At 39.1% G+C, this 72,089-nt stretch overlaps 3 protein-coding genes across 11 annotated transcripts; 1 reads left to right on the plus strand and 2 right to left on the minus strand.

Annotated features, from left to right (window-relative positions):
• The first annotated feature begins 26,396 nt into the window (after positions 1-26,396).
• Positions 26,397-32,310, plus strand: LOC104239702 (uncharacterized). Its single transcript, XM_009794422.2, has 3 exons — positions 26,397-26,791; positions 26,965-31,160; positions 31,853-32,310. Exon 2 carries the CDS (start codon positions 27,026-27,028, stop codon positions 31,127-31,129), a length of 4,104 nt encoding a protein of 1,367 aa, XP_009792724.1. The 5' UTR covers positions 26,397-26,791; positions 26,965-27,025; the 3' UTR covers positions 31,130-31,160; positions 31,853-32,310.
• A 1,093-nt stretch (positions 32,311-33,403) lies between these two features.
• Positions 33,404-40,123, minus strand: LOC104239666 (kinesin-like protein KIN-5D). Of its 9 annotated transcripts, XM_009794411.2 has the most exons (23): positions 39,948-40,121; positions 39,472-39,726; positions 39,214-39,343; positions 38,771-38,926; positions 38,217-38,693; positions 37,856-37,953; positions 37,620-37,776; positions 37,456-37,525; positions 37,277-37,353; positions 37,128-37,181; positions 36,930-37,010; positions 36,732-36,843; positions 36,375-36,461; positions 36,099-36,274; positions 35,632-35,793; positions 35,449-35,556; positions 35,181-35,339; positions 35,002-35,085; positions 34,469-34,674; positions 34,260-34,361; positions 34,070-34,179; positions 33,849-34,000; positions 33,404-33,764 (listed from the first exon to the last, which is right to left on the minus strand). In XM_009794411.2, exons 2-23 carry the CDS (start codon positions 39,648-39,650, stop codon positions 33,552-33,554), a joined length of 3,150 nt encoding a protein of 1,049 aa, XP_009792713.1. In that variant the 5' UTR covers positions 39,651-39,726; positions 39,948-40,121; the 3' UTR covers positions 33,404-33,551. The 9 variants fall into 9 exon arrangements, with proteins under 9 accessions (XP_009792713.1, XP_009792668.1, XP_009792660.1 ...); XM_009794366.2 differs by having other exon boundaries at positions 37,277-37,525; positions 39,472-39,663; positions 39,948-40,123; XM_009794358.2 differs by having other exon boundaries at positions 37,277-37,525.
• An 11,507-nt stretch (positions 40,124-51,630) lies between these two features.
• Positions 51,631-52,062, minus strand: LOC138881787 (protein MAIN-LIKE 2-like). The gene has a single exon (XM_070162056.1). The coding sequence runs from the start codon at positions 52,060-52,062 to the stop codon at positions 51,631-51,633; it is 432 nt and encodes a 143-aa protein (XP_070018157.1).
• Between the last annotated feature and the right edge of the window lie 20,027 nt (positions 52,063-72,089).

Genomic DNA, 72,089 nt, shown 5'->3' on the forward strand with positions numbered 1-72,089 from the left:
AAGGATTATGACATCACCATTCTTTATCATCTGGGCAAGGCAAATGTGGTCGCGGATGCCTTAAGCAGAAAGGCAGAGAGTATGGGTAGCTTGGCATTCATTCCAGCAGATGAGAGACCACTAGCTTTGGACATTCAGTCCTTGGCTAACAGACTTATGAGGTTGGACATTTCAGAGCCCAGCCGAGTCCTTACGTGTGTTGTTGCTCAGTCTTCATTATTAGGGCAAATCAAGGCTCGGCAGTTTGATAATCCACATTTGGCGGTTCTCAGAGAGACGGTGCTTCAGGGGGGTGCTAAAGAGGTTTCTATGGGTAAGGATGGTGTTTTGCGACTCCAAAGTCGTCTATGTGTTCCTAATGTTGATGGTATAAGGGAGAGGATTCTAAAAGAGGCACACAGTTCACGATATTCCATTCATCCGGGAGCTATGAAGATGTATCATGACTTGAGACAACATTATTGGTAGCGGAGGATGAAGAAGGACATAATGGAGTATGTGGCTAGGTGTTTGAATTGCCAGCAGATCAAGTATGAACACCAGAGGCTGGGTGGCCTACTTTAGTAGATGCATATACCAGAGTGGAAATGGGAGCGCATTACCATGGATTTTGTAGTTGGGTTGCCGCGGACTTTGCGGAAGTTTGATTCAGTTTGGGTCATTGTCGACAAATTGACCAAGTTGGCACACTTCATACTAGTGGTGACTACTTATACCTCGGAGAGACTGGCTCAGATTTACATTCGGGAGATAGTCCAGTTGTATGGTGTGCCTATTTCTATCATATCTGATAGAGGCCCTCAGTTCACTTCAGATTTCTGAAGAGCTGTTCAGGGTAAGTTGGGGACCCACATAGAGCTTAGCACGGCATTTTATCCACATACCGACGGGCAGTCGGAGCGGACAATTCAGATTTTGGAGGACATGCTCAGATCATGTGTGATTGACTTTGGAGGGCAGTGGGATCAGTTCTTTCCCTTGGCGGAGTTTGCGTACAACAACAGCTATCAGTCCAGCATAGAGATGGTTCCATATGAGGCTTTATATGGTCGACATTGTCGTTCTCCTATCGGATTGTTTGAGCCTGGTGAGGCTAAGGTATACGGTACAGATTTGGTACATGATGCCTTGGACAAGGTGAAGTTGATTCAGGAAAGGCTTCGCACAGCTCAGTCCAGACAGAAGAGCTACGCGGATCAGAAGGCGCATGATGTATCATTCATGGTTGGCGAGAAGGTCCTCTTGAATGTCTCGCCAATGAAGGGCATTATGAGATTCGGGAATAAAGGCAAGTTAAACCCAAGGTTTATTGGCCCATTTGAGGTGTTGAGGCGAGTTGGGGAGGATGCTTACGAGCTTGCTTTACCCCCAGCTTATCGGGAGTTCATCCAGTTTTTCATGTATCTATGCTTAGGAAGTACCATGCCGACCTGCCCCATGTGTTAGACTTCAGTACTATTCAGTTGGATGAGAGTTTGGGTTATAAGGAGGAGCCAGTTGCCATTATTGATAGACATGATCGCCAGTTGAAGTCCAAGAGGATTTCTGCGGTGAGGGTCCAGTGGAGGGGCCAACCAGTCGAGGAGGAGGCCTGGGAGTCCTAGGATGACATGCGGAGCAGATATCCACATTTATTCAGCAGCTCAGGTACTTTTCTATGTCCATTCGAGGACGAATGTTTGTTTAAGAGGTGGAGAATGTAACGACCCGACTGGTCATTTTGTCTTTTAGAACCAGTTCACTTAAATAAAACTTCTCTGCTTGCTTTAACTAATTTACAACTAGTGGGGATGGTGGGTTCGGGATTTGGAAGAGTTTGGAGTGAAATATGCCCATTTGATTCCTTAGGATTTTCTTAAAAGGCTAAGTATGACTTTGGTCAACATTTTGAGCAAACGAACCCGGATTCGTGATTTGACGGTCCCGGAGGGTCCGTAGGAAAATATGGGACCTAGGTGTATGCCCAGAATCGAATTTCGGGGTCCCTAGCCCGAGTAATGAATTTTTATCAGAAATTGTTAATCTGAAGTTTTAAAGATTTAAATAAACTAGTTAATGATTGATTCCATGGGTATCGGGCTCGTATGTTGGTTCTAGAGCCCGGTACGTGTTCGATACATCATTTAAGACTTGCCCGCAAAATTTGGTATCAATCCGAGTAGTTTTAGGGCGTTTCGGCAATGGAGGAAAATTAAGAACTTGAAGTTCATAAGTTTGATTCATTTGGTTTTAGGGGTGACTCTTAGATTTAGCATTGTTTCGGGCGTTCCGAAGGTTCGAGTAGGTCCGTCTCGTGATTTCAAAGTGATGGCGTCCAACACCGTTGTTAGGCAAGCAAATGCGGAAGTATTAGTAAATTCTTATTTTACTTACCCAAATCGGTTACAACATTTCTTAATTCGCAATTAAAACAGGTGATGATAAGCAATATTTAATAATAGTTATACAACCCAAAAGAACTATCTACTAATGTATGTGCCAAGACCTAGTGTCACAAGTTTTGGGCAACTAGTAGAATGTACAAAAGAATAATACTATCCTACTGTCCGGGATAGAATAGACAGCAAAAGTAAAGAAAGACCCCATCAAGCTGCTGAACGGCACAGGAAGGGAGCAGCTCACCGTGGAAGTCTCGGTCTATGAATCAGGGGCACGCACCGGTCTGATAGCCAGATATACCTGCCTCAGATCCTGTACAATTAAGTATAGAAGTGTAGTATGAGTACATAAACAATATGTACCCCATAAGTATCCTGTCTAATCTCAAAGAAGTAGAGACGAGAGGTCGACTTGATACTTACTAAGGTCAAATAATACAGTGAAGTGTTACACTAAGCATGGAAGTCACAAATAATCAACAGTTTGAAGCAAGAGGTAATATGTCATGTTCTTAACAATTTTACAATTAGCCATTTATATTTCAAATATTTAGTCGGTCAAGTCATGGATAAGATTTCACATAGATATCATGCGCACACTATGCCGAGGTCGACGGCCCGATCCAATAGAAAATAAATTGTGCACTGCCAGAGGGTCGAATGACGCGAACCATAGATGCATCTATTTCTACCGAGGGGATAGGCCCGATCCACAAATATCAATTAACATCAAGAAAACACATGAATGCGCATTTAATTCTAAGTAAATTCATACAAGTGTCCAACAAGTGTATACATTCGCTTATATTCCTTTCCAAGTCTCTAGCATTCCCTAAGTTATCACATTAGCAAGAAAATATAGAGACATTCACAAATATAACATGTTACGGGTCCTAGACTACTCGGACAATTAACATAATAGTAGTTACGCACGGACTCTCGTCACCTAGTGTGTACGTAGCCCCCGCATTTAGCAGCAAATTACTCAATTATTACACCTATGAGGACAATTCCCTCTTACAAAGTTAGAAAGGAGGCTCACCTCGCTCCAAAGTGCACTTCCAATACCGCGAACGAGCCCAAACCCTTAATTCGGAGCCGAATGTTCCAAAACTAGTTAAATGAGGTAGGAACTAGTCAATATAAGCTCACAAGATTGAATTCTAGCTATTTAAGCCATTTACCGGCCATTAATACAAGTTTCCTAAAATCCGACCCCAGGCCCACGTGTCCGGATTCCGAAATTTTCCGAAGAAAGTTGTTCTCTATAACCTAAGGATCAATAATATATGATTTCTAATCCATTTCATAACCAATTTCGTGGTAGAATCTAAGTTTTATTAAAACCCTAGGTCTAGCTCTAATCCCTTGATTTCTCCAAATCTTTAGGTGTTAATCTACCCAAAACTCGAGTATTAAACTTAAAAATAAGGGGGATGGACTTACCTCACCATGCTATGTGGAAATCCCTTCTCAAGAGCTCCAAAATCGCTCAATACCCGAGTGCCAAATGGTCAAAAATGGCTGGAGCTCGACTTAAATGAAGCTCACTGCTCCTGCAGTTTCCACATCTGCGGTCCCGTATCTGCGAGAGGAGACCGCATCTGCGGAATTGGCTAAAAGGGCTAGGACCTCTTAGTAGATTTTGTGTCGTGACAGATAGTAGAGAACCAGGTCCTGCATCCCTTTGAGATATCCTAGGATTCTCTTGGTAGCTTCCAGATGAGATTCCTTTGGATTGGATTGAAACTCAGCACAAAGACCCACACTAAAAATAATATCTGGTCTGCTACAGAAGTGACCCTATGATACCTCTATACATTGTATGATTTATTGGGGAACCAGGTTCATCCATGTCTAGACAAGTAGCTGTGGCGATGGGACTGTCAATGATTTTTTATGTCTTCATGTCAAATCTCTTCAGCAACCTCTTGATGTACTTCTGTTGTCTTATCATTTGAATACATGTTCAGGATGTACATGACGTTCAAAATCTGGAGGTAGCTTGATATAGACTTCTTTCTTAAGAAAACCATTCAGGAAGGCACTCTTCATATCTATTTGGAATAGGGTGAATTCCATATGTGAAGCAAAGGCAATGAGGATCCTAGTAGCTTCCATGCGAGCTACTAGGACAAAAGTCTCATCACAATCGATCTCTTCCACCTGATTGTATCCTTGGACAGCAAGCCTTTCTTTGTTCCTTATAGTATTTTCATGTTCATCCAACTTATTCCTGAATGCTCACCTGGTCCCTATGATGGTTCTGTCTGAGGGTCTAGGTACCAGGTGTCATACCTTGTTTCTTTCAATATTGATGTAGTTCCTCTTGCATTACACTGGATTTCCATGCACTCCTTGTTCTGTTACTTGTAAAGTGCCTTACACTGCATCTCCAACTCTTTCTTCAGTGGTAGTAATTGAAGTACCAAGTTTCTCTTGAGAAGTGGAAGAGGATGTTGCATTGTCTTCACCTGTCTCTTTCATCTGACTCATCATATCAGCCTTGCCATTTGAAACATCAGATATTTCCCTTAGCACATGCATCACACACTCTGTGCTCCTTGAAATTTAAATTTGACATACCACGAACCAGGTCCTTCTTGAATAATTTGTTCAGCAACGTGAAACTTGCATGACCCAGCCTTCTGTGCCATAGCTTAGCATTATCATTAACATCACTCAGACAGCTGAGATCCCCTTGTCACAGATTTGGGAAATACCCAACAAGCTATACTTCAACCTCTTCACGAAGTACGCATTTTCAATAGAGTGGGAAAGAGACTTCCCGATCCTTCCAACTTCCAAAATGTATCCCTTCTTGCCATTTTCAAAGGATACATTCCCTCCTTGCAGGGCCTTCAGTGAAAGGAAATCATTTGTACTTCCAGTAATGAGCTTCGAGCAGTTGCTATGCATATACCACTGTTGACTGCTCCCTTTCACTATTCCCTGCACAATAAATTAATGATTAGACTTAGGAACCCAAGCCAGCTTGGGTCCCTTATAATGATAGTACGGGCGAACAAAACTTCTTTTTGCCCATGCAGACATCACATATTTTCCTTTTAGGGTACCAGGTTCCTCATCAGTATGTCATTTTTCAATAAAAACTTTGTTTTTTCTATAAAGACTGAATTTTGACTTTACAAGAGTCCTTGTAATGACTAGTTTGACCACAGTGAGTGCACAACCTATTATCAGCCACAGTTGCATACTTTCTATTGGGATTATATGAGGTTTTAGCCTTTTGAAACCCGATGTTTTGCATGTTTTCACCATTACTCATGTACATAGATGTTATTACATTAGGGGACCGGGTCTATCTGAGTGACTTATCAAGATCATTTTTAACCCTTTTTAAATCCTCCTGAAGTTGTCTATTCTTTTTAAGCTCAGCAACAAGATTTGTTTTAACATTCTTAAGCTCACTCTCAAGCTCAAGTTGAGCCTTACTAGCCACTTCCTCTCCCTCAGTGTTTTCCATCCATTTTTTTGTTTATTTTTTCAGCAAGTTATGTTCTCTAGTTACTTCTTCCACTTGTTCCCTTAAATCTACAATGGAAACTACCATATCATCATTTTCTTGCTCAGTAGCTGCAATTTTCTCTACTAGAGTATTCTTTTCTTTGCTAAGGTTCTCTATGGTTTCCTTCAAGTCATCAACCACTACCATCCGATCATTTCTAGATTGTTCAACATCTTCTAGCTCTACGATTAGGGCATATTTATCATTAACAAAACTATAATATGTATAAATTAGAACATTTGCTAATGCCATCAATTTCTTCGAAGAGTAAGACTTCAGATTTCTCTGAACATCCCTAAAATTTACCTCATCATTGTCATCCTCATCAGACTGAGCCTTCAATGCAAACAATGAATCATATTCCTTTGCTTCATTTTCCACTATCATCATGGAGCTCCTTCATGCATCTGGTTCTTCTTCTGATTCACTGGAGGAGTCTCCCCATCCAGCAAAAGCTTGCTTCACAAATTGTCAACTGCACTTTTTCGGCTGAATCGTTTGTCAGGAACCGGGTTCCTTTTTGCTACTTTGTTAGAGTTGTGTTTGTAATGCTCTTGTTTCAGAAGTGGGCAGTCTTTGATGAAATGCCCTGGTTTTCCGCACTTGTGACAACAGTCATTTCCTTTGAAATTCCTGCTGGAACTTCCTTTCTTTGTGATCCCATCATTTTTACGACCCATCTTCTGAAATCTTTGTGGTCTATTGGTTGATTGACTTTCCTCGAAATTTGATAGAGCAGCCATGTAGATTCTTTCTAGGTGTTAACCTTTTAGAAAGAACCCGCTCTGATACCAATTGTTAGAAACTAAGCATCCACCAGACTGTATAGAGAACCGAGTTCTCTATGAGTTTCCACTGAAAATACTGATGAGCCAAACTGTATAGCGATCTGGTCCTATATCAGTTTGGTACAGTGCTAACTATTGAACCAGTATGTAAATGAGACACATGATAAGTTCTCACTATATAGAGAACCAGATTCTCTATAAGTTCCCACTGTAAGCAACAGACTGTAAAATCAGCCAGTACAGGGAATCGGGTTCTCTAATTGTTCCCACAGTAGCTCAGCAATAAATAAAGAACATAGAGGATTTTTACGTGGAAAAATCCCAACTCAAGAGGACAAAAACCACGACCTACACTTGTAGGCTTTCAACTTCACTAACTTGTAAACACCTATTACAAGCCACTTTATAATAACTCTATTACAAAGGATTCAACTCAACTAACTTGTGGTACTCTCACCACAAGCCACTTTGTGACTCTCTAGTTACAAAGACTTTGACTAACTTGTGATATTCTCACCACAAACCACTTTGTCACTCTCTAGTAATAAAGACTTTAATCACTCTAACTTGTAATAACTCTATTACAAGCCACTTTATAATAACTCTATTATAAAGGCTTCACAACTTGACTAACTCTAGCCAAGACACAAACTTAGAGGGTTTGTGATTTTGGGTTTCCTAAAACACAACTTCTAAGAAAGCAAGATAGGATTTACAAATGAAGAACAAATAACAAAGACTTAACAAACCTAAGGACTTAAGATACTTCAATCTTGGATCTGGTCCTTAAGGTTGCAGCAGCTTTGTTCTTGAGATAGGTTGTTCTAGGACTTGAGAGGATATTTTCTTTTCTGATTTTACAAGTCTTGGGGAATGTCTTGTGCCTTGCACCAGGTTTATACTCCAAAAGACATCACAATGGTGATGTCAAATCTTGGTTAGTACATGCCTTTTCCCAATGGGAAGTGACTGTTGTACTGTCTATTATACTATTGCGTGTACAGTTTCAAGCAGTCACTTTTTGCAGTTGCTTTCTAGCTATACAGTTGACTTATACATTTGTAAGGGGAACACCAAGGTATCAGGTCCCTAATCTAGTTCCTGTGAATCTAAAGGCACACTGCCCAGATTATCTTGAGTCGATTAACTTGAATGATTGTATCAGGCATGCTTTAGGTCCTTTATCTGATTCTCTCATGAAGTAATTTATTTTACCTTCCTTGATTGTATTTATACTTGTGTGACATAACTTACAATGATGTACGCAAGGTAGATAAAAAGCCTTCCATAGAAAGTTGACTGCTTCATTGTTCCTGTACAATAGCGTGTGTAGGCAGCAACTTTCCTGCTGGAGAGTTTACTTTATACAGTCTCCTCAGGAATTGGTAGGGACCTATTCCCTCAGATGTTCCTTCCACTCTTCCTCACTTGAATAATTGCTATCAGCTTTGATTATCAGGTTCTTTTCTTTCTTTGGTTCTCTTCTTTCACTGCCTATCTTCCTCTTCATCTCGTAAGTCTTCAGATTTCCAACTAGATATTCTATGGTCAGCTCCTGCAAGTCCTTTAATTCAGTAAATAACAGTCACCATGCTTTCCCAAGAGCTAGATTCCAACATGGAACTTTGTGATCTCAAGGTCTTGTAAATGTGTAACAGGTTCCTTATCTGGTTCCGGATGGTAAGTTTGTTAGATCATCAAAACATAAAGTAAAGTACTTGTGCCCAAGGTACTTGTAACCTATCAGGTACTACCCATTTTAAGCAGATAGTAACTTGCACTTGATCAGGCAAGATTAACGATGAAGCTAGGGCAGCTAAAGCATCAGCCTTCTTATTTTCTTTTCCTTGGCACATGCTGAACAGTCACATCACCAAGCCACCCCATTAATTTTTTAGCGTAATCATGATATGGATGTAGTTTAGGTTTCTTGACCTCATAACTACCTAAAAATTAATTGACCCCTAACTGAGAGTCACCAAAGACTTGCAATTGCAACCGCTTCATTTTGACAGCCATTTCTAGCCCAAGTATTAGTGCTTGATACTCATCAATATTGTTAGAGCAGAGTTGCATCAACGTAAAAGAGTAGGGCAGAACTTTACCTTGAGACGTGACAAATACAACACCAGCACCAGCTCCTCCGTGATGTGCAGCACCATCAAAGTACATCTTCCATGGAGGCTGAACTTCGATGACCATGGCGTCCTCATTATGTAGTTCGTCAGTTAGCTCCCAATCATCAAGTATAGGGTGATCTGCCAAGAAGTCCGCTAACGCTTGTCCTTTTATAGCCTTTTGAGGGATGTACATGGTTTCAAATTGTTGAAACTGGAGGTACCACCTTGCTAGTCAATCACTAAGGACAGGTTTTGACATCACAAACTTGATGGGATTTGCTCTAGAAACCAAACGAACGACATGAGCTTGAAAGTAGTGCTTCAACTTTTGGATTGAGAAGACTAGTGCCAAACATAACTTTTCAATTGGCGAATAATTCATCTCATTTGGTGTCATCATCCTGCTCAAGTAGTAAATGGAGTTTTCTTTCCCTTTACTATTTTCTTGGGCCAATAGTGCTCTAACAGATTTTTCTTGTGCTGAAATATATAGTATCAACGGCTTTCCAAGTATAGGGGCAGCCAGAACAGGAGGCTTCATCAAGTAGGATTTAATGCTCTCAAAGGCATTGCTACACGCTTGGTGCCATTTGAAAGGGACACATTTCTTCATAAGGCGACTGAATGGTTGGCACCTCCCAGCTAGGTTTGAGATGAATCTCCTAAGGTACGCTAACTTTCCGTACAGACTTTCAATTCATGAATGTCCCGAGGCTCAGGCATTTTCAAGAGTGCATCTACTTTGGCTTGATCAATTTCAATCCCTCGATGTCGAACAACAAAACCAAGGAACTTTCCGGAAGTAACTCCAAAGGCGCATTTCAATGGATTCATCCTAAGTTGGTACCTCCGAAACACCATTCTCAAGTCTTTCAAGTGGTCTCCCTTCTCTCTTGATTTTACCACCAAGTCGTCAACATAGCATTCGACATTCTTGTGGAAAAGATCGTCAAAAATATTCTGCATAGCCCTTTAGTAAGTAGCACCAGCGTTTTTCAAGCCAAAAGGAATTACCTTGTAGCAATAAATACCCTTGGGGGTACGGAATGCAGTAAGCTCTTCATCTTTTGGCGCCATACGAATTTGGTTATAGCCTGATGAACCGTCCATAAATGGCATTGCCTCATACCCAATAGTAGAATCAATCATTAGTTCTGGAATGGGAAGCGGGAACTCATCTTTCAGACACACATTGTTAAGATCCCTAAAGTCAATGCACACTCAAATCTGGCCATTTTTCTTCCTTACAGGGACAATACTTGAAACCCATGTTGGGTATTTAATGAATAAAGCTAGTTTCGATGAGTTTGTTAACTTCAGTTTCAATCAAGGGAACCAAGTCCGGCCTAAAACGCCTTTGAGCTTGTTTAACAGGGTGAGCTCCATTTTTGACTGCAAGGTGATGGACTGTTACTTTCGGGTCCAAGCCAGGCATCTTTTTGTAACTCCAAGCAAAGATGTCCCTGAACTCCTTGAGTAACTCAATATAAGTGCTCTCTTCATCAGCTTCTAGTAAAGCACTTGGGTCGGCGAGTCTTGGTTCTTCATCGGTGCCAAGGTTAACTTCTTTTAAGGCATCAACTATCATCTTCACTCCTTCTTCAAGTTCAAGTGGAGCATCCTTCGCATCTTCATCTTCTTGAGGGTCCCCATCATTGAAGAATATGTGATAACACGGTGAAACATCCTCCAATTCCGCATTATCCTCCATCGAAGATGGAACGACATTCTCAACTTGTATAGTAATATGATACGAAGAACCCACACTTTCCTCATCTTTGTCACGTTCGTTAGTGTAGACCACAGTATATGGCTTTACCTTCAGTACTTTTTTACATGAAACTACAAGTTTTGTTTGTCGCCTTATTCTAGAAGGAACCAAACTTTGGAAATCCTTAGAGATCTCCTGGATTTTGGGTGAAGCGGGTGTTCTTATGCTTTGAAAATTTCTCCGGAACTTGTTCCTCTTCTTTAATGGACCCAATCTTTCAAACACGGAAGTCCTCACAGGTGATTTTCCAAGTCGATCAAAGATAGAAGACTTGTTAGAAGCGGTCGATTCATCTTCTATAGTGATATAATTGTTGCTCGCCCTTCTTATTAAGATGCACACTGGTAATGGTTGCTTGTATCCCAAACCTTCACGTGGTTGCCTCCTTGCAGCTTCTGATGGGAGCTTCCCTAACTTTGATGGCTTATTGGGATTGTATCCAGCTTTTGCAAATAGCTTGTTAGCGTTAGGGTCAAAACTTTCATATGTTCGTTTTGTAGGGAGCACCACATTCTGCAAATGATTTTGGGCTACAAACCATGCAAGCGGCTTCGAGGACAACTTTACTACCTCAATTCGTTTTACCAGAAGAGTTAACTCCTTTAGCGTGTTAGTTTGGAGATTAGATGATTCGCCTCGTCTTTCTTCCTTTTAGGGACATGTTGGAGCGCAGGACTCACTTTCTTGCCATAAGACGCAATACCCCCTCTATAAGATTTATTCGCATTGGGTTGTACCTCTTCGGTAACATCTTTGACTCTACCAGTAGTCACTTCGGCTCTTTTAGTAGTGGGCTCGTCATTTTTGCTTTTTATGACATCATCGACTTTTAGCTCCTTCACAATGCGATTCTTCAAGTAGAACTTTGCATCGGTGAAGTGTGACTCAGCCTCGGTGAATGGCTCATCATCAACAACTATCTTCTTCTAGACTTCACCCTCGTAGTATTTCAAACATTGATGATCGGTAGATGGAACCACTTTGTTCTCATGTATCCAAGGCCTTCCAAGCAAGACGTTGTATGAAGTCTTTACATCGATCACGTGTAGCCATGAACTTGATTGCATATCTTCAATGGTGATTTCCATCCTGATCGCACCTATGGCTCTTTGCCCCCTTGATTGAATCTTTGGATCATCACACGACTTTTTGAGAGTTCACTCATGGGAATACCAAGTTCTTTCATAGTGCGAAATGGAAAAATGTTCACTGAGGATCCCCCATCAACAAAAATTTGATTTATTCTTTCATCGCACATATAGCCAACCAGGTATAATGGGTGATTGTGAAGAGTGTCACCTAGCAGAAGATCGTCATTTATGTATGTGACTTTTTCCTCACAAACATTAACTTCTTGAGGAGTGAACTCAATGAGCTTTCTCGAAGATGGTGCCAATGGTAGGTCATCACTCTTTTCTTCTCCTTTGTCAGCATTGCAACAAGAGGCATCAATACCCTCATGGGAAATCTTCGTATGGAACCAACTTGGTAAAAACTCCTCCAAGGTCACTGGATTTCGTGGCTTTTGAGAATGGTGCACCTCCACTTTTGCTTTCTTCAAATATTTAACTGGATTTCATCTCCTTGGTCTTTTCACCATCATTTTCCTTATTGGTTGTTCTATTGATTCTTTTTGTGGACTCCTTTTATGGCGCCTACGATGAGTCACCAACGTCCAACCTTCATCATCATCAGGTTGATCATCTTCAACTTTGTTGTTCTCTAGTAATTCTTCATTTTTGATTCCTTTTAAACTGCATAACTCATCTAGACTGAATGAGCCAAAGGTGATAGAGACTTGGTTCGCGCTTGCTTTCTCATCTTCAAGCATGATCTTCTTTTCATGGGTCAAGTCCATAACTTTGTCCTTGAAGACAAAGCACTTCCCCATAGGGTGGCCTACAAGTCAGTGATATTTGTAGTAATTTGGGTCATTTGTTTTCCCAACTTTATTTGGTCGCTTCATCTCCGGAAGCTCAATGAGATTTAACTCGAGGAGTTCTTCGAAAATAGCTGGCACATCAAAATCCAGAAATGGGTACTCTTTCTCTTGTATTTCTTTTAAAGTCAACTTTCCACGTGGCTTATCTTTAAAAGAAGTGGATTTCATACTCTGCTTCTTGCTCACCTTCGTTGTGAACTTTATAGGTGATGTGTTGATACTCATAGCTTCTTTGCTTTCAGACTTGGGTACGAACTTGCCCTACTTCCTGACTTCTTGCTTGTCATTCCCTTTGCGAGGTTCATCGATGGGCAGCCTTTCATTTCCAACGGAGGCCATGCTCATTCCATGTCATGGGCATGAGTTGCAAGTTCTTCAATTTTGCCAGGCTTGATACCTTGCAAGATGTAGCGCAATCCCCAATGCATACCTTGGATGCACATCTCTATGCCTGAAGCTTCACTAAGCCTATCTTTGTAATTGAGGCTTGCATTCCTCCAACGATTGATAAAGTCGATAACTGGTTCCCCCTTTCGTTGACGAGTATTTGTAAGTTCTATCATACTCACAATACGTCTCGTACTATAAAAGCGATTGAGGAACTCTTGCTCTAATTGATCATAGTTATCAATAGATCCAGCCTCGAGGTCTATGTACCAGTCAAAAGCATTTCCTTTTAGCGAGCAGACAAACTGATTGATGAGGTAAGCTCCATAAGTCCAAGCATTGTTGCACGTCTCCACGAAGTGCACCACATGTTGCTTTGGGTTACCTTTACCATCAAAATGTTAAAACTTTGGAGGTTGATAGCCAGCAGGCATCTTCAACTTATCGACCCTTACAGTGCACGGCTTTGCATATGTAAGGGAGGATTTGGCAGCAACCTCATATTTGTTCTTAATGGTTCCTTCAATGAACTTCTTCAGTTGATCGATTGGAATCATCCCTTCAGACGAGACAGGGATAGCCTTAGTGGATGTTATTTGTCTTGGGGGAGATTCACTCTCTAGGACTTCTGGGAGCTTGCAGGGTGAATGGGTGGATTCTTCTTCCATCAAGATTCCTATCATGTCTGTTAGCTTGTCAATTCTAGCCTCTTGATTTTGCATGCATTTGGTCATACCAGCGATTGCTTCCGTCAAGTTTGTCAACTGCTCCTCCATAGATGAAGTATTTGTCACCATGGCTTGCATGATTGTTGTGGACGACGGAGAGTAGCATGGATTTTCACACAGATTGATCCTTGATTGACTCATGCTATGCGGTGTAAGTGGGGAGGATTCATCACTTGAAGCATCATCATCTTCCTTCACATCAGAGTGCTTGGATCCGGAGAGGTTAAGTAGAGCAAGAGTTTTCTTGATCTTTTCAGCAACATCGCTTCCTTCTTCAGATGCGATTGTGGAAGATCTTGCTCCTTTTGAGGATGAAGATCCAAAAATAGGGGTTGATGCGGACGACACTTCGGGTGCTTGTTGTCCTAAAGAGATCGCTTTTCTCCTCGTAACTGGTCCGAAGGTTGCAAAGGTGACATCGAGGATGCTTTCCACATCAGCATAGAACCTGGAGTTAACAGCCTAGGTGAAAGTTGAACCGGAGTTGATTTTCTTTGAAGCCATTTCAATATTCTTGGACTTTGGTGATTGAAAAGTTGAGATGAGAGGTAGATATTTCCCCACTGGGCGTGCCAGAATTTGTAGACAATAAATTGTATCGAGAAAATAAAATCAAGATCGAAAAATATTGCAACAATCGTAGTATTTTATTTCGAATATTTGAGTGTACAATCTCTATGAATCCTCTAATTCTTCTTTCTAATAGTAAATAAATTCAAGAGCCTTTGAGCTTGATCTTGAATATGTAGTTGTCGCCACGAACGATGATGTCACGGCCCGAATTTCCCACCCTAGGGAGTCGTGATGCAGCCTACTAATGTGAGCTAGGCAAGCCAATCATTTAAATACTTATTTCATTACTCAATTATTTCTTTAAAACAAATATAAGACGATAACATGAAAACAGCGGAACTTTAAATAATTAAGCAGAAGATAACAACTAAATATCTGAAATCTGCATCTATTACAACTCTTAAAACCTAAAGCACCCAAAAACTGGAGTCACAGTGTCATAGACGGTCTAAGATTTACTACATATAAGGTCTGAAGAAAATGACAATACACTGTTTCTGAATAAAAGGAGAATGAAACAGGAAATAGGAATAGAGGAGACGCCAGAGCATGCGGATGCCTGCAGGTCTACCTTGGATCTCCGCGTGGACTGAAGGTAGCCTCCACACTACGGTCCAAAAGCTGCTCCGAGATCTACACATAGTGCAGAGTGTAGTATTAGCACAACCGACCCCATGTGCTGGTAAGTGTCTTGCCTAACCTCGGCGAAATAGTGACGAGGCTAGGACCAGACTACCAAATAACCTGTGCAGTTCAAATACATATACAGTGGGAAGAAATACAGAAATAACCCATCAATATGGGAGGGGAAAGATGTTGTGGGGGAGATAACAATTCCGAATAGAAAGACATCAAGTAATGAAAGAAACAATATAACTTTGATATCAACAAAGATCAGAAATTAACAAATGCACCGCATTACCCTTCGTGCTTTTACTATCGTCCTCACCAAAGCAATCATATGATAAAAATGTGCACGGCATCACCCTTCGTGCTTTTACTCTCTTTCCTCACCATATAATCAATAAAATCAGCGCGGAATGGTATATCGTGCGGCACGACATCACCCTTCATGCTTTACACTCTTTCCTCACAATAATACACGGCATCACCCTTCGTGCTTTACACTCTTTCCTCACAAAACAAACAATGCATGGCATCACTCTTCGTGCTTTAACTCTCTTCCTCACCCAAACAAATAATGCACGAATAATAAGGCAAGGGAATAAATGAAATTGTAATAAAAATCCCTGCAAGGGAACAACAATTCAACAAATAAATCCCGGCAAGGGAATATCATCAATAACCTTAACATCCCGGCAAGGGAGATAACGAATAAATCAACAATAGCCCGGCAAGGGCGACAACATAATGATCTCTTCTCTTTCTCACTTTTACTTCACAATTGACTTCACAACTCGAGCCAATGCTCTAGAGGTTCAATTATCACTTATACTTTCACAATTCGTTATACAACTTGAGACAACGCTCCTCAATGTTCATAGGTCACAATTCCTTCCACAAACTTTACACAACTAGTAGAAACCATTACCAAGGCATGAAAGATACAATGAAGTCATGATAATCACAATATAAGACTCACGGGCATGCTAGACACCAATGTATAGATACTCGTCAATATGCCTATACGTCGTACTCAACAATTACCACATAGCAAATAGGACTCGACTCCTAATCCCTCAAGCTAAGTTTATACCAAACACTTAACTCGATGCCACGAACACAATTCACGATTCAATTATAGCTTTACCCCTTGATTCCACCACCAATTCGCTCGTATCTAGTCACAAGTTACTTAATTACATTAATAAACGCTAAATGAATCAATTTGAATGCATGAAAATGAGTTTTCTAAAGTTTTACCCAAAAAGTCAAAAATCGCCCCGGGGCCATATGGTCAAAACCCGAGGTTCGAACCAAAACCCGATTACCCATTCCTCACGAACCCAAATATATAATTTGTTTTGAAATCGGACCTCAAATTGAGGTCCAAATCCCCAATTTTTGAAAACCTAGGTTCTACCCAAAACACCCAATTTTCCCCCATGAAAATCATTGATTTTGAGTTGAAATCATGTTAAAAGATGTTAAGGAGTGAAGAAAATGAGTTAGAAATCACTTACCAATGTTTTGGAGAAGAAAGGTTGTTTGAAAAATTGCCTCTTATGTTTTTGGGGTTTTGAAAAATGAAAAATAACTGAAAAATCCCGTCTAAATATACCCCTCTCAGACCCCCCTATGCGGACTGCACAAAATGGACTGCAGCCGCACAGTCCTTCCTGATGATACTACAGTTTAGTGCCCCTGTGCTGACCTCACAAAGTCGATTGCGGCCGCACAGCCCTCCACCGCGCACCACACAAGGTCGACCGCGGACCGTACTGGCCCCTTCCGCGGTCGCACACGTTTTCTTGCAGATCGTACTGGCGGGTTCAGAGACCTGCAACTTCTGGTTTTAAGCTTAAGACATCCCGGAACCTACCCTAAACTCACCCGAGCCCTTAGAACTCCAAACCAAGTGTGCATACTAACTCAAAAATATCATATGGACCTACTCATGCGTTCACATCATCAAAATAACATGAAAAATCATGAATTAAACCTCAAAACTCAACATTTTCATCAAGAACTCTCAAAGTTCACAACTCTTCAACCAGAAGTCCAACTCACGTCAAATAAACTCCATTTTTCACCAAACTTTACAGTTATCTTTCAAATACTATAACAAGTTTGTACCATACTCCGGAACCAAGATACGGGCCCGATAACAATAGTTTCAAATATTAATTCTTCTCTTTATTTCTTAGATAATTCAGTAAAACAATTTCTTTCAAAAACAGATTTCTAAGTCTTAGGACCTCGGAATTCATTTCTGGGCATACGCCCAAGTCCCATATTTTACTGCGGATCTCTCGGGATCGTCGGAACACGGATCCGGGTCCGTTTGCTAAAAATACTGACCAAAGTCAACCATAATCAAAATTTTAACTCTAAAATCTCTATTTCTCATATTTTCACATAGAAGGCTTTCCGGATATAGGTCCGGACCATGCACGTAAATTAAGGTGGGGGAAAGGGAGGTTTTTAGGCCTCGGAACACTGAATACACTTGCAACACAAGTGATGGCCTTTTGGGTCATCACATTCTCCACCTCTAAAACAATCGTTCGTCCTCAAACGGACAGAAGAAGAAAGTACCTGAGTCGGGGAAAATATGGGGATAACAGCTCTGCATATTGGACTTGGACTCCCAGGTCGATGCCTCAGGAGGCTGACCTCTCCACTGAACACGAACAGAAGGAAAACTCTTCGATCTCAACTGATGAACCTGCCGGTCTAGAATAGCTATCGACTCCTCCTCATAAGACAAGTCCTTGTCCAACTGGATAGTGATGAAATCTAACATGTGGGATGGATCGCCGTGATATTTCCGAAGTATGGACACATGAAACACTGGATGCACGTCTGACAAGATCGGCAGCAATGCAAGTCTATAAGCCACCTCCCCCACTCGATCAAGAATCTCGAACGGGCCAATGAACCTAGGGCTAAGCTTGCCCTTCTTCCCAAATCTCATCACGTCCTTCATAGGCAACACTCGAAGCAATACCCGCTCACCGACCATGAATGCCAAATCTCGAACCTTGCAGTCGACATAACTCTTTTGCCTGGACTGAGCTGTACGAAGCCTATCCTGAATGATCCTGACCTTATCCAAGGCATCCTGAACCAGATCCGTACCCAACAACCGAGCCTCTCCCGGCTCAAACCATCCAACCAGAAATCGACACTGCCTACTATATAAAGCCTCATACGGAGCCACCTGAATACTCGACTAGTAGTTGTTATTGTAGGCAACCTCTGCTAAGGGCAAAAACTGATCCCACGAGCCTCCAAAGTCAATGACACAAGCTCGGAGCATATCCTCCAAAATCTGAATAGTCCGCTCGGACTGCCCGTCCGTCTGAGGATGAAACGCTGTGCTCAACTCAACCCGTGTTCCCAACTCTCGCTGAACTGCTTCCTAGAAGCACGAGGTAAACTGTGTACCTCAGTCCGAAATGATAGACACGGGCACACCATGAAGACGAACAATCTCCCGGATATAGATCTCAGCTAACTTCTCAGAAGAATAGGAGGCTGCTACAGGAATGAAATGCACTGACTTGGTTAGCCTATCAATAATGACCCATATTGCATCGTACTTCCTCCGAGTCTGCGGGAGTACAACAATGAAATCCATAGTGATCCGCTCCCACTTCCACTCGGGAAGCTCAATCCTCTGAAACAAGCCACCAGGCCTCTGATGCTCATACTTAACCTACTAACAATTCAAATACCGAGCCACATATGCAACAATATCCTTCTTCATTCTCCGCCACCAATAATATTGCCGCAAATTCTGATACATCTTTGCGGCGCCTGGATAAATAGAGTACCAGGAGCTATGGGCCTCATCCAAAATCAACTCCCGAAGCCCATCCACATTAGGCGCACAAACTTGACCCTACAATCTCAAAACTCCATCATCATCTAAGGTAACTTGCTTGGCACCTACGCGCTGCACCGTGTCTCTGAGGACATACAAATAAGGATCATCATACTGCCGATCTCGGATACGCTCCAATAATGAAGAATGAGCGACTGTGCAAGCTTACACACGACTAGGCTCAAAAATATCCAACCTCACGAACCGATTGGCCAAAGCCTTCACATCCAAAGCAAGCGGTCTCTCACCGACAGGAATATAAGCAAGACTACCTATACTGGCTGACTTCCTACTCAAGGCATCAGCCACCACATTGTCCTTTCCCGAATGGTATAATATGGTGATATCATAATCTTTCAACAACTCCAATCACTTCCTCTACCTCAAATTCAACTCCTTTTGCTTGAACAAATACTGGAGACTTTTATGATCCGCGAACACCTCACATGCCATGCCATACAGATAATGCCTCCAAATCTTCAATACGTGAACAATGGCTGCCAACTCCAAATCATGAACCGGATAATTCTTCTCATGAATTTTCAACTGCCGCGAAGCATAGGCAATGACCTTGCCACCCTTCATCAACACTGCACCAAGCCCAATACGAGATGCATCGCAATAAACTGTATAAGGCCTTGAACTTGTGGGCAAAACCAACACCGGTGCCGTAGTCAAAGTTGTCTTGAGCTTCTGAAAGCTCGCTTCATACTCATCCAACCATCTGAACAGGGAACCCTTCTGGGTCAACCTATTCATCGGGGCTACGATAGATGAAAACCCCTCTACGAACCGACGATAGTAACCGGCCAATCTCAAGAAACTCTGAGTCTTTGTAGCTGATGTTGGTCTAGGCCAGTTCTTGACTGCCTCAATCTTCTTCGGATCAACCTGAATACCCTCTGCTGATACAACATGACCCAGGAATGCAACTGAACTCAACCAGAACTCACATTTTGAGAACTTAGCATATAACTGACTATTCCTCAAGGTCTGAAGAACCACTCTAAGATGTTGCTCGTGCTCCTCCCGGCTACGGGAATATATCAAAATATCATTAATGAAGACTATCACAAATAAATCCAAATAAGGCCTGAACACTCGGTTCATCAAATCCATAAAAGTTGCTAGGGAATTCGTTAACCCAAATGACATCACTAAGAACTCATAATGCCTATACCGAGTGCGGAAAGCTGTCTTAGGGACATCAGATGCCCTAATCCTCAACTGATGGTAGCCAAATCTCAAGTCAATCTTCGAAAATACCTTGGCACCCTGAAGCTGATCAAACAAATCATCAATCCTCGGCAATGGATACTTGTTCTTGATTGTAACCTTGTTCAACTGCAGGTAATCAATACACATTCTCATCGATCTGTCCTTCTTCTTAACAAACAACACCGGCGCACCCCAAGGCAAAACACTCGACCTAATGAAACCCTTCTCAAGCAAGTCTTGCAGCTGCTCCTTCAACTCTTTCAACTCCGGCGGAGCCATACGATACGGCGGGATAGAAATGGGCTCAGTGCCCGGAGCCAAATCAATACAAAAGTCAATGTCCCTATCAGGTGGCATACCTGGCAGGTTTGAAGGGAAAACCTCAGGAAATTCACGAACAACGGGCACAGAATCAATAGAAGGGACCTCAACACTAGAATCACGAATATATGTCAAATAGGTCAAACACCCCTTATCGACCATACGCCAAGCCTTCACATACGAGATAACACTGCGGGTGGAATGACCAGGAGTCCTTCTCCACTTTAAACGAGGTAAACCCAACAAGGCTAAGGTCACAGTCTTGGCATGACAGTCTAAGATAGCGTGGTAAGGTGATAACCAGTCCATCCCCAATATAACATTGAAATCAACCATGGCTAGAAGAAGTAAATCTACATGAGTCTCAAGACCCCCAATCACAACTATACATGCACGATGGACTCGATCTACCATAATAGAATCACCCACCGGTGTAGACACATAGATAGGAGTACTCAAAGAATCACTAGACATGACCAAATATGGTGCAAAATAAGATGACACATATGAGTATGTAAACCCTGGATCAAATAACACTGAAGCATCTCTATCACAAACCAGAACTGTACCTGTAATAACTGCATTTGAAGCCTCGGCCCTGGTTGGAAGAGCATAACACCGAGGCTGGGCCCCACCACCTTGAGCTACATCTCTAGGACGGTCTGCTGCTGGCTGGCCTCCACCTCTAGCGGACTGAGCTCCACCTTTAGTGCCTCTACCTCCACCTCTAGCACCTCTACCCCCACTTCTAGCTGGCTGGGCAAGCTGTGGAACACCTAGTGCCTGTACCATGGCACGAGAACCCTGATGCTGAGAGCTACTCGGTGCTCAGGGGCAAAACCTAGCAATGTGACCCATATCACCACAAGTGTAGCAAGCTCTCGGCTGCTAAGACTGCTGGCCCTGACGACCTGAATGACCACCCTGAAAACTCTGGAGCGGCGGTGCACTGATAGGAGCTGGTGGTGCACTGTAGGACTGCTGATCAGAATACTGCAACTAAGGACCGCGGCTACCTGAAGCACCGTGAGAAACCTGAAGTGATGACTGAAAAGGCCTAGGATGATGGCCTCTACCATATGAATCCCTACCTCCAGATGAGGTACCACTGAATCTTCCTGAATGACGGGACCTTTTGTCCGACCCATGACCACCTCCCTGTGACAGAACCATCTCAACTTTATGGGTCATATTGGCCGCCTCCTGAAAAGTAATCTCACTCCCAGCCTCCCTAGCCATTTGAAGACGAATCGGCTGAATAAGTCCATCAATGAACCTTCTCACCCCCTCTCTCTCTCTCTCTCGGTGGGAAGTATGATAAGAGCATGACGAGCCAAGTCGATGAACCTAGTCTCATATTGGGTAACAATCATAGAACCCTACTGGAGACGCTCAAACTGCCTCCGATAGGCCTCTTTCTGTGTAATGGAGAGAAACTTCTCCAGAAATAGCTATGCAAACTACTCCCAAGTCAAGGCTAGCGATCCGGCTGGTCTAGCCAAGCAATAATCTCTCCACCAAGTCTTGGCAGATCCAAATAAGCAAAAAGTAACAAAATCGACCCCATTGGTCTTAACTATCCCCATGTTCCTAAGAACCTTGTGACAGTTGTCTAGATAATCCTGGGGATCCTCAATAGATGCACCGCTGAAAGCAGTAGTGAAGAGCTTGGTGAACCTATCCAACCTCCACAAAGCATCGGCATGCATAGCTGCTCCATCACCAGTCTGAGCTACCATACCCGGCTGAACTGCTCCAACTGGATGAACCGCTGGAGTCTGAATCTGGGGAGCTACCTGCTCCGGAGTGCGAGTAGCAGGAGTCTGGGTTCCTCCTCTAGCCTGAGAGACGACTGGTGCAACAGGAATCAAGCCTGCTCGGGTGACACTCTCCATGAGGCCCACTAGACGGACCAAAGCATCCTGAAGAACTGGGGTAGCAATAAACCCCTCTAGGACCTGAGCTGGGCCCACCGGAACTGCTGGGGCCGGAACCTCATCATCAAAGTCAACCTGAGGCTCCGCCACTGGTGTTGTTGCTCGTGGCTGAGCTCTGCCCCTACCTCGGCCTCTAGCACGGCCTCGGCCTTGCCCTCTGCCCCTCGTGGGAGCTGCTGCTGGGGGCTCGGGCTGCTGGTCAGTGGATAAGGAAGCACGTGTTCTCACCATCTGCGAAAGAACAGAGTAGAAATTCAATTAGCATTGAGAAACCAAACTGCACGACAGGAGAGAATAAATGGGAAGTTGTTCCAAACTCTGTAGCCTCTAGGGGATGAATACAGACGTCTCTGTACCGATCCCTCAGAATCTACTAAGCTTGTTGTGAACTGTGAAACCCAGAGCTCTGATACCAACTTGTCACGACCCGGATTTCCCACCCTAGGGAGTCGTGATGGAGCCTACTAATGTGAGCTAGGCAAGCCAATCATTTAACTACTTATTTCATTACTCAATTATTTCTTTAAAACAAATATAAGACGATAACATGAAAACAGCAGAACTTTAAATAATTAAGCGGAAGATAACAACTAAATATCTGAAATCTGCATCTATTACAACTCTTAAAACCTAAAGCACCCAAAACCTGGTGTCACAGTGTCAGAGATGGTCTAAGATTTACTACATACAAGGTTTGAAGAAAATGACAATACACTGTTTCTGAATAAAAGGAAAATGAAATAGGAAATAAGAGTAGAGGAGACGCTAGAGCCTGCGGACGCCTGCAGGTCTACCTTGGATCTCCGCGTGGACTGAAGGTAGCCTCCACACTACGGTCCAAAAGTTTCTTCGGGATCTACACATAGTGCAGAGTGTAGTATTAGCACTACCGACCCTATGTGCTGGTAAGTGTCTAGCCTAACCTCGGCGAAGTAGTGACAAGGCTAGGACAAGACTACCAAATAACCTGTGTAGTTCAAATACATATACAGCGGGAAGAAATACAGAAAAAACCTGACAATATGGGAGGGGAAACATACTGTGGGGGAGATAACAATTCCGAATAGAAAAACATCAAGTAATGAAAGAAACAATATAACTTGGATATCAACAAAGAATCAGAAATCAACAAATGCACGGCATCACCCTTCGTGCTTTTACTCTCGTCCTCACCAAAGCAATCATATAATAAAAATGTGCACGGCATCACCATTCGTGCTTTTACTCTCTTTCCTCACCATATAATCAATAAAATCAGTGCGGAATGGTACATCGTGTGGCATGGCATCACCCTTCTTGCTTTACACTCTTTCCTTACAATAATACACGGCATCACCCTTCATGTTTTACACTCTTTCCTCACAGAACAAACAATGCACGGCATCACCCTTCATGCTTTAACACTCTTCCTCACCCAAACAAACAATGCACGAACAATAGGGCAAGGGAATAAATAAAATTGTAATAAAGATCTCGACAAGGGAACAACAATTCAACAAATAAATCATGGCAAGGGAACATCATCAATAACCTCAACATCCCGGCAAGGGAGATAACGAATAAATTAATAATAGCCCGGCAAGGGCGACAACATAATGATCTCTTCTCTTTCTCACTTTTACTTCACAATTCACTTCACAACTCGAGCCAATGCTCTAGAGGTTCAATTATCACATATACTTTCACAATTCATTATACAACTTGAGCCAACGCTCCTCAATGTTCATATGTCACAATTCATTCCACAAATTTTACACAACAAGTAGAAACCATTACCAAGGCATGAAAGACACAACGAAGTCATGATAATCACAATATAAGACTCACGGGCATGCTAGACACCAACGTATAGATACTCGCACTATGCCTATACGTCGTACTCAACAATTACCACATAGCAAATAGGACTCGACTCCTAATCCCTCAAGCTAAGGTTATACCAAACACTTACCTCGATGCCACGAACACAATTCACAATTCAATTATAGCTTTACCCCTTGATTCCACCACCAATTCGTTCGTATCTAATCACAAGTTACTTAGTTACATTAATAAACGCTAAATGAATTAATTTGAATGTATGAAAATGAGTTTTCTAAAGTTTTACCCAAAAAGTCAAAAATCGCCCCCGGGCCCACATGGTCAAAACCCGAGGTTTGAACCAAAACCCGATTATCCATTCCCCCACGAACCCATTTGAAATCGGACCTCAAATTGAGGTCCAAATCCCCAATTTTTAAAAACCTAGGTTCTACCCAAAACACCCAATTTTCCCCCATGAAAATCATTGATTTTGAGTTGAAATCATGTTAAAAGATATTAAGGAGTGAAGAAAATGAGTTAGAAATCACTTACCAACGTTTTGGAGAAGAAAGGTTCTTTGAAAAATTGCCTCTTATGTTTTTAGGGTTTTGAAAAATGAAAAATAACTTAAAATCCCGTCTAAATATACCCCTCTCAGACCCCCTGTGCGGACCGCACAAAATGGACTGCGGCTGCACAGTCCTTCCTGAGGATACTGCAGTCTAGTGCCCCTGTGCGGACCGCACAAAGTCGACTGCGATCACACAGCCCTCCACCGCGCACCGCACAAGGTCGACCGCGGACCGCACTGGCCTCTTCCGCGGTCGCACACGTTTTCTTGCGGACCACACTGGCGGGTTCAGAGACCTGCAACTTCTGGTTTTAAGACTAAGATATCCTGGAACCTACCCGAAACTCACCTGAGCCCTCGGAACTCCAAACCAAGTGTGCATACTAACTCATAAACATCATATGGACCTACTCGTGCGTTCATATCATCAAAATAACATGAAAATCATGAATTAAACCTCAAAACTCAACATTTTCATCAAGAACTCTCAAAGTTCACAACTCTTCAACCGAAAGTCCAACTCACGTCAAATAAATTCTGTTTTTCACCAAACTTTACAGTTATCTTTCAAATACCATAACAAGTTTGTTCCGGGCTCCGTAACCAAAATATGGGCCCGATAACAATGGTTTCAAACATTAATTCTTTTCTTTATTTCTTAGATAATTCAGTAAAACAATTTCTTTCAAAAATTGATTTCTAAGTCTTAGGACCTCGGAATTCATTTCTGGGCATACGCCCAAGTCCCATATTTTACTGCGGACCTCCGGGATCGTCAGAATACGGATCCGGGTCCGTTTGCTAAAAATGCTGACCAAAGTCAACCATAATCAAAATTTTAGCTCTAAAATCTCTATTTCTCATATTTTCACATAGAAGGCTTTCCGGATATAGGTCCGGACCACGCATGTAAATCAAGGTGGGGAAAAGGGAGGTTTTTAGGCCTCGAAACACTGAATACACTTGCAAAACAAGTGATGGCCTTTTGGGTCATCATAGATGATCTTATTCTTGAGCTTTAGCTTGATTGCTTGAACTTGACCTTGATTTGTTCTTCGTTCTTGAGATTGAACTTGATTGATTGAAGCTTGAATCTTGTGGAGAAATTTGCAGCGTTTGATCCACGAGCTCTTTCTTGCTTTTTGTTATAACTTCTGGTGTCTTTATTGAGTTATGAAGACCCTTATTTATAGTTGTGAGAGAGAGGAGTTATGATAAGAACAAACTCTTTCCGGCCAATCAAATTGAAGTGTGACATGACCGTATTTGATTGGCGAGAACATGTCACTTGCACACGTGGCGCGATTTCATTGGCCTTTTAATGTGACTTGGCATGCTTTGTCATTTTGACATGTGTCACGATCCTATTGGCTCTTCCGCTTGACTTGGCGTGCCACGTCATTTGACACGTGGTTATTCATTTGGGCCTCTAGGAAGATGAAATCTTGGGCCTAATGAATTGGGCTCATCACTTTAGCCCAATTAAGTGGACTAGTCCAATGGATTAAGATTTATTTATTTAATTTATATATATTAAACTTATATAACTAATCTAATTATATAGTCCAAATTATTTTACGGATTTAATTTTAATAAAATTTATATGCCTACAACTAAAATTAAATACGAAATAAATATAATTTCATTATCCCAAAATTATTAGATTCCTAGTGCATTTATGATTTGTGTCCAAAGCATAAGTGGCGTGTAAGGCTTTGTTCTTTGTTGCCACGACCAATTAGTAGTCCGTAGGTACCAGGTAAAATTCACTCCTGTTAGTCTTGTAATTTAGATAGCTAAGTAGGTATGGCCCACACCCGAGTCAACTCTGTTCCTGACTCAGTTACTGACTCACCACCCTTCTTCTTCGACCCCCCCACCCCCACCCCCCTCTCTCTCTCTCTATTACACTCTCTCTATCTCCTTCAAGCTCTACTCCTCTCTATCTCTCACAATGTCCTTTTTCGTCATTTCATGTTTCAATCGAACGGCTACGCCACCTTCCACGTCCTCTTCTTCTTCTTCTTCCTTTTCCTTTTCCTGTTCATTCTATAGTAATAATCTTACTGTGCTCTCGCATAGCACAATATAACCGCCTCTTCTCTTCCGCCCCTCTAGGGTTTCTTTCTCTTCCATCAAGCAATTTTGGGTCGCCTCCTTTTTCCTTTCTTCTATTCGCTTCTTTTCCTGCGTCTGGGTTTCATCCATTTTCAAGGTAATTTTTCTATCCTATCTCTAATTTTTTTTCTTGACACCTATCGTATATATGTGTTTTGGTATCTGTGTCTTTGTGTTTAAGAGATGGGTTTTAAATTTTTTAAAGTTTTATCATTTGGGTATTGGGGATTTCTGAATTTTGCATGTTATTTTTTTGGCTTAATTTTCTAGGGTTTTGAATTTTGGATTCAAGGATTCACTGGTTTAAAAAGTGTGGTAATTTTTATGTTGAATGGTGATCGAAAAGAGCAGCTTTAAGGCATCAAAATTTGATTTTTCCGAGTTTTCTCCTCATAGTAAGGACACTATGTCGAGTGAGGACGAGGAGTTTGAGAGGCGAAACGGGGGTGAAGTTGAATCTAATGACGAGGATGATGATGATGATGATTACTTTGATGATTGTGATTCGGGGGCGGGTTCAGATGACTTTGATTTGTTGGAATTAGGTGAGTCTAGGGAGGAGTTTTGTCAAATTGGGGATCAAACATGTAGCATTCCCTTTGAATTGTATGATCTTTCGGGGCTTGGCGATGTGTTGTCATTGGATGTTTGGAATGAGGTGTTGTCTGAGGAAGAAAGGTTTAATCTTGCTCAGTTTCTTCCTGACATGGACCAGGAAACGTTCATGAGAACGTTGAAAGACCTTCTCGCGGGTGATAATTTGCATTTTGGAAGTCCCATTGATAAGCTGTTTAACATGTTGAAGGGCGGGTTATGTGAGCCGAGAGTGGCGCTTTATCGCCAAGGATTAATTTTCTTTCAGAAGCGACAGCATTATCACCGCCTCAGAAACCATCAGAATGCAATTGTCAGTAATCTTTGTCAGATAAGAGATGCTTGGCTCAGTTGTCCAGGGTATAGTATTGAGGAGAAGCTGCAAGTGCTGAACATTAAGAAGAACGAGAAGATTCTAATGTATGAGAAGATGGAAGAACTGGAAAGTGATGGATCCGAGAGAGAGGAATTTAGTGATAATTTGTGGGGCAAAAGAACAAAAGATCGGAATCTTGGGCAGGATATGGGCTGTTATTCTGGATATGGGAAAGGGTCAGCCTTGGATTCTTCTTCTCTTAGGCAAATGGCTTCTTCGGAAGCTACCAGATACAGAAAGCAGAACCTAAGAGGGACATTCAAGGTAGGTGGAAATGGCTCAAAAGGAATGGAACTCAAATCATCTGGGCCATATGATTCTGCATTGCCTCTTTCTCGTCGTGCTAAAGGAATGGGCTATGATTCTGGGATGGCTGTCCCAATGAGAGATCAGTTGAATGGCGACGATGAGGAGGATGGGATGTACGAAGTGGACGTGCAGAGAGAGAGAAACTTTTCACGAGCAGGGGCTGTTGATAAAAGTGGGAGTGTCAAATCGGGGAAGAAGCATGAAAGGGTTAGAATGGAAGAATGTGCTGATGTTTTCTTGGGCGTGCCTATGCCTTTGAAGAATGATCCTTATGCCTACGGCAGGAACAATACTGTCAACCAGCTGTCAGATATTAAGGTCTTGACCGCAAAGCCCAGCAATGCCAGAACTGCATATGATTTTGGGAAAAAGGACAGGTATGCTGATGGTCCCCCACAGTTTGTCTCTGAAGAGCAGATGAATAATTATGGGAAAATCCGTATTCCCAAAGTGTCACTGAAGGGAAGTGGGATGGAACTAGCAGGTGGAAGTGAACAGTTTTGGCCAAGTAAAGCACCAGAGGACACCTATTTTACCAACCCATCCCATAAGTTTGGTAACTTGAATGTAAAAGGCAAAAAGTGGAAGGTGGATCAAGAATATCCTGATCGCAAGTTCAACGATAAGTTGTTTCAGTCAGACTATAGGGCAAAGGCAGCCTTCCCTGAGAAAGTCAGGGCAAAAATGCAGAATGGCGGACAAGATGCTTCCGGAACCAGAGGTAGAAGGGTATTTGCGAATATTGAAGAAACTGAAACTGAATCATCAGAAAAAAGTGATGAGGATGAGGAATATAATCCATTAATGAGGAGCAAGTGGGCATATCCCAGTGGTTCCCCTAACTTGATGTCCGCATTGGATACTAAAAAGGTTAAATTTTCTCAAAAGGATAAGTGTAGTATTCCGGCTCGTGATAGCTCATTTCATTCCTTTAGGATGGTGAATGACTCTGGTGAACTTCTCCACTCGAAGAAAACTGGAAGTCTTGGCTTGGGAGCAGAGCCGATGGGTAAGATGCATGATCTTGGTCATTTGAGTAGTTTCTCCACCAGAAATTTGGCTAGAAATCATTTCTCTGGTCTAACCCAGTTCAATAACAACAATGACGACGATGATGACGACGAGCAACCAATCTACAAGCTAGCCAAGAATGGCCCTTTGCAAGGGGGCCATACTGAAAGGTTCCACATGGCATCCACCAGAGAGAAGAAACATAAAGGAAAAGTTAGCCGTGATATCCTGCAGTCAAACTATATGCAAGATCAGAAGTTTCAGGAGGATGACTCATTGCGGACACGGTTTCCGACTAAAAAAAGTGGAGTTTCTGCCAAATTTTCAAAGAAAGGTCAGATGCTTGACACACGTGCTGGTGATCATCATGAAAAATCTAATGTGCTATTAACAGGTTGCAATTCAGTCATGAAGAAGCGGAAAGTCAAAACTGATACCCCATACATGGATGAGCTAGATGGTACTGACCATCTCTATGCTGAAATCCAGCAGCGACAAGATGATCTGTCCACGAAGCGGGGTAAAAAGAAGCTGGAGGATGAATCATGGCCTTCTTTAATGGGAGTTCCCAGATCTCCAACTTCAGAAATGATAGAAGATGTAGATGTGGAAAGCCGACCTCCAAAAAAGCCATTCCCTTTGATTACCCCTACAGTTCATACTGGCTTCTCATTCTCCATCATTCATCTTCTCTCAGCAGTTCGTATGGCAATGATTACTTTGCTTCCAGAAGAGGCTGTAGATGGAAATGCTGGAAGACTGGATGCCGTGGAGGAGCATGGTATCAAGCAAGAAGCTGTTAACGGAGTTGCACCACCTTCAGAGTTAGATGGTGACAATTCTCCACCTTCCACTCAAGCAAATGTGCCCTCTCTCTGTGTGCAGGAAATTGTTAACCGTGTGAGATCAAACCCGGGTGACCCCTGTATTCTTGAGACTCAAGAACCTCTCCATGATTTGGTCAGAGGAGTACTCAAAATATTTTCTTCCAAAACAGCACCACTAGGTGCAAAAGGATGGAAGCCACTTGTGGTCTATGAAAAAGCCACCAAAAGTTGGTCCTGGATTGGTCCCGTGAGTCCCGACTCATCTGATCATGAGCCTATGGAGGAAGTCACATCTCCAGAAGCGTGGGGTCTTCCCCATAAAATGCTTGTGAAGTTAGTTGATTCGTTTGCCAATTGGCTGAAAAATGGTCAGGAAACGCTACGGCAGATAGGAAGTCTTCCTGACCCTCCGTTGTCATTGATGCAATATAATTTGGATGAGAAGGAACGGTTCAGGGACTTGCGAGCTCAGAAGAGTCTGAGTACCATTGGCCCAAGCTCTGAAGAAGTCAGAGAGTATTTCCGGAAAGAGGAATTCCTTAGGTATTCAATTCCTGACAGGGCCTTCTCCTACACTGCTATTGATGGGAAAAAATCAATAGTTGCTCCTCTGAGAAGATGCGGTGGCAAGCCAACTTCAAAAGCCCGTGATCACTTTATGCTTAAAAAGGATCGTCCTGCCCATGTCACGATTCTCTGTCTTGTGCGAGATGCAGCTGCTAGGTTGCCTGGCAGTACAGGGACTAGAGCAGATGTTTGCACTTTAATCAGAGACTCACAGTATATTGTGGAAGAGGTATCTGATGCTCAAGTCAATCAAGTTGTTAGTGGTGCATTGGACCGTTTGCATTATGAACGTGATCCTTGTGTACAGTTTGATAATGAGAAGAAGCTCTGGGTTTACTTACATAGAGATAGAGAAGAAGAAGATTTTGAGGATGATGGTACTTCATCTACAAAGAAATGGAAGAGGCAAAAGAAAGAAGCTCCCGAACCCTCTGACCAAGTAGCAGTGACCATTGCTTATCACGGCACAGGGGAACAAAACGGTTTTGATTTGAGTTCAGATCTCAATGTTGAGCCGTCAAACATGGATGAAGATCGAACAGACCTTGCTTATGAGGATGTTAAGGATCAAGTGGAGGAAAACATTAAGAGCAGCCATGTGTTAGAACAAGGTGCTACGCATTGTAGTTCTTCTCTGATGGATTGGGATACTCTTTGCTCAACTCCTGGAGAAGGAAATAAGTTGTTATGTCAGCAGAACTCTACTGATAATTTTGATGATGAAACGTGTGGTGGAGAACCACCTGCTTGATTGTGGAAAGAGCTCTGTCACAAGCTTCCAGGTACTTTGATCCGTTCACATTTTGTACGTGTTACTACTTTTTACAATGGATTCAATTTCCTTTTCTACCTCCAATCCACTCTGAACTATAAACTTGTATTTAAGGTTCTTTATGTTATGCAACTTATTTAAACATTTAATTTGGTTGATTGGTATATTTGGCTGTACTTTGAACTTTTAAAGTTGTTTGATTGTAGTTCGACTTGTAATTATCTGATTTGGAATTCTGTGTCACTTTTACATTTTTATGGGGGAATTTTTTAAGTGAAGCATGCATATTGCTGAATTACAGGTAAAATATTAACCGCGAGTATTTCGATGGTATTTGCACTTTAATCTTTTTGGTTGAACCACAAGGTTTGTCAGTTTCATTGCAATATGCAAAAAGCTTAACATAGTTTTTGGGACTTGAGGCTCTAGCTTACACTAACAACTTGACCTGGTCTCTCGTCATGTTTTTAGTCTCTTGCTGTTTCTGTCTTGAGAAGTTTTGTCAAAACAAATAGTGCTCTCTTTATTATAAATGGTGAACGTAGGTCAGAAAGTTATACATTTGGATTTCCCTTTTATGAGTGTGATTCAGGCTTCGATCCAATGTTTTGGTTGATTCCACCTCTGGGGGGAAGGGGGCGGAGTGTTGGAATTGTACTACTTTTTCTCCTTAACCTACTGTTGAATTGGTCTTTACTGCAGAAAAGCCTTATATATTCCCCACCTGAAGACAGGAGATGTCGATCATCAGATGGCTCTAACAAAACATACTGTCCGTTATGCTCATTGAAATTCATCCACTTCCAACAGTTCCAGTTTTTGGCCACGCTAAGGGGTGTATTTTTGCAATGGCGGTTCAGTTGTAGATTCATTCTAGTTAAAAAGGAGAAAATGGGGAGCCTCTGATATGTAAACTGCAGGTGGTAATTGCTTGCTGTTGCACAACTTTTCTTTCCCATAATGGCTTGTCTTTTTCGCTGTCCCTTTTTCATTTGTTCTTTTTTTCCAGTATATATTTAGATGGCATATTCATATGAAACCAGAATGCAGTAGCAACCACTGTTCTGAATTGAGAAGCGACAGATTCCATGTGGTACACCCTCTTATGTACATACATCTAAGTTAGATGAGATAAATGAAAATAAGTCTGTCTTGTGATCTTTGTGCTTGCCTAATGCCCATGTTCCTACAACTGCATTCATACATAGATCTTCTCTCGTACAACATTTATTCAGGTCCTTTTCTTTGTTAATATGTGATTGGGACGCACTTCTGTTTAACAATGATAACAGAAGGGAGAGATTGTTACAACAACAACCCAGTAAAATCCTACAAGTGGGGTCTTGGGAGGGTAGAGTGTACGCAGACCTTACCCCTAACCCCTAACCCGAGGGAGTAGAGAGGCTGTTTCCGGAGAGATTGTTACAACAAGGGAGAGATTGTTAGATTATTAAAATTTCAAGAGCAAAATTCCTGCAGAACTAGTTTTAAAAAAACATATTCAATCAGTGCCCTTCCTATTCAGGGGAAGCGTTGAGCAGTTGTAGTTTGATTAACCGTAATTTGCTCAGACGTCTAACTGAAAATTTCAAAGCCTAATTGCAGTGTTCAGTATACGTGTATCGTCTACTAATGTTTCCACATTGAGAAATGATACAAATTAAATTTACTAACTCTATCAACGTCGCATCCAGACACTTCAAACTTAACTGCAATGTTAAGTGCAAACATTACGAGGGTGTTTGGAAACTGGTTTATAAGCACCTTTTGACTTATCTACGTATTTGGTAAACACCCAAAGTGCTTATAAGCTAAAATCAGTCATAAGCACTTTTAGTTTGACCAAAGCTTTTACTAAATTATCCTTAATAATATTTTTGAATTCACAAAATACTTTTCCCAAAATAAATTTTCTAATTTTCTCTTCATACTATTTTCATTATTCATCCTTAAATTTTTTAATTGATAATCATTTGTAAAGTTTTAGAGGTATTTTAGTCATTTTAATAAAAGAATAGCTTATCAGCACTTTTCTACCAAACACATCAACTAGTTATTATCAGTTTTAGCACATTTATCCAAACACGTAAATGCTTATTTAAAAAATTAGTTTCAGCACTTAAAAATGTTTTTCAGCATTTCAAGCTTATCGGCTATTTACAATAAGCTAATTCAAACGGGCTCTACATATTTCCATCTTGTCTCAGGAACTCCAACTCTGTTTCCTACAAGAATTTCAAAGAAGTGAAACTCTTCCAAACCAATACCAAAATTAAGTAAAAAGAATAGAGATAAAATTATATCCACTACGTATAGGTGAGTATATGGATATCCAAGGACATATATATTATGTACAACTTTTCTCCTTAATTCCTATATTATGTCTAAAGTCTGAACTCTTCTAATTTAGAGCAGTGAGGGCAACTCTTGAATCTCGTAAAGGAGCTACCTCTGCAATATGCTTTACATCTCCATTTGCTTGCTTTGAGGATTTTCCATCCCAAAATGAATTCAACAACTCCTCGAAAGCAGGAGTTTTTAGTTCTTCAATAGATTCAACACTTGGAAGATTAAATGGTCTCTTCGTTGGAGTCGAGCATGATGGTTCATCAACCTAGCATAATTAGAAGCAGTTTGAGAGAGACTAAGAACAGGGTATTTTTTACAAACTAAGTATTTTTTGATGCAATATCCTTACCACGTATTCTTGTGAAAGACATTTTCCAGTATATTCTGTAATCTCAACCACCTTGTGGTAGTGCCCGCTATTTAGTTCTCTCAACTCTCCACAACAAGGAACAATCGTCGAATCAAGGTTTGCACAAGCATCACGGTCGAGTTGTAAAGAATCTGCACATGTTAATCAAGTTAATTGAAAGACAAAAGTTAATCTCTTAACGTCTAATCTTGATAGCTTACGGTCAATAGATGAGAGTAGGTGCTTGCTAGCAGCATCAGTGTCTTCAAGGGTGGATGACACACCAGATGAAAATCGCATACGCAATGCTTGATTTGCATCCATTCCTCCCCTAAAAGAAACCGTACTCAGTCTAAGTAAGACATAACAACTAAGAAACTGAACACTCGAACAGTCATTTAGTCAACTAACCTAACAATTTCATCAACAAAAGCAACATTTCTCTCCTCTAGGTTCAATAAAGACTGTTGAGCATTTGTCCATTGCTTTGCTCCCAATTTAGCCTTTTCCACACTGCACATCCATATTCCAGGTTAGCAGAAAGAATGATAAAAAGATTTATAGACATCAAAGAACAGTGTCAGTTCAAAGATATTATGGAATATATGCTGAGTTTATACCAATTCTGTAGCACCTCCTCCATTTCTTTCTTCCCATTTTCCACAGCAGCAGTATCCTCAAGATAGTGCGATTCAGCCTTTTCCATGTAATTGGACCATTCGACTTTAACTGAAGAAGTTGAATCTTGCATGGTTGACATCTCTTGTTTTAGTCTGTTGGTTTTGTTGGAGGCACTTTCTCTAAGGTCATCAATTGCGGTTTGAACCTAGAACAGATAGCCATGCAAAATTCACTTAGCTATTGCAACCTAAAGTAGATCAAAGTCAATTAATGATTGTGATTCAGGATGCAGGATTTTCTGCTCAATAATGTAATAAGTCAATTATTGACTAATGAGCACTGACTACAAGCAAGTAAGCACATACTCAAGCATAAAACTAGATAAGAGAAAAGGAAGTCCCAAGCTGTCTACAACACCTACAAGACTTCTCATGAAGATAGTGTATCATCATCTTGCTCAAGATTAGAGTTGTGCAATCTTAGCCACATCAAAAATTGTGATGCACATCTTTATTATAAATTGATGACCTACCAGCTTTTTCTTCCTAGCATTTGATCCAGCAAGCAGTTCTGCCACTTTCTCTAAGATTTGCCTTTCCTCATTGGCAGCACATTCCTAAAAATGAGAGATCCGCAATAAAATGAGGTTAAAAAATGCATATCAACCTTTGTTTAATAAATAGCCATATGCTGGTGGATGAAGTCGCTTGCCTCAAACTTATTTTCTAGTTCAGAGAATTTTTGGTCACTGACTGTCTGTGCTTCTTCCACTATTTCACCCAACTGAGACACATGCATATCTAAAGTCTTAAAGAAGTTCCCAGTAATCTGAGAAATGGACCTTGACATTGTGATACTCCCGCAGTGTGCCTATAAAGGCATCCAAAATTTATAAGCTCTACTCAAGAAGGAGAAAGAAAGATCCAAAATAGAATCAGTGAAGATTATACGTGCTTCACAAATAGTTGACTATTGATACCTCACGTTGTTGTTGTGAAAATGCAATTAGTTTCTCCTCCTGATTGTGCAAACTTTTTTGAAGATCATTAACCAAGATATCAGCCTCAGAAGCAATTTCCTTAAAAAGCTACATCAGGAAAAAGGAGATCAGATAAAAAAAAAATAAGCTAGAATTTCTAAAAGCAACATAAAAGATACGCACCTCTCCCAAAGCAGAAGAATGTTTTGAAACTTCACAATTTAAACGGTCAAAGGTTGACTGAGCATTGCCGTCAAGTTCCCCGGCCAAACCATCTAAAGCTTTAATACCAGAACCAAACATAGTTTTCAAGTTCTCTAGACGGCTGCGAAGTTCCTCCACTGCCTGAAAAAGCAGACCAGAAAGTAATATTGGTTAATAGGAGTACAACTTCTATCAGAAGTATTTGAACCTATTACACAATTGATGCACTAGGCTTATTAAGCATGTAATTTTTTTGTGTCAAAATAGCAGGTTCAAGTAATAATATATGCTCCCTAATTCAATTTATTTTAGTAAATACTGCAACAAATAAAATCTGAAAACTACATATTCCCACTTCCTTTTGGTATCATGTCATGCAATTTTTCTAGTATGTTACGTTGAGTGTGGTACTTTAAAGGTTAATTCTACATTTGAGTCAGGAATACCTCAGTCTTTGTAGAAACAAAGGACTGCATGTCTTCCTCCATGCCTTTGAGTTGTTGCTCTTGTTGTGTGGTTGAAGAAGCGACAGTCTTATGCAGGACTTCAAGCTCTTGGGTCAATTGGGATTGGAATTTTTGGATGAGAACTTTGTTTCCATCTTCTATTTTGTCTTTCCGCTCTGATATCAACCATTATCAGTATGCAGGAGTTTGATGCAGTCATGCAACATTGTTTTCTTAGCAAGAAAATTCGTCATGTCTTAAACACTGTGTACATACCAATCTTGGCAAACAAGTTCGACACGTCTGATGCAGCATTTTCCAGTTCAGCTCGAAGTTCAAATGCTTGCTCAACCAGTGCTTTTTCTGGTAGAAGACATGCAATTCCAGATATAATGCACAACTCTAAAAGTGAAATTATTCTACATAAACCCCCACACATTCACTGCCTAATGATTATGGCTACATCTAAATTTACTAATGTTTAAATACAAATGTAACATACCCATATACCAATTTCACTTTTTTGAAAATGTTAAAATAATTTGAGTTATTTGTATAGATACATTGCTTCTCCAAAGAGATTGACTAGCAAAAAGAATTCTCCTTTCGCCCAGCATAGAGGATGAAGCTTACCAGATTTTAGGAGGTTAGATATCAGAAATTCCTTTTCTTTTATAGTTGTAATTGCCTGCCTGTGTTTCTCTTCAAGATCAGCCAGTGTATGCTGAGTTTCCTGAAGCTTTTTCTGAAAGAAACAAAAGTATAGAAAATTCAATGAGAAAGAGTCAGCAATAAAGATGTGGAATAAGTTGGGGTCAGAATTCCATTAACCTCTGTCTTCTCAAGTTTGTCACCCAATTCTGCTGTCAACAATTGCTGAGAATTATACAGTTCCTGAAGTTCCAAAAGTTTCTGTTTGCAGAAGGCAACAGGGTAATGAGTTATGATTTATCAATTTTTTTTTTTTACAAAAGTTATCAGTTTTAATAAGAAAATAAGGATGCTCAAGATTTTTCAGCTCTTGCGCACCTTGTCCCTGGACTCGAAGTCAAGTTCCATTCTTTCTATCTTTTCAGACATTGCCTGAGAGAGGATACTGACAAGTTAACCATAGGAGTATTAAACAAGCATGTAAAGTGAATGCAAGCAATCATGAGATCCAGAAAACAGTACTGAACCTTCTTCTCCGCTTCTTCTTGAAGATATCGGTCTCTTGGTATATAAATTCCATTCTTCTCTCGTGCCGCATACACCTCTGTCGGCATTAAAATAGAACAAACAAAATATGTTATCAAATAATTTATCAATGCAAGATATATATTTATATACAGAAAGAGAGGAAGATAGAAATATAGACCTTGCTTCAGTCGGTCAATCTCAGAGTATAAATCCTTGATCATTGCAGATTTCATCATCTTCTGGTTAATCTGAAATAGCAGCAGAAGAAAACTGAAGGATACTTAAATCAGAGAGCAAAGGTAAAGAGACATTCTTTAGGTAATAAATGTCCAGAAAACTGACCTCTGGTTTGTTCTTTATATTTTTGGCACGATGAGCATAATCTAAAGTGCTCAGTGTCTCCTCCAGACAGTGAACTGAGGGTGATATTGTTGCAATAATGCATGTCTTTGTTTTCCCTCCCAGCGAATCCCTCAACAACCTTGTCAATTTGCTATCTCTGAGATTTGCAATTCTTTGTCAGAATATCTAAGCATTAAAAGCATTCTATAATAACTTAGATCTGGATTAAAGAAGACCTGTATGGGATATGACCAGAGTGCTCAACTAAAGCATTTATAACACGACCAAGTGTAAGCAAACTCTTGTTGATTTCACCAGCTTCCCTCGCTCTGCCCTGCAGCAAAAGAAATTTTAGCCTACTATTGATTACTATAACTAAGAAGAAAAAATCTGGACAAGGAAAAAGGTCAGTAAATATAGAGATCTTAGATAGCAGAATGTCTAGGGATTAGCTGTCAAGAACAAAAGATAAATTTGAGACATTGCTAAAACAGTACTCTGGACATTCTATTGTTTCTTTAAACTATGTTTACATGCGCTAAGAATACTGCCAAATGCAATGGCTTGACAGTCAGATTATTGTACTCAGACTCTCACCTCCCTTGCACCAGAACGTGATATATTCTCAGAACCAGCAAGATCAACAAGGTTCAATTTGCCACATTTAATCATCTCCTCTCCTTCTGGAGTGCATTCCTTGATGTGAATTGTGATGGAGAAAATAGAGTGAGAACGACTGCTCTGTTTGTTAAGAAGAGTCTCTGCTGTACGCCTCTTCGCTGAACCTTTCTCCAAGATCTTGTAAATTTCATTTGCAGTGGAAACAATCTCCTCTTCTAAGCCTCTTACCAAAACTCCACCCTTACCATCTTCCATCAGCGCTATAGGTTTTTTGGATTTATCATCTACATACTTTGTGCATTCCTCAGGAGCTAAAAGATCTGTGATCTCCTCATTATATAGCTCCAAAAACGTTACTTTCATGCTATATTCAGCATTTTGAGCTTCTAATATCTCGAAAATTTGCCGAACAGCACGGGGGATAACACCTGCATCACTTGGAAACTCCCCATTCTAAATGGGGCAACGTTAACAATTAGTATGAAGAAACAACTAGTTGAAACAAACACATTTCTATCAACACCACCAACCTTTTTTCTTCCCCCTCCCTCCATGGTATAAGTTTTCCCAGTTCCTGTCTGCCCGTAAGCAAAAATGGTGCAGTTATATCCTTCTAGAACTTCAAAAACAATAGGCCATATGGCAGAATCATACAAGTCCTTCTGTTGGGATGTTGGTCCAAACACCTACAACAGAATTATCCAGCATCAAGTTAGAGTCTTTATGAAAATCATGATTAAGTAAAAACAAATTAGAGAGTTTTATTTAAATAAAAACATAAAAGTGTAATGACACTAAAAACACTAAAGCGATCCACTAGAACTTAGTAAAACAAATTAAAAATGTAATAGGAAAATGGATATTGCTCTACTTTATTCGATTTTACATTTCTTTTGGTCCATATTCCCTATCGTGAATCTGTTTGAATATGATGCTAACAGATAAATGAGAAATCAGATGTGAAATATCATACTTTATCAAAGGCAAATGTTCTGTCAATCTGCTTATTAGCAATGTTCTGAATAGCAGAAACTTCTCTTCGACCCTCATTACACGAAATCACAACTGGTGTGTGCAATCTTATCTCATCCTCACTCAACGGCCTGCAAATATTCACACCATGGCAAATTCCAATCAACTATACGGTTCCATTCAACATCAGTACATTGCCGTCGTTTGCTTTGTAAAAGTATAACCAACTCCAAAGTACACTACACTCATTTTAACTGACCTGCAACGCAAAATGACTTGTACATTGACGCCTTTTTCTTTGTCATGCTTTCCACTCATATTATTATTCCCTTCCCCCGATCGCAGATCTCTCGCCGCCGCCTTATCGCTAGACCGCGGCGGCGTCTGCAAAATTAAACCGCCTCCTCTTCTCTGTTGCTGCGATTGTGATGACTCCATTCCTCTAGCTATCCTTCAAATCATCACAACCTTATTTCTCTTAGTCAACGTAAGTCAGTTCAAATTCAAATCTGAGCTGAAAATAATACATAAAAACAAACAAATAAATGAATATATCTAAAAAAAATTATATATATACCACAACAAGCAACAAATATATACGGAGAAGTAAAATGTGGATTTGAATTCAATGATTAATCGAAAACGACTTACCGATGCGAAAATTTCTAGTAAAAATAAATAAAAATACAAAAAAGGATGAGTAGAATAGATGCATTTACAATTACAGATACGTACAAAAGTAAAATGCAAGAAGTGTATGTGTGTGTATACTTGCAGACACTGAAGTAGTTGCCGGCCGTTGAGAGCTTCGAATATTTCGGTAATGGCGAATGTTCTAGAGAGAGAAACTCAGAAATGTAAAGTGAGAGAGAGTGTGTGTGAGTGTAGTGAACGGAGAAGATTTAAATTTAAACATAATAAGAGCCAAGTAGAAGAAATTCGGCCTCTATTTACTCAAGTTATCAATTTAATATTTTATATCTTTTTGGGGACATCAGAGAAAAGAAAATCAATTTATTAATTTAGAAAGCGCCATAAAAGTTTCGTCATCAAGCATTTCAGTTAGAGAAAAATATTGATTTTCGAGAGATAAGAATAACATTACTTTCTCCGCCCCAAATTATATAAATTTTAATTAATATTTAATTTTTTCACCATATTGTCATAGTTATAATTTATAATATTTTAATTGTAATTTTAAAAAATTAAAGATTTGTTAATTGATTCACGAAAAACGAAAGTAACACTTATTTTGAGAAGTAAGAAATATTAAATATACCAGTCTATTTACTACACCTTAATCTATGGCCGACAACATTTATATAGATATTTTTAAATCTTTTAACATACATTAGCTAAAGAGCCATTATATATATTAAAAAATCTAATCAAACGGGAGAAATCTAAATTCAGCAGAAACAATTGGAGAATTTTCAAATAAGGTGAGGAAAATTTAAGAGCATTTAAAGAAAATAATTAAATATCGAACGAGTTAGGTGTAAATAATTTAGACACGTTATTTTCAGTTTGTTTACTAATTTTTTTTTTCTCACTCGATATTGCTATATATATTGGGGTTACAACTAATTTGATTTTGTAACACATAATTTTTTGCAAAGGTGCTGAAATTAGAATATTTAATATCAAATCACTTGATATAAATTTGTGTTCAAATCAATAATTGTTGTGTACTAGTGCACGTTAGAGAATGTCAAATTTGTACCAGTCCTTCGATGCTTTAAATAAAAAAAAAATCTAATCTGATGACTATGTAAAATAGTTTTAAAATAATGATTATACAACTCTACGGCAATTGAATTTTCTATATTTAAAGGGAGTCAGGTGGAGCCTCATTCCCCTGAGGAGGAGTAGTAGGGTCCAGAACATGCCAATTGTCTTATTACTATATATTTCATGATTATTTTAAGTAATAAGGATTATAGTGTAACCCAATTAATAATGTTGGGATGATTTTGAATTCAAGAAATTGCTTACTATGTCTTCAAGTTTTGTTTTATATTTGAATCTCATTTTAAGTTTAAAGCAATGGGGATAACTATCAAGATTTGATACCTAATCATCGACCGAGTTAATCTTTATATTAGTAAATAAACTTATATCAAAATTCATTTAATTTAACTGTCTTTTATAAGTAAGCTAGTTTACCGCATTTATATTATTTTGTTTCTTTGATATAAATATTTTTACTTTTTTTTAATCCATCTATACTGCTTTGATGTCACATGATGTGTTTTTCTCTAACCATCACTTGTCGTATAGTTGCCTATTAGATTTTATCATATCCAATATCAATTTGAAACTTTTACATGGTTAAATCAGCCTAAAGATACTCTTAGGTGGTAAGATATTATCCGTTTTGGATCAAACCCACATAATTTCTCCTTCTCGAACTAAATTGAGATTTTTTCCTTCCTATACCATATATGAAACTTTATTACCAAAAATGTGTATAGTTTCATATTTACCCGTCATGTTCACAGTTATTCTACAAAATATATATCATTCATTAAATACCAATTATTAGGTGTTGATTCCTTCCTAATTAGGCGCACGACAAATCTGGAGCTAAATATTCTTCTAGATATTTTTATTTAGGCGCGCTACAATTATGGAAGTAAATATTCTTCCAGATATTTTCCACCATTGACAACCATTAAAAAGCTTGAAAGGGCTTCGAATTCAAATTTGAGTTTTCAAAAATCATTATTTGTTTGGATTGAGTGTTGTTGAAAATAATCGGGAATATGGTTTGGAGTTTATATCTCAATTTTGAGGGGTTATGGTGAAGATTAGACTTGGTTTTGACTGAATTTCGGATTGAAACTCGAAGAAGAAGAAGAAGAAGAAGACATATTGCAGAAATTGTAGATAAATTGTAGATAATTTGTAGATTATTTGTATTCTGATTGTAGATGCTTTATTTTCTGTTTTCACAAATAAAAAACGGCTAAAACTTCTACAAATCTTCTGAAAAACGCAATTATATCAAAATCACAATTATGCTACATTTGAATGAGAATTGGGATATAAAAATTCAATGTACCAGTTTGTATATATATTTTGTAGATAAATTGTAGATTATTTGTATTTTAATTGTAGATGCTTTGTTTTCTGTTTTCACAAATCAAAAACGACTAAAACTTCTACAAATCTTCTGCAAAAAACGCAATTATGTCGAAAATTCCAATTAAACTACAATCGAATGGGAATTGGGATATTAAAATTCAATATACCCAGTTTGTAGATATTTTGTAGATGAATTGTAGAATATTTGTATTCTATTTGTAGATGCTTTGTTTTCTGTTTTCACAAATCAAAAACGACTAAAACTTCTACAAATCTTCTGCAAAAAATAATCTACAATTTCTTCTTCTTCTTTCTTCTTCTTCTTCTTCTTCTTCTTCTTCTTCTTCTTCTTCTTCTTCTTCTTCTTCTTCTTCTTCTTCTTCTTCTTCTTCTTCTTCTTCGAGTTTCAATATGAAATTCAGCCAAAACCAAGTCTAAATCTTCACCAAAGCTCCTCAAAATTGAGATATAAACTCCAAAATATATTCCCAATTATTTACAACAACACTCAATCAAAACAAATAATGATTTTTGAAAACCCAAATTTGAATTCTTTCGTATTCGAATCTCTTATCTTCGCAGCATATCTACCTCATGGCCTTCTCCTTATGCCTAAGTATCTGCAATTGTTCTGTTGTTCTTTTGCATTTTGAGTACTACTTATATTGCTGCCATTCTTTCTTGGTTTTGTGCTCTTGTTATTTGAAGAAGTAGATGATTTGATGATATTCATATTCAATTCATTAACGTTTGGGGGAGGGTGGGTTTGGGAGAGAGAAACGTGGAGGGGGGATTTGGAGGAATATACGATAGCGTTAATTAAGGAGTGATATACGGTACATTAATTGTACAGTTAAAAATATATTATGGTATAAAATTGGTAATTAGGTATACTAAATGTAATTAAATCAAACCTTAAACATTGAGGGTAATATAATTTTCTATATGGAATAGGAATGTAAAAATTCCAACTAAATTTTACGTTGCCCATCTTCACGATCTACGGGTCTCTTCCTTGGACTAAGTTCCACCTATGCTTTTTCAAGCTCGTAAGGTTAAGCAAATCGAGTCTCACACCTTCACTCTGCTATTGCCATATTCGTCTCACGAAACTTGGGTTGTAATACTAATTGTTGGGCTAAATCAGCCAAAAGACACTTTTAATATGATAAGAAATTTTTTACTTTGGGTCAAATATGTACGATTTTTAATTTTTCAATAAGACTTTGTTCGCACACCGAACACAAATAAGAGTGATTAGGAGTGAGGAATAAAGATTAGGTGAAAGTAAGAAAACAAGGAGATAAAACGGAAGGAAAAAAAAAAAGTAGACAAAAGGTGGGGTTAATGTGTGGTGTCAAAGTTGCCCCACGTGATAAAGAGTGATGTGAGTCCGCACATGCACCCTGCTCTCTTCTCCTAAATCTCCTTTAATTATTTGAAGAAAACAAAAAACTTTGTTACACAAAAATCAGAGTGGGTGAACTAATTAACTTATCTCTTTGATATGAGAGCTAAAACTGAAGGACAGCCTTGCTCTTAAGGTGTGTGCTCAGTTATGGAAATCAGTTCAATTTCAACGTTAACTTATGTTTGGTTTAAAGACGTCAGAGAAAAAAAAATAAGCAAAACTAGTACTAGGAGAATTGAGTTTATATTATTCCCCTTTTACTGCTAGTAAGGTTAAATTGAAAATAAAATTCACTTGCTTTCTCCTTCTTTTGGCTGTTAATTTTGTTGATGTACGATTAAGACGAAACCTTGGTAAAAAGTTCCGATAATTTACACACGACCATTTTCATGCAATTATGCTCCCAAATAACAAATTGTGTAACAAACTTTATGCGGTTGAAACACATGGGCGGATCTAGGATTTTGAGTATATGAATTCTGAAATTTAAGACATGATAAGTTATTGAGTTAGGGATAAATTATTGCACATACTCCCTCCGTTCACTTTTACTTGTCTTCTATATTAAAAAATATATTTTTACTTTTACTTGTCCATTATACTAAATTAAGAGAAAGACAATCTTTTTTTTTTTTAATTTTTATTTTATATTTTACCCTTGTCATTAACTACCATTCCCCAAATCATTTCCCAAAGACTTTTGAAAATGTTATCAATATTATGGGTAAAATTATAAAATACATACTTCATTTATTTTTTCTTAAAAGAGAGTGCAAAGTCAAAAGTGAACAACTAAACTTAAAATGATTGAGTATTAAGTGAGCGTTTGGACATAAGAATTGTAAAATTCCAAAAAAGGAATTAAACAATTTTTCAATTGAAAATGGTATTTGAAATTTAGAGTTGTGTTATTGTTTTTGAAGTTTTTGTGAGTGATTTGAGTGAAAAATTTGAAAAACAACTTTTTGGAATTTTTAAAATTTTCAAAAAATTTCAAAATGCATCTTCAAATGAAAATTGAAAATTTTATGAATAAACTTTGATTTCGGAAAAAAAGTGCAACGTTTTTGGAAAAAAGGGAAAAATTTCTTATGTCCAAACGCGCTCTAAATAAATCTTTAACATAAATACACTATCTGAAATTTGGTTTTGTCGAACTCGTAGGTGGACTTGTAGCGAGTCCGAAACCTTTTTAATCATTTTTTGGACAAAAAACACTTTTGTACTACTTTAAAAAAAATTACATAAATGAGTAAAACGCAGTATTATACTGCGTTTTTGTTTAATTTTTTTTTTTTGTAAATCGCAGTACTATACTGCGTTTTACTAAGATATATTTGTAAAACGCAGTATAATAATGCGTTTTACATTAAATAATTGCGTTGTACTCTGGTTTTTGCCCCCACCAATAATGAACTGACATAACAATAATTCAATACATAAAACGTAGTATTGTACTGCATTTTACATAGAAAAATTCTACACCCCAACGTCGGACTTGCCTTATTTAAAGGCGTTTCAATTTTATAAAAATTCATTCAATACTTTATTTCAAACTTACGTTCATACTTCTCTCTTCTTCTTATCAATTATTTTTTTACAATGTCTGAAGTGGCAAAAATAAGGGTTTCACTATATTGGGGCGGGTGAGATTGTGTTGGAGAATAACTATGTGAGGTATAACTCACCTCCACAATGTCATGTTAAATTGCCGCTTACTATGGAGTACGATAAATTGGTATCGTTGTTACGTAAAAAAATGAATGAGAGGAGGCGTTCGGTTAACCTTAAAATAACCGGTAGATTTCCGTATTCAGTGACTCTGCAGGGGTTTGCTTATTATTCTGAGTTTAACATCGAGATGATGAAACTCTTAGAGATTTTTTGCTGATTCTGGCTGAATATAGGGAATTTATTGTAATAAAATTATTGGAAATATACGTCAAGGTGGAAGAGGTTCCCAATAATGAGGGCGTGCATAGTAGGGATAACCCCCAGTCATCGGGTGGTTATTCTGGAGCAGTTTTTGCCAGACATATTGGTGATGAAAGAGCTTGCCTTGATTTAAACTTGTCACCACCGGCGAATGAGCAACCACAAAATAATTTTTTGACTTTAGATAATCAACAAGACGACTGGTAAACTTCAATTTTACTATGTTTTAGCGATGTTTAATTTATGTTTTAATTGGATTTGTATTAACACTCATATTTTTCATAGGGGGTACCGTCCGGATATGAATTTTACAAGTTATGACCATGCCCCTAGTTTGAATATGCGTAGTTCTGGAGTATTGGACCATGGTGGTCCATCTGGGAGTCATCACCAACAAGAAAATCTATATCATGAAACGTCAAAACCGTATGACTTGTAAGTAAAGTGATATAGCTATATCTAAAGTATTTATCTAGTTGGGTAACTTATCATTTTGTTCTTTATGTGCAGTGAAAACGAGCTTCTTGAAGCTCCTGACCTCACACAATTGCCCATAGACGACATATTTACTTGTGATTTGGCAGATGCGCAGAGTCAGGAAGATGATAGTGATTATGACAACAATACGGATGAGTTTGGGGATGACACACCCTTCCATGATGAGGGTGATGAGGAGGAGGAAGTGAATGTTGAACCTGAGTTGACTAGGGAGCATGTTCCTCCACCTCCAGCTAGACCAAGAGTGTACGAGTCCCACGTGCCATTTCATGAGCGGAATATTCCCTACCTTGATAATTTGCCAAGCATGCCGAACGTGGATGCCCTCATAAGGGATGATGATGAATTTCGGTCAGCGATGTGGGATGAGTCTAGACCAGTTGTTCTGACAAAGGGCATGTATTTCCCCGATAAAGCTCGCCTAATTAGGGCTGTAAAAATTTACAGTATAAGAGAGTGTCGTGAGATGACGGTAAGTGAATCAACTAGGGAGAAATACAAGGCTGTATGCTGTAGAGACTTTATGGGTTGTCACTGTATGTTGCGTGCCACCAAGAAAAAATCAGGTTTGTGGAAAGTGGGTAAATTTATTAGCGAGCACAAATGTGAAATGGACACATACAATGAGAATCACTTCAACTTAGATGTGGACTTGATTTCTCTTGTCTTGATTCCATATTTGGAAGTGTCCATTAGGTTCAAGATTAAAGAGTGTATTACAGCCGTCCACCAGGAGTATGGTTGTACTATAGCCAAAAGAAAGGCATATCTCGGTCGCAAACGTGCCTTTGAACTTATTTATGGCGACTGGGATAAGTCTTTTTCAAATCTGCCCAGGTACATGGTCGTACTGCAACACTTTAACCCCGGGACTGTTGTTGAATGGAGGCATGAGCGGAGTCTGGACAGACCCGAATATATTTTCAACTATGTGTTCTGGTCATTTAAACCAGCAATTGATGGTTTTGTGCATTGTCGTCCTGTTATTTCCATAAACGGTACTCATATCTATGGAAAGTATGATATTAAGCTTTTGATTGCAGTTGCAGTAGATGCCAACGGGCAAATATTTCCACTAGCTTTTGCCATATGTGCCCACGAAAGTGAAGAGACATGGACGCTTTTTTTGAACCACTTGAAGCAGCACATTGTCAAACAGCGTTCAGGTATTTGTCTAATATCTGATCGACATGGTGGTATTTTAAGTTCTGTACGTCACTTGCCTGAATGGCAGGAACCATATGCATACCACTGTTACTGTGTGCGTCACCTGAAGGCCAATTTCCAGAAGAAATATCCTGACAAGGCATTGCATGACTTAATGTGGCTGGCTGCAACTGAGCACCAGCAGTGCAAATTCACGAGGCGCATGGAAGAGATCCGACAGTTAGAACCACGAGCCTATACATGGTTGATGGGGCTTGAGCTTCACATGTGGACATTGCATGCTGATGGCGGCAGACGATGGGGAGCCCTCACTACAAACGTGTGGGAGTCATTCAATGGCTTGTTGAAGTCTGCCCATGGACTGCCTGTCACTGCTATGGTCCGCATGACATTCAAACAGAGTGCGGAGAGGTTTGTTGAAAGGCATGCAGCTGCATCAGCATTGATGGACAGGGGTGTTCAATTTATGCCAATACCCATGAGAAGATTTGAAAGGTCCAGGAGGCGAGCACAGTGGCATTCATTTCTTCAGTACGATCATGAACGGGGTGTTTTGAAGTTAAGACCGCTATCCGCGGACACCGTGGGAATAATCTACAGACGGTGAATGAAAATAGAAGGTTATGTTCATGTGGGAAATGGACCATCTACCACATATCGTGCGCACATGCGTTGAAGTGCTTTCAACAAGTTGGATATGGGGCAACAAACTATATTGATAGGCAATACAGTGTTGCTGCATACATAGACACGTATAGTGGGAAGTTGCAGCCATTAGGTGCTGAGCATTATTGGCTGCCGGAACCTTTTAAGATGGTATGTAACAAGGACTATTTGCGTAAGCTGCAAGTGCAAAAGAGAACGCGTATACGGAACCAAATGGATGTTGGTGACACCGTTTATGCGCGTAAATGTAGCATATGCTCGCAAACAGGACACGACCGTCGTAAATGTCCTTCAGGCGGTGTGCGTGGCGGTGGTAATCCGGCTCCTGGTACAAGTTCGTCGAATGTACCCAACTATCAAGGATACCCCTAGTCTTTTATTTTGGTATTGTTTTTTGTAATACATGTTTTTACTTGTGTATGTTGCAATATATATCAAATAAAATTATGTTCCAATTTGAAATGAGTGAAGAAAAAGCTGTTTAATTGTAGGAAATGTAATATGTAAAGCGTGGTTTGATAGTTTCATATGCGCAACACAAGCACTTAAACTTAACTTGCACTTCAATTAAAATAAAGCATTACTACAACACAAACACAAACATAACAGGCCAACATAATAAAAATACATGAAATATGAAAAATACACTAAACACATACAAGCAAATGTTTAGTCCCGGTTGCCATTTATTCTCCGCTCCAACCACTTAAATCGTTCTTCGATTCGTTCTTTTTCTTCTTCTACCTCTTTCAGTTTCGCCTTCACCTCCGCAAGTTCCCGTTTATATTTTTCTTTTCGTTCCTTTTGTGCTTCACAATTCCATTGTGCTTTCCATTTTTCTTCTCCCACCTCCTTCAGTTTCGCCCTCATTTCTACAATAATTCTATCGCTTTCTCTTTGTGTTTCCCGTTGGCATAAACACATATTATGAAGAAACTGCAGTTGTTCTCTGTAGCATTCCTGATAACATGGTTCATCAACCCATTCCTCAAAATCACAAATAGGTTCGTCGGAAACCTTGTATAACTGGTTCATACAGCACCAGTAGCGGCGTCCAACTTCACCATCGTCCCAACAATTTTGCATCGAGCATTCTTTTCCACAGTTGCACTTTGGTGCACGAAGAGGTTGAGCCATTTGATGAAATATTTGCTTTTAGTAAAAAAAAACCTTACTTTTAATGAAATATTTGCTTTTACTAATTTTTTAGCACACAAAATAACTATAATGATGTCGTTATTTATAGGCGAGACAAAATACATAAAGCGTAGTATAGTACTACGTTTTATGGAGTTGTCTTGTCGTTCTGAAAAAGATGAAAACCATGTGAAAAAGCTGGTTTATTGCAGAAAAATTTAACACATAAAGCGTAATATAGTACTACGTTTTATGGAGTTGTCTTGTCGTTCTGAAAAAGATGAAAACCATGTGAAAAAAGCTGGTTTATTGCAGAAAAATTTAACACATAAAGCGTAGTATAGTACTACGTTTTATGGAGTTGTCTTGTTGTTCTGAAAAAGATGAAAACCATGTGAAAAAAGCTGGTTTTAGTTATCCTTTGTGCAGTGATGGTTTTAGTTCTATTGTTTGTTTTTTTGTGTACTGCTATCCTTTGTGCAGTGATGGTTTTAGTTCTAGTATAGTACTACATTTTGCAATGCTTGTGTTTCTTGTGTACTGTTTAAGTAAAACTGCTGTTCAAATGCAATTAAATATAAATGTTGTTAAACGATAATTGTTATCATTATATACATAATGCACTATTTACACAAACTAAAAACCTAAGTAAATCAGTGAGTCCCGCAGCCTGTGTGCTTCAGTGCTGCTGCTGGCCTGAGTCGCATCCCTTGTCGCTCGGGTACACTATATGGATCATCATCATCAAGCCGCCTCTTTATGTGAGGATGTGCAGCAGCATCGACACCACAACTGGCAGGATCGGAAGAATAGGCCGTCGGGCCGTCAACAACTTACAAAACAAGTACTAAACTTAGCATGTGACAAAGTATATTTGTATTGTACGTGTTAAGTCAAAAAATATATTCCCACCGTGGTCTCGTCGGCCTCCTGAATATACGCATCAGTGGTGTCCTCATCAAAGCATGTAGTGGCCTCAAAGATGGGCTGGGACGATGCCTTCATAAGAAAGTTAAAAATTAATTAATGGCAGCTCATTAAGGAAAAGAAAACAAAAATTTTAAAGTAATACAAACATACCTGCGCCTGTGATAGATCCGCATCAACCGCCGGGGATGGGGCATAACTCAACCTGCGCCCGCCATTCACGTCCCGGGTGGGCCGATCCTCAGTTGCGGTAGATGGGCATGCAAAGTACTGGTCTACATCCCTGTCGAATGTACCCGTGATCGACAATGCTCCTGACGGGGTGACCTGCGATGCTGGCAGAGATAGCTGAAGGTTGTACGAAGGCATGCTGCTGGAAGGCTCATCTTGCCGAGGTATATAATCCGGCTTATCATCTCCAAGCGCCACAACTCCAAAGTCCTCATCATGTCCCTCAACAGGTGGGTCGACAGGTGCCTCAATGCCCCCTTGCTGGGGACCACCTCCTCGCCGTCCCCCGCGACCCCGTGGAGCACCCCTACCTCGTGGGGCACCCCTCCCTCGTGCCTTACCCCTGCCTCGTGGGACACCCCTACCCCGATGGTAGTCCTCTGGTGCCGCATACTGAGCCTCGTGGTCCAACCTCACGGCATCTCTCGCCTGAAACAAGGTCCGACGAGCCAACTGTGCCACCCGCCGACCATAGTCAATGACTGCAGGGATGTCTGTATGCTGTTGCATCTCCTGTCCTAACTGGTAGAGGTGATGATGCTCAATAGCCTGTGAAATATTTAAAATATTAATTAAATAACGCAATATAACAATTATACGATATTAATAAGCCAAAAAACATACCAGTGCCTCGTGTCTCCCGGCATATGGCCTGTAGCGCTCGCCAAGTACATGAATGGGGTTCCCGATAATCAGTCGGGTGTGATGGTGGTACCATGATGCATACATATGAATAGTGGCCTCCTGGGTAAATGTAGGTGCTGGCGGAATACGGTCAGCTCGGTGCTCCTCCCAAATAAGGACCTGCTGCTCCAACCATCCCATATATATATCATCCAGCCTGGCACGGTCATCCCGCTGATAGTATATAGCCACCCATCCAGGATCCCTAGGTATAGGCTGGGGATAGTGAAACTAGCGAAGCACACGCTCTGTGGCATGATACTCAACTATATCGAAGAAGATCATCGGGACGGAGGTGCTCCAAAGCTTTCGATCGACTGAGCAATAAAAGGGCAGCTGAGCTACCAACTCGTCGCTGTATGGCGTCCAGATGAACTGCCAAATAATAACATAAAAGTGAGTATGCGCAACGCAACTCAATTTAAACAAGTAAGTGTAAGTACATATCTACCTGTCCGTCCACCAGCATATCTAGCACATCCCTGATAAGGGGGAGATTATGATGAGCATCGGTCTCTCGGTAGTTCCCACGCCGGAGAATCCACCTAGAAGCTAGAGGGAGAAACGGATAAGCCTCACCAGGCGCAAGTGCTGGTAGAGGTGGCTGCAACGGCATGATCCGCTGCCAGGCCTAAACCTAAGATAAAAGGTTGATGTAAAATTTCTAAGTCATTTCTACCATATAGAATTCGGAGAAATGAACAGAGTATTCGAAAATGTTGTCACCTGTAGGAGGGGCAGAAAACCACATATGTCCACTGCTGGGCCCATGCTCGCCCGGCATATGCTCCTATACAGGTATACGAGAACAGCAACACCCCAACTGTACTGGGGTAAACCATCCAACTCCTGAAGATGATGGAGAAAGCGCATACTCACTTTACTCCCCGAAGTATTCGGGAACAAGACACACCCGAAAAGCAGGAGCAGCGCCAACCGCGTGTACCTCTCAATATGGAGATCCTCCGTCTCGCCGGTAATGTCTGGGTGCAAGAACGCCATATGATCTCTGATGGCTGACAAAGCAACGCGACTGCCCCCAGCTTCACCCTGAGGTCTATAACTAGTAAAATGCATCATCATATCCAAAAACTGTGCACGCGTCATGGATCTAATGTACTGGGGCAGTGCTACGGCCCGTCCATCTACGCGCAGCCCCTACAAAACCTGAACATCCTCCAGCGTGATGGTGGCCTCTCTAGTGGGCAAGTGAAAAGTGTGTGTCTCCGGTCGCCACCGCTCTACCAAGGCCGTGATGAGAGACCAATCAAGCTGCATCCGTCCAAGCTCAAAAATCGTATAGAAGCCCGTAGCCTGTAGGCGCGCGACTACGCGGGCATGGAAATGATGCTCCCCGATGAACTCCCATAAATCGTCAGGTCTCCTGGGGCGGAGAGGCTGCATCGATAGTTGTCCCTCCCATACAAATGAGGACCTATGGTCGCCCTGCAACACTAGTAGCTGATCCTCGGCAGGTCCGGGATGCGCAGGCGGAGGAAAGTCCATGTCGTCTACTATAATTTAAACAAAATTAATTGTGTGTGTTAGCTTAATAAATTAAATAATTAATTATGTTTAAAATTGGAATGATTAATTATGTATGAGTTCCAGGCTCGATATTTGAGGCCCGATAACACTGAGTTATCCTTAATTATTATGCGTGTCAATTTCAACATTTTTAGAATTGTGTCTGTTAGCTTAATAAATTAAATAATTAATTATGTTTACAATTGGACTGAATAATTATGTATGGGTTCCAGGCTCATTTTTTGAGGCCCGGTAGCACCGAGTTATCCTTAATTATTATGCGTGTCAATTTCAACATTTTTAGAATTGTGTCTGTTAGCTTAATAAATTAAATAATTAATTATGTTTACAATTAGACTGAATAATTATGTATGGGTTCCAGGCTCGATTTTTTAGGCTTGGTAGCACCGAGTTATCCTTAATTATTATGCGTGTCAATTTCAACATTTTTAGAATTGTGTGTGCTAGCTTAATAAATTAAATAATTAATTATGTTTACAATTGGACAGAATAATTATGTATGGTTTCAGGCTCGATATTTGAGTTAATTTTACAACATATAGGAATTTGTTACTTTTGTAAGTTTATTGTTATAATTAAATAATTAATTTTGTAAAATGTAATTGGATAGAGTTTGCAGTTACTACATACTTAAACTACATAGACTCTACGTTAAAAGACTCTACATTTTACTACGCTAAAAGGCTCTATATTTTACAACACTAACAGGCTCTATATTTTACTACAGTAAAAGATTCTATATTTTACTACGCTAAAAGGCTATTTATTTTACTACGCTAAAAGGTCACTATTACATATAAAAACAACTAATATAAAATAAAAATATGAACAACAAACAAAATAAATAATATTAACTTTTTAACAATACAAATAATTTATCATATTTTAATAATTTTTTGTACCAAAGCTAATAAATCAATCCGGGTATAAATAAGATACAAATTTAAACACAAATTAACATGGAAACACATTAAACAATACAAATATGTATGTACTATACGAGTTTCGACATAAACAAAATTGAAATATCTCGATTTAAGTTTTTTAAATTTGATTGAAATCGAATTTTTGCACCTGAAAGAAGGAATCCAAAGCTTGTCTTGTATGTGAGACCTACACTCCTTGCTTTTTAGGTGACGGGTGGGGCCCAAAAAATTTTACGAGGGGGGGGGGGGGGGGACCAGCAGAATCGAAGGTTTTTGGTTTCCTTCGGTTCAGTGGTCCAAGGAAGAAGAAGGGGCTATATTTTATTGAAGCTGTTCGCAGTATTATACTGTGTTTTAAGTAAAACGCAGTATAATACTGCGAACAACTTTAATAAAATATAGCTGGGCCCAACAACTTAGTAAAACGCAGTCTAGTACTGCGATTTACAAAAAAAGAAAATTTTTAAACAAAAACGCAGTACTATACTGCGAATTACTTTAACGACATAATTTCCGTTAAAGTAATTCGTAGTATAATACTGCGTTTTACTCATTTATGTGATTTTTTTTTAAAGTAGTACAAAAATATTTTTTATCCAAAAAAAAATGATTAAAAAGGTTTCGGGTCCGACTTGTAGCTCCTCCAATAAACCTGTACAGCTACTCGATGAGTTACATAAGTGAGATAAAGAACATATGTTGCAACAGCTTCTGAAAAAAGCCATTATGTCGGTCAAAAAACATGACAGTTGCACAGCACAAAGCAGTCTTCCGATAATTGTTCCTCAGATCATACATACTGGTACAGTACATGTATTGAAACTGAAGCTACATTGGATTTTTATCAGTACAAGCTGATACTACTGTTACTTAAGGAATACTCAATCCCTATGCAGCGTACGCTTTACTTTTTGGAGAAATGCCTATTACTCATATCGTATGATGAGTTTTTATACTTATATAATAAGTGGGCGTTTGGACATAAGAATTAGAATTGTGAAATTCCGAAAAAAGTAATTTTTTTTTTAAGAGAAAATGATATTTGAAAATTAGAATTGTGTTTGGATATGAATACAATTTGGAGATGTTTTTTAAGTTTTGTGAGTGATTTAAAATGACAATTTTGGAAAATAACTTTTTAGTGTTTTTCAAATTTCTGAAAAAATTCGAAATTCAACTTCAAGTGAAATTTAAAATTTTTATGGCCAAACACTAATTCCAAAAAAAATTAAAATTTTCTGAAAAAAAAAGCGAAAATTATTTTATGGCCAAACAGGCCCTAACTAAAGCGTAAAAAGAAAAAATTTACTATTAGATAATCTAAAAGATAATAACTACAATGTATTAATATTAGTAGATTATTTAAAAGATTAACTATGGAATATGGATAACTATTCAGAAAAATTGGTATCAACGAATTGAAAAATTAGATACTGTTACCCACTATAACAGGTAAAATAATACAGTAAGCAGTAATAATCTAAGAAAATTTTATGTTGTTAGCGTAAATAAGTTAAATCCATATAAAGTATATCAACACTTAGGCAGGCCTCAACCTTCTCTGAAATTCCTTTAGCCAGGAAAAAGTGCTACCGAAGCTTCAGTATGATACTACTGCTGTTTTTTTCCACATGCTGGTTTGTTATCAAGTCGCTGCCGATATATCCATTTCCAGATCCGCAACTCGTGGAATTCTACCTTAACTCCATCTCTAATGGAGTATATTATTCTCTCTAGGTGAAGGAATAACTATTAGTAGTAGTATAGTGGGCTAGAAGCTATATGCGTGTGCTCCTGTCAAACTCCTGTGACACTGTGCTATTTTCAAAATAATATATGCATATCATTGAACTCTCTCATTTTTTTTTCATCATATTAGTTTAATTTAATGGTAGCACAACAAAGTAAAATGAAAGAAGCCAAAAGAAAATTCAGGAAATGGCATTGAAGATGTGAAAGAAATAAACAAACATACAATATGAGCAATAGGCATTTCTTCACTTCTCACCGTCCTTCCTTATTAGTTTTTGTTTTACTTTTTCAATTTAGTGGGCTTTTGGACATAAGAATTGCAAAATTCTGGAAAAAAAAAAAGTGAAAAAAAAATTCAAGTGAAAATAGTATTTGAAAATTAGAGTTGTGTTTATACATGAATACAATTTGGAGCTGTTTTTGAATTTTTGTGAATGATTTGAAATGAACATTTTGGAAAAGCTTTTTGGAGCTTTTCAATTTTCGAAAAATTTAGAAATTCAACATCAAGTGAAATTTAAAATTTTATGGCGAAACACCGATTCCAATAAAAAAAAGTGAAATTTTTCGAAGAAAAGTAAAAAAAAATTGTGGTCAAATGGGCCCTTATTTGGTTTGTTGAAAATTCATAAAATGACAGTGAAAGGGTTGTTATTTGAATTTAACTCGATCTCGAAAGGTAACTCTTGAGATGAGAACTGTTCAAAACAATGTAAGAAAATATTAGACGAATCCCTCAACAATATGTGGGACACTCGAACATTATGTCACATTAAAATTAACTACACTTTCCTTGTGTAAGAAAGCAAGTACACTATAATATTCCAGTATATGTCCAAACCAAAGGGTATGACCAGAAAAGGAAAGAACATTAGAAGAAGTGGGTTGTAGTGATGTTTTTTTTAATGATGTTGCACAATATGGAGCTTTCCTATATGGTAACTTAAAAAGGGAATATTTGTATGCGGCGAAATTAGAGGGCCTAATTTTTTACTATTAAGTCACTTCGGAAGGATATCCCGAGACCCCAAGGACGTGGAGTTGCGACCGAGTCTCTTCCCTCGGAGCTCGTCGATGCCCGACTCAAAGAAGACGAAGATCGAGGCTAGAGCAAAAAAGGAAAATTCCCAAGGCACACGGCTAAGACTGACAGAGCTGGCCTACCCAGAGCCGGTATCTAGGCGTCACGTCTAGCCGTCCCATATCCATGCTTTTATAATTAATATATGTTGTACTATAATCAGATTCCCCTCCTATATCAAGGGAATACACACCACTTTGTAAGTGGCTGCTGTTGCTCCAACCCTCCTACACAAGATCAATAATATCTCTCTCTCTTTTCTCTGTAACTCATTTGCTTGAGGCTACTCTTTGCATTTATTGCTTTCATACTTGTTCTTCATTTACTGTTCGATATTGGCCCTAAAGAGCTTTCTTAAATTATATCTTAACTGTTATCTCATTCCCGACTATCCTCGATAGCTCAAGCTCGAGTCGGATATCGACCCCGAGGCCTTTCATCGACTGGTCCGAAGCCCGGATAGCAGGCCCTTCGGTTTGTTCACTGCCCCATTTTAGCTTATACTTCATCGTTAAATCTCATTCGCCTAGCATCAACTGCTCTAACAACTTGCATAAAAATAGATAAGGTATTTTTAGAGTCCCATTTACAAATTTAATTATTGTTACCATTTTTACGGTAAACATTTTGGCACCCACTGTGGGGCTAAAAAAAATAGTGATTATTTTCTTGCTAGTTTCATTACACAAACGCAAGTTATCTTTCACACTTTTTCTTATCCAAGATCTCTTAATTTCAGGTCGAAATATCTGGCTCGGTAAATAGAATTGAGAACGACTACCTCGAAAATCACGGCGAGAACGGTGTGGCTGTTTCAGTCGTTGGCCCGCCACCGAGAACCCCGATAACGCACCTGGACTGATTCTAGTGGATGCGGGTTCGCAAGACACGCAGTAGGTCGACGAAACCTCACACACCGACGGAAGCATACAACATGGCGACCAATAGGAAGCCCAAAAGACCCCAGCTAGGTGTAAGCACGTGATTTTTGCCCTATATGAGAAATACTCCCAAAAAATTCAAAATCAAATGATTTTCCTTGGTGTGCAATTTTGTGAGATTTTGTGATATTTTTGGATAATTATTTGTATTTGTCTGTGTTTGCTTATTTGTTAAATTAATAAAAAATACAAAAATATGTCGCATTTTGCATGTAGGATTTAATTCTACAATTGTTAGTAATTAAATTAGTTTTACAAAAATTAAAAATTACAAAAATAGGCATCTTTTGCATTTTTAGCATTTAATGTCCAAATATACAATTTTATGCTTAATTATTACTTAATTGTGCGTTAATTGTTATTGGGAGTTAATTTGCGCTTTTATAACTTAATTTAGTTCTTAATAATAGTTTAAGTATTTTTATAATTTAGTTTTAGAAAAATAAAAGAAGAAAAGAGAGCGAAAATATAAAGAAAGTCGGAATTGGGCCTCTTCTTCAATTTCAAGCCACAGGCCCAAAAAATGGCCCAATCTTCCCTACGACCCAGTCCATTTCGAACTGGGTCGACCCAGTCCATAACCCAAAAGACCCAAACCCCTTTGTCTTACATTTTACAAAACAAAACAAAAATTAAAAGACAAGAAACAAAAAATCAAAAAACCCTAACCTAAACACTAAACTACCCGCCCCCTTTTCTATCTTTCTTCTTCTTCTTCCTCAAGCAAGACCCCATCCATGGCTGCCCCCCACACACCCCAGCCTGCTCCGTCGACACAGCCGGACCACCACCTTTCGTCCAACAAGTTCCAGCTTCACGTCCGCCATTGACGCAACAACAAAGCTGCCCTCCGAGCTCCCATGGCTGCCCCGTCGTCATCATCATCTTCTTCTTCTTCTTCACTTTTGTTCCTTCACAAGCTCCCATGGTTATTTGTTGAGCTCCGGTCATCTTCTTCCTTGTTCCGTCTAAACCGTCCGTCACCCATAACCCCGCCCACAGTCGACGACCAACAACCCCAGTCACGCCGGAAAACCCTCGAGCAGCTTCACCCTGCTGCCGCGATGCTGCTTCCTTTCCTCCTTCAGGTCACGTCGAGCTGCTGTTGTGTTGAGTCGTCACTGCTGCTCACGTTTCCGCCATGGCCACGCTGTTGTGACTGCTTCATCTTCTCCGACCAAACAACCGAACGCTGCTTCTGTTTCGCGTAAACTACTGCTACTGTTTCGACGTTACTTCTTAAAGTCGAGTTCAAGCTTTTGTTCGAGCTTTGGTTGATATTTGTCAAAACAGTCCATACATGGTTCGAGTTCGTCGTTGTTCATCTCCGGTTAGTTGTTTTAAGTTTTATTTTTGTCCATATTTTTGTTTGATATTTTCCGGATCCAAAATCGTTAAATGATTCAACTCTTGATTTGTTCGTTGTTCATCGTTGAAATAATTTTCTAGTGTGTTCATGTGTTTGATTGAATTAATTTTCAGATTTCAAATGGAAAGTTAATTAGTGGCTTTTCATGTTTATTTCATGTTTGTTTTATTGTTTAGGTAAGAATTTGTTAGTTTGATGTTTGTTAGATTCAAATTGAAATTTAATTGATAATTTCTTCAATTTGTTTCATGTTGTTATATATTTTCCAGAAATTATTAATGTTTTTGAGTCATTTAATCCGTCATGTTTGTTGTTTAAAAAAAATAGATTCATTCATGTTCATACTTTGTTTGGTTGATCTTGAATCCGAAATTTGTATAGTTTGATTTCTTGTTTATCACTTATGATTATTTCTTGAATTTGTCTCATAATCTTATTTAAAGTTTAATATAGGAATTGTTTGTTGTAATGTTGTTAGAGTTGATTTTAAGTTCAATATTATTGAATTTAGAAATCTAAATATACTTGTTTGATTGTTGTTGTTGAATCTGAAAATAGATTTGTTTGTTGCTAAAAATATTGTTCAATCAAATTTTAGTTGTTCTTTGTTGTTCAATTTGTGTTCATATGATTTGTTGTTGAAATGTTGTTGAAATCATGTTCATGTGATTTGTTGATAAAATATTGAAGAAATCATGTTCATGTGATTTGTTGTTTGAACATTGTTAGAAATTGATCATATTGTCTATATTTTGGTCAAGTTTGATTAATTGTTTGTTATAGCTGATGGGGTAGTTTGGTAATTTGTAGTACGTTCAGGGGTAAAATGGTAATTGCAATAAGGTCGGAGGGGTAGTTTAGGAATTGTACATTTTGTAATTTTTTATATGAAACATGGGGGACAAAATGTAATGGGGTGGGTTGTGATATAGTTGTTTAATATAAAGGGGGGACAAGACAAATTTTAGTGTGGGGGAATCTTGTATTTGTTTATGTTGGGCATGAGGGACAAAATATAATGGGGTGGTGTGATATATTTATTTAATGTAATGGGGATGAGTGTGAAGATAATGGGTTTGATAAAGAAAATGAGTTGATTTTAATTGATTAAAAGATTTATGGGTTTGGGATTATATATAGGAAGTCTTGAAAGACAGAGAGACAGAAAGAGAATAACAGAGAGGAACGAATCTGAAGAAAAAAAAGAACAGATAGACAGAACAGAAAAACACAAAAAGAGGAAAAAAAGAGCTGAATATTTAAGAGAGAGAAAAATTCCGAAAAATATTCAAACTTTCAAATAAAAAAAACTAAAAAAATCTTCTGCTTTATTTCATTGTTTGAAATCAGCATTAATTGTTGTTGTTTCATAAAAGTTGAAAGCATTTGTTTTGGGATTACTACTCCACCAGTCTGTTATTGGGTTGTTACTGTTGTTGGGCTGTTGTTGCTGTGTTGTACTGTTATTACTGCTGCTAATTCTCATCTTCATTTTCTTTTGCTTCCAATATCAGGTACACAACTGTAATTTTGGCCTTTTGTAAGCTGAAAGTGAAGAATGGAAGTTTAGATTTTTAATTTAGTTTTTTTATTAATTGCATTTAGATTATTCATGTATTATTATTCTGTAAATCACTGTCATTTGGCATAACTAGGCATGTTATAGCGATATATTAAATAACGCCTTAATCGGATTATTAGGAAATATATTTAAGCCTGATTACTAATTAAAACTGTTTAATAATCAAAAATAGAAGAAATAATGTAAAAATGGCGTTATTGAATCAGTTTGGCAAAAATTGACTAAGTTCCTTATTCATAAGGTTTTTTTGTCAACGTTAAGTTAATCGGAATCATGTAGTTAATTTCAGTTAAAACATGAATTAGTTTGCGAATCAAGTATTAGGACATGATGTGAATTAAAACAAGGTTAGTTAAGGTTAAATTGTTTAATTTTTAGAAATATGGTTTAGTAATCAAGTTTTTTTTCAATCTTCAGTATTTGCAAATAATTAATTTCAATAAGCTTAAGTCATACTAACAATATGAATTTTAATCCAACTATGGGATAATTAGTTTTTATTTTTTATTTTTTGACAATTCCATGTTGTTTGTAATTATAATTTTAGTAATATTACTTTCCATTAATATTTGTTTTAAATTAGTAATTAATATGTTATTTTTAAGTATGTAGAGATTGACTTCATAATTATAGACAAACTTAGTAATAATAAAGATGTAGTCATTAAAGGGTATTCATAAAATAAGGGAGGATCTCGCTAAAAAATAAATAAATATAAATAATACAAAAATTGCAGTCCTCCAATCTTATTTTTTTTATATATAAGAAAATACCTAGATTCCGAGATGGGCGATTTAGTAAAATTCACAGTCCTACCTAATAGTATCATAACGCGTAGTATTTTGGCGCATATTTAATAAGGTTATTTTCTTAAATACGGGTGTACATTTATGTAACCCAAATCACGATCTTGACGAAGTCAAAATGCGTCAACAAATCACGTGTGCACTGGTTGTGGCGTGGTTCGAGATGCGTTTTCACGACGTTGCAATTTTGTATAAAATAAATAATGATAAAAGCGGTTTTAAAAGTTAAATTTGCATATAAGTTCTTAATTGTTTAAAAATCAGATAAATGAGCCAAATATGACAATTGAGCGACCGTGCTAAAACCACGGAACTCGGGAATGCCTAACCACCTTCTCCCGGGTTAACAGAATTCCTTATCCGGATTTCTGGTTCGCGGACTGTAATACAGAGTCATTCTTTTCCTCGATTCGGGATTAAATTGGTGACTTGGGACACCCTAAATCTCCCAAATGGCGACTCTGAAATAAATAAATAAATCCCGTTTCGATTGTCCTTTAATTGGAAAAACTCCTGTATCCCTCGCGGGCGCGGAAAAAGGAGGTGTGACAGCTTTGGCGACTCTGCTGGGGAACGAACCCAGAATCTCTGGTTCAGGGTTTAAGAATTCGAGCTTAAAATAACTGTTATAGTTGGCTTTATTTATTATCTGTTATTTACATGATATATGCCTAATGTGCTAAATGATGCTTTTACCGCTTTAATATTATCTGAATTGTGTATATACAACTGCTATGAAACCCTTCTTCTTTTTGAGTCTTCTGAATTTATGGTGTACACGTGCGCGTGGCCCACCTTTCTGTTAGAAGTCATACCATATAAGACGAAGTTGGGATAAGTAACTAGGCCGGGCAGACTTTCATGTTCCCGGTACGTTGCCCCCACTTCGGCTCAAGCTGTCCACTTGGGTGAGCCAGAGCTAGAACAATATGCCTCAGGTTTTTTCACTTAGAATAACTCAGCTTCATGCCGGATCCCTAGTAGGAACGATTATTTGCATCACGTGCATTTGACTTTGGAGGCTCAACACAGGGGTTGGGTCTGTCTAGGACAGACGTACCAAAAAATGAAAATGACCATCCTAATGCATCTTACTTGCTGCTACTTGCGCATTTATTTGATTCAGACTTGTGTGTTGACCGACTTTTTGAATATCAGGAATAATATTTTGAAAAAAAAAAGAAATAGCGGTTAGGGAATTGATTGTTTATTTTTGAAAAAAAAACCCAATGCCCAAATACTGTCAAAACTCTGCCGAAATTTTGAAAAAAAAATGTCTTATTAGTTTGTTTTATTAAAAGCAAAGAAAAAATAGAAAGAAAAAAAATCGTTGTTCTGTCTTATTTTTTCAAAAAATAAAAATAAAAATAAAAATAAAAAAAAGAAAATAGTTTGTCTTCCCCTGAAAAATGACAATGAAAAAGAGTCTTATTTTTAAAATCGTTTTTTTTTTGAAAAGGCCAAAATGAAAAGGAAAAAAAAACCGTGCTTTGAAAGTGTTTTTGTTATTTGCTGCTGAAAAAAAAAATCATGTTTTAAAATAGTTCGGTTAATTGGCCCGAACTACGCGGGTTTGATTCTCACCGGATGTGAGATACGTAGGCAACCCCCATCGGGTCCAACCCCCTTTTTGCTAAAATAGCCAAAAACCAATAAATAAATAAAAAACGCACCAAAATTTTAATTTTGTCATAAATAAGTCGGACGGTGTCTAGCTTCCCCTTTTGTTAAAATATAGCCAAAAAAATATATATGTCAAATTTTAATTTTGTCATAAAGAAGTCGGGTGACGCTGTTTTGTCAAGACATAGCCGAATGTTCCCGAAAAGGACGCCGGAAGGCTGACTATGCATAAACAGCCACCTTTTGGGTCATGTTTAGGATTTTGGTCCAGTTGACCCACACAGCCTTAAAAAATCTTCGCCCCCTAGGCGCTGAAGGGCCGTGTTTGCAACACCCGGTTTTTATTGCAATTTGAAAAAAAGAGAGTCAACGGTCAGGTGAATACCGTGTGTTTTTTTTAGTCAAAATAAGTCGAGCCAGCTTTGGTCGCGTCTTAAACCGTTCTTGCCAAAATAGCCTTAGAGTATCTTTCAGTTGTCGAAAGGCTATTTTCATAAAAGAACGGACAAGTGTGTAAAGTGTCATAAAATAATCCTCTCCGGCCTCAAAATTTGGAAGGGGCCACGTTTGCAAAAATAACCGTTCGGTTGCATTTGTCAAACGGAGAAAGGAAGCTGGCCGTTTGTTTTTGGATTTTTGTAAATCTTTTGATTAAAATATGTGGGTTGTTTGATTTTTGAGTTTGTAGGTCATCTTCAAACCTTTGAAACCCAGTTTGTTTTAATATGAAAATTGAAAAAATGTGTTTAGTATTGTTTATCTTTTATTGGTCCGAACTACGCAAGGTTTGATTCATGCGGGGTCATGATACGTAGGCAATCTCCATAAGATTCGACCACCACTGAAAAAGAAAAAAAAGGAAGAAAGAAAAATAAAGGAAAGCGCAAGTGCATCGCATCTCTGATAGAACGGTTTAACTGCTTAGGTGCATTGCATCTCTAATATATGATTATCTATCAAATGCCCTGACACTAACGTGATTGCTTCCCTTTGTTGTGTTCATATATAGAAAAGTGGTTGGTTGTGGTAACTCCTCCCTGCAAAGCAAATGACACAGAACCTCAGAACAGGGTGGGTCGGTACTGATGACCGACAACAATTGGTCGAACAGAACAACGGGTTGGTAGAAGAAGTGAAAATGCTGAGACAACATGTGGCAGACATGTATCAGGCATGGATAACTGGGAAAGCACCACCCCCACCACCGCCAAGCTTTTCAAACTCTGGCATTACCCATCCCCCATACTCTCCATCCCAACCCACTTATGACAGCTTTCCTAGCTACCCGAGTAGCTCCATCACTCGTCCACGCTACTCCCCTCCCCAATGCTACTTCTCTCCACGAGATTCCCAAAGACGGGCTTCACTTTCCAAATACCCAGCTCCACAGAAGGCCTATCCACCCTCACAAGCCTACCGGAAGCCCCCTGGATCAGGTTTCCGGCCCAATCAAGCATTTAGGAACGAAAGGTTGCTGAAACGAGGAAAGGCTCTCACCCCTATCGGAGTATCTTATGCAAGTCTGTTTGAAAGGCTAAAGCATGCTGGCTTGATTGAGCCGCTCCCCGCATATACTCCAGATCCACATGCAAGAAACTTTGATCCGGCAGCGCGATGCGCGTACCACTCCAATGTCATAGGGCACAACATTGAGAGCTGTCGTAATTTGAAAAAGGAAGTAGAGAAAATGATCCAAGAAGGGCGGATTGTGATCAATAACAGTGACATGGAGCACTCGAACCCTATCGAGAACTTGTTGACGGAGGTTGATGATGTTGAAGCTGATAATGGTCTTGGCAATACTAATGCAAAGCTTAGTGGCTAAGATGCCAATTTTGATAAAATGGGAGGACGCTCCGTTCCTTGGTTAGCAAGAGAGAAGCTGTTGGTGGTTTATTTTGTTGTCATTTCTATTGTCCGGATTATTCTTAGGGTTGTAATCCGAATATTGTCTTGTGTCAAACCTTCTTATCTTTCCGATTTGTCATATCAGTTTGTTTAAGTTTTGTCAAGGTTGTGTTAGGATTTTATTCTGGTTGTTTTGTTTGTTTTATTATTCAAACCATCTCGCCGGTAGTCTAAAGCAAATCTGGTCCTTTGTTGTTTCCAGTCATCTTTTTGTTTAGTCCTTTTATCATTTTGTTCAGCGCCGATTCTCGTGACATGACTTGCGCACATATTGGGCCTAATCTTAAAAGTTAATCATAAAACCCTGGGAAGGTGATCAAATCATTTAAGAGAAATAAGAACAGTTTGAGATTATTTGAAGCCCGAGTCATGTAGAACTGGGGCAAGTAAAACTTAAAGAAAACCGTTAAATGCAAGATTCGCCAAATTGGCATGAGGGTCGTTCCTGAGAATGAGAGTGTCGCCCAGCAGTGCTTTAGAAATGACAATTGAAAAAGCAAGTGTTTAACATAATTGTCAAGTCCAACACCATCAGAAGAGACTATAAATCTATGTTCAATTGTGTTGTTTGCACTTGGCATGTTTTAAAGATTGGAATGACGAAGGCATTTTGTTCTGCTACCTAAACACTTTATCCTTCGTTACCCCTTTTGAGCCTTATTCATTTTCTTTCATACCCCTTATTTGGAATCAATAGCAACGACTAGGAAATACGAGCCTGGAAGGTAAAGAAAAAAAAATCAAAAAAAAAAAAGAACGAAAAAAGGAAAAGAAAAGAAAGATAATAATAAAAAAAAACAAAAGAAAGTCAAATGACAAAGAGGAGTTGGGAACTACGTTCGATCTGATTCCTCAAAGAGGATACGTAGGCGCCTCACGGCTCGGTCATGGTGTGAAAAGAAATTAAAAATAATAAATAAATAATCCCCAAGCAAGAAACTGGGGCAAGGGTCGCGCTTGTGGTAAACAAATAAGGTTTCGAAGGTTGTAATTTTAAACCCCATATTTATTTTGTTTGTTTTTGGGTCTTTAATACCCTTTCTTTCTAAACCTATCCAAAAAACCCACATTACGGTCCAAAGAAAGACCTTTTGACCAGTCTGCAAAAGATGCCAAGTCAGACAAATGAGAGTCTTACCGGCGAACATAACATTCTGTTCCACAGCAGAAAGAACTCTAATCTCCAGCATAGAGAGTCATACCGTCAACACTCCAAATCCCCAGCTGGAAAGTGATACAAATGAGAGAGTCTTATCGGTGAAAATCTTCACGGACACCATAAGGCGATGAAAGCTGAGTAAAAAACCAAAATGAGAGAGACTTGATGGTGAAAACCTTTTGGGCACTACAAGTCGAATAAGATTGGGAATCAGATGGGGAATTTCCAATTGAAGGTCTTGAAAGACGATTGACGGCAGAGGATAGGCCACATGTGCATGTCATGACCATTAGAGTCGGTATCTGCGTTTGATAGGTTTTTATTTATAGTTTCTTTTGTTAAAGAGTCATCTTTTTCCGTTGTCTTTTATTCTGTTCCCTTTTATCTTTTCCTTTCATAGAAAATTCCCCAGTAGAGTCTGTCTGGTCAGAACAAGTGGGAAATGAATTCAAAATAGGCCATCAGCTTTCCAATTATGCAAGACGAGATCTGACTAGTACATCCAAGTGGTATAGTCAGCAAGGAACAAGCGCGAGGTCAGTGTCAAGAAAGATATCCCCAGCAAAAGGGAATTGACAAAAGGATCGACGAGTGTCAAGAGGGATATCCTTGCCGAAATCAAAGGTTATTAAACCTCAAGGCCAAAGCCCGTGGACAAATCAGGGAGAGCAATGAGCATGATTTGGGAAATTTGTGCGAGACTAAAAGGTCGGGGAAAGGCCAATTTTCGAGCTGTGCCACAAAAGAAGAGGGATATCCCCAGCGGAAAGGGATTATCCCCAGCAAATAATATCATCCCCAACAAGTTGTGGAACGTAGAGCAGGGAAGGAGAAAGGGAAAAGCCATCCCAGTAGGCGTATCACAACCAACCACCGCGTTTTAAACTAACAAATTTTGTTTAATTTGAAACAGGTAAAAGAAATGGCATTTATAACGGAAATGCATGCCACAAGAAAGATTGTCAAACTGGGGCAGAAAATTTTCTTTTCAAGTTAGAAAATTTTCTGGAAATCAGGTACCCATTTGGGGAAGAATAAATATAACACAAGTCTCAAGGGAAATGGTCTTTGAATCGGTGTTGCCCCCAACATAATAAGTTTCAATGGAAGAAGTTGTTCCACAGCAGACAGAACAAAGGGATGACACTTGTGCTCCGAAAAGCAAAAGCCATTATCATCCCCAGCAGCTTCCAGGAGAATGAAACATCGATTTGAAGGGATAAAATTCCCCAGCAGCGTTATCCTCAACAACGTTATCCCAAGAAGATAACACTTTTATCCCCAGCAATGTTGAAAAAAAAAGAAAAAAAAAAAGAAAAAAATTAAGAAAGGAGACTCCCCTAGTGGTATTATCATCAGCAATCAGGCGTCCACCTGGAGAATAAGGAAGAGCGGTGAAATGTTAGAAGTCAGGCGTCCACCTGGAGAACAAGGAAGAACAGTTGAAATAGCAATCAGGCGTCCACCTGGAGAACAAGGAAAAGCAATGGAAGTATTAGCTATCAGGCGTCCACCTCGAGAACAAGGAAAAACAGTTGAAGTATCAGCAATCAGGAGCCCCCCTGGAGAATAGAATGGCGATTCATTTTTTAAAAAGTTGTTGTTGAAGTCAGGAGCCCCCCTGAAGAATAGAATGGCGATTTATTGGTTGAAGTCAGGAGCCCCCCTGAAGAATAGAATGACGATTTATTGGTGGAAGTCAGGAGCCCGCCTGAAGAAAGGAAAGGCGTTTTATTTTTAAAAGTTGTTGAAATCTCGTCGGCCTAAAGAAAGGAATGACAGTTTATTTTTAAAGTTGTTGTTGAAGTCAGGAGCCCCCCTGAAGAATAGAAGGACGATTTATTGGTTGAAGTCAGGAGCCCCCCTGAAGAATAGAATGGCGATTTATTGGTTTAAGTCAGGAGCTCGCCTGAAGAAAGGAAAGGCGTTTTAAAAAAGGGTTGTTGAAATCTCGCCATCCAAAGAAAGGAATGACATTTTTTGAAAAAGTTGTTGAAATCAGGAGCCCCCCTGAAGAATAGAATGGCGATTTATTAGTTGAAGTCAGGAGCCCCCCTGAAGAATAGAATGGCGATTTATTGATTGAAGTCAGGAGCCCGCCTGAAGAAAGGAATGGCGTTTTTAAAAAAAAGGGTTGTTGAAATCTCGCCATCCAAAGAAAGGAATGACATTTTTTGAAAAAGTTGTTGAAGTCAGGAGCCCCCTGAAGAATAGAATGGCGATTTATTGGTTGAAGTCAGGAGCCCCCTGAAGAATAGAATGACGATTTATTGGTTGAAGTCAGGAGCCCGCCTGAAGAAAGGAAAGGCGTTTTTAAAAAAAAAAGGGTTGTTGAAATCTCGCCATCCAAAGAAAGGAATGGCATTTTTTGAAAAAGTTGTTGAAGTCAGGAGCCCCCCTGAAGAATAGAATGGCGATTTATTGGTTGAAGTCAGGAGCCCCCCTGAAGAATAGAATGACAATTTATTGGTTGAAGTCAGGAGCTCGCCTGAAGAAAGGAAAGGCGTTTTTAAAAAAAAGGGTTGTTGAAATCTCGCCATCCAAAAAAAGGAATGACATTTTTTGAAAAGTTGTTGAAGTCAGGAGCCCCCCTGGAGAACAGAATGGCGATATATTGGTTGAAGTCAGGAGCCCCCCTGAAAAATAGAATGGCGATTTATTGGTTGAAGTCAGGAGCCCGCCTGAAGAAAGGAAAGGCGTTTTTAAAAGGGTTGTTGAAATTTCGCCATCCAAAGGAAGGAATGACATTTTTGAAAAGTTATTGAAGTCAGGAGCCCCCCTGAAGAACAGAATGACGATTTATTGGTTGAAGTCAGGAGCCCGCCTGAAGAAAGGAAAGGCGTTTTTAAAAAAAGGGTTGTTGAAATCTCGCCATCCAAAGAAAGGAATGGCATTTTTTGAAAAGTTGTTGAAGTCAGGAGCCCCCCTGAAGAATAGAATGGCGATTTATTGGTTGAAGTCAGGAGCCCGCCTGAAGAAAGGAAAGGCGTTTTTAAAAAAGGGGTTGTTGAAATCTCGCCATCCAAAGAAAGGAAAGGCGTTTTTAAAAAAAGGGTTGTTGAAATCTCGCCATCCAAAGAAAGGAATGACATTTTTTGAAAAGTTGTTGAAGTCAGGAGCCCCCTGAAGAATAGAATGGCGATTTATTGGTTGAAGTCAGGAGCCCCCTGAAGAATAGAATGACGATTTATTGGTTGAAGTCAGGAGCCCGCCTGAAGAAAGGAAAGGCGTTTTTAAAAGGGTTGTTGAAATCTCGCCATCCAAAGGAAGGAATGGCATTTTTGAAAAGTTATTGAAGTCAGGAGCCCCCCTGAAGAACAGAATGGCGATTTATTGATTGAAGTCAGGAGCCCGCCTGAAGAGAGGAAAGGCGTTTTATTTTAAAAAGATATTGATGAAGTCAGGAGCCCGCCTGAAGAGAGGAATGACGTTTATTTCAAAAGTTGTTTATTTGAAGTTGGGAGCCCGCCCATAGAACAGAGGCATACATTCAGTCTTTTCATTTCAAGCGTTGAAGTTGGGAGCCCGCCCAGATAACAGAGGCATACATTTCAGTCTTTATATTTCAAGCATTGAAGTTGGGAGCCCGCCCAGATAACAGAGGCATACATTTCAGTCTTTACATTTCAAGCGTTGAAATTGGGAGCCCGCCCAGATAACAGAGGCATACATTTCAGTCTTTACATTTCAAGCATTGAAGTTGGGAGCCCGCCCAGATAACAGAGGCATACATTTCAGGATCAAGTCAGAGGACAATAAAACAGAGGGTTACAATAGGAATCCCCAGCAGGAAACAATAAAATTCCCCGACACTGGGAAGCAGAAGGTTGCAATAAGAGGTCCCAGCAAAAACTCAAATGCATGTGTCGAAAGAAAGAAAAGCATCGGAAGAAAAGCACCGGAAAAAAAATGCAAGCAGACAAGAAAGCAAGGCAACAAAAACAAATTGCAGTCTAGCCTAGCTTCTTGTTTTCTTTTAAGCACGGTGTAACAAGGAGATCGGTAAGCAGTAGTAATAGCATGCAACAACAGTAACATTGCAGTCCCACGGTAGTCCCAGCTACCAAAACTTCCCGAACTACATTGACCTGATTTCTGTTTAGCCCAGGATATGTAGGAAACCTTTGAAGCAAAGGTTCAGTCAAATTTTTTTCAAAAAAAAAATAAAAAAAAATGCTTCATACGGAGTACTCGAATGGGCAAAAATCGCTCGCTATATCTTTGCACGAAAACCCTTCGTGTCTTCGGGCAAAGAGGGGCAGCTGTAAGCACGTGATTTTTGCCCTATATGAGAAATACTCCCAAAAAATTCAAAATCAAATGATTTTCCTTGGTGTGCAATTTTGTGAGATTTTGTGATATTTTTGGATAATTATTTGTATTTGTCTGTGTTTGCTTATTTGTTAAATTAATAAAAAATACAAAAATATGTCGCATTTTGCATGTAGGATTTAATTCTACAATTGTTAGTAATTAAATTAGTTTTACAAAAATTAAAAAATACAAAAATAGGCATCTTTTGCATTTTTAGCATTTAATGTCCAAATATACAATTTTATGCTTAATTATTACTTAATTCTGCGTTAATTGTTATTGGGAGTTAATTTGTGCTTTTATAACTTAATTTATTTCTTAATAATAGTTTAAGTATTTTTATAATTTAGTTTTAGAGAAATAAAAGAAGAAAAGAGAGCAAAAAATAAAGAAAGTCGGAATTGGGCCTCTTCTTCAAATTCAAGCCACAGGCCCAAAAAATGGCCCAACCTTCCCTATGACCCAGTCCATTCCGAACTGGGTCGACCCGGTCCATAACCCAACACCCTTATTATCTTACATTTCAAAAATAAAACAAAAAAAAAGAAAAAAAGAAAAACAAAATCAAAAAACCCTAACCTAAACACTAAACTACCCGCCCCCCTTTCTATCTTTCTTCTTCTTCTTCCTCAAGCAAGACCTCATCCATGGCTGCCCCCACACACCCCAGCCTGCTCCGTCGACACAGCCGGACCACCACCTTTCGTCCAACAAGTTCCAGCTTCACGTTCGCCATTGACGCAACAACAAAGCTGCCCTCTAAGCTCCCATGGCTGCCCCGTCGTCATCTTCTTCTTCTTCACTTCTGTTCCTTCACAAGCTCCCATGGTTATTTGTTGAGCTCCGGTCATCTTCTTCCTTGTTCCGTCTAAACCGTCCGTCACCCATAACCCCGCCCACAGTCGACGACCAACAACCCCAGTCACACCGGAAAACCCTCGACCAGCTTCACCCTGCTGCCGCGATGCTGCTTCCTTTCCTCCTTCAGGTCATGTCGAGCTGCTGCTGTGTTGAGTCGTCACTGCTGCTCACGTTTCCGCCATGGCCACGCTGCTGTGGCTGCTTCATCTTCTCCGCCAAACAACCGAACGCTGCTTCTGTTTCGCGTAAGCTATTGCTACTGTTTCGACGTTACTTCTTAAAGTCGAGTTCAATCTTTTGTTCGAGCTTTGGTTGATATTTGTCAAAACAGTCCATACATGGTTCGAGTTCGTCGTTGTTCATCTCCGGTTAGTTGTTTTAAGTTTTATTTTTGTCCATATTTTTGTTTGATATTTTCCGGATCCAAAATCGTTAAATGATTCAACTCTTGTTTTGTTCGTTGTTCATCGTTGAAATAATTTTCTAGTGTGTTCATGTGTTTGATTGAATTAATTTTCAGATTTCAAATGGAAAGTTAGTTAGTGGTTTTTCATGTTTATTTCATGTTTGTTTTATTGTTTAGGTAAGAATTTGTTAGTTTGGTGTTTGTTAGATTTAAATTGAAATTTAATTGATTATTTCTTCAATTTGTTTCATGTTGTTATATATTTTCCAGAAATTATTAATGTTGTTTGAGTCATTTAATCCGTCATGTTTGTTGTTTAAAAAAAAATTAGATTCATTCATGTTCATACTTTGTTTGGTTGATCTTGAAACCGAAATTTGTATAGTTTGATTTCTTGTTTATCATTTATGATTATTTCTTGAATTTGTCTCATAATCTTGTTTAAGTTTAATATATGAATTGTTGGTTGTAATGTTGTTAGAGTTGATTTTAAGTTCAATATTATTGAATTTAGAAATCTAAATATACTTGTTTGATTGTTGTTGTTGAATATGAAAATAAATTTGTTTGTTGCTAAAAATATTGTTCAATCAAATTTTAGTTGTTCTTTGTTGTTCAATTTGTGTTCATATGATTTGTTGTTGAAATGTTGTTGAAATCATGTTCCTGTGATTTGTTGTTGAAATATTGAAGAAATCATGTTCATGTGATTTGTTGTTTGAACATTGTTAGAAATTGATCATATTGTCTATATTTTGGTCAAGTTTGATTAATTGTTTGTTATAGCTGATGGGGTAGTTTGGTAATTTGTAGTACGTTCAGGGGTAAAATGGTAATTGCAATAAGGTCGGAGGGGTA

This window comes from Nicotiana sylvestris, chromosome 11 (assembly GCF_000393655.2).
Source record: "Nicotiana sylvestris chromosome 11, ASM39365v2, whole genome shotgun sequence".
NCBI lineage: Eukaryota > Viridiplantae > Streptophyta > Magnoliopsida > Solanales > Solanaceae > Nicotiana > Nicotiana sylvestris.

Bases quoted from the DNA above. Each gene is read 5' to 3' on its own strand.
- LOC138881787 (XM_070162056.1), bottom strand. From the start codon at position 52,062: ATGACGCGTGCACAGTTTTTGGATATGATGATGCATTTTACTAGTTAT.
- LOC104239702 (XM_009794422.2), top strand. From the start codon at position 27,026: ATGGTGATCGAAAAGAGCAGCTTTAAGGCATCAAAATTTGATTTTTCC.
- LOC104239666 (XM_009794366.2), bottom strand. From the start codon at position 39,650: ATGGAGTCATCACAATCGCAGCAACAGAGAAGAGGAGGCGGTTTAATT. The intron at 37,777-37,855 runs GTCTTCTTTAAT...TGCAAATCTCAG, and splicing joins TCTGGTCATATCCCATACAG to AGATAGCAAATTGACAAGGT. The intron at 33,765-33,848 runs GTAAGGATATTG...TAATTATGCTAG, and splicing joins GTCTTTCACAAGAATACGTG to GTTGATGAACCATCATGCTC.